This window comes from Nicotiana tabacum, chromosome 20 (assembly GCF_000715075.1).
Source record: "Nicotiana tabacum cultivar K326 chromosome 20, ASM71507v2, whole genome shotgun sequence".
Taxonomy (NCBI): Eukaryota; Viridiplantae; Streptophyta; class Magnoliopsida; order Solanales; family Solanaceae; genus Nicotiana; species Nicotiana tabacum.
Window position 1 is genome coordinate 20237910 of NC_134099.1, and position 72089 is coordinate 20309998.

The 72089-nt window shown below is 38.6% G+C and overlaps 1 protein-coding gene across 3 annotated transcripts; it reads left to right on the forward strand.

Moving 5' to 3' along the window:
- Positions 1 to 3918: 3918 nt before the first annotated feature.
- LOC107780387 (uncharacterized) lies at positions 3919 to 11722 on the forward strand. Of its 3 annotated transcripts, none has more exons than XM_016600916.2 (8): positions 3923 to 4046; positions 4171 to 4237; positions 4818 to 4916; positions 5715 to 5744; positions 5914 to 6015; positions 6116 to 6223; positions 11130 to 11184; positions 11353 to 11722. In XM_016600916.2, the coding sequence occupies exons 3-8, from the start codon at positions 4825 to 4827 to the stop codon at positions 11404 to 11406; spliced, it is 441 nt and encodes a 146-aa protein (XP_016456402.1). In that variant the 5' UTR covers positions 3923 to 4046; positions 4171 to 4237; positions 4818 to 4824; the 3' UTR covers positions 11407 to 11722. The 3 variants fall into 3 exon arrangements, with proteins under 3 accessions (XP_016456404.1, XP_016456402.1, XP_016456403.1); XM_016600917.2 differs by having other exon boundaries at positions 3937 to 4046; positions 4171 to 4212; XM_016600918.2 differs by lacking the exon at positions 4171 to 4237 and having other exon boundaries at positions 3919 to 4046.
- The last annotated feature ends 60367 nt before the right edge of the window (positions 11723 to 72089 follow it).

Sequence of the window (72089 nt, forward strand, 5' to 3'; positions counted from 1 at the left end):
TTTGTTGTTGCACCACCAATACTGAAACTGGTTTATTTATCTCTGCAGCAGCAAGCATATCACCAACTGGTCCAAGTTCTGGTAAATCATTCCATTTATTAAGTCCTAATAATTGTTGTAGATCGTCGCGATGGCTCCTTCCGACCATTATAAGATCAAAGGCTTCTTCCATAGCACATGAGAACATGAGAATCTATGTCTTCCACTTCCCATTAAACATCTCATCATGAACTTATAATAAGCAAAAGTGAGGAAGATTGCACATTACAGTAATTTTTATAATGTGGCAAAAGAGGTGTTTGATAATAATTAGGCACTTAAAAGTTAAAATTTAATGCCTTCAAACCTACTAAAAGCGTTATAATACTTTCGTGAGAACAATTTGTGTTCACACAAAAATTAACAATTGCTAATCAATGGTATAAATTAAATTGTACATTGCATTGTAAAAGCTTAAATCTATTCAAAAATTTGACAGACCATGGCAGTTAAACTTATTTTACTTGTCTGTCAATGCTACATTTGCTATTCGACAAAAATAAAAAATGGTGCAACAAAATTTGGCAAACAATATACCTTTAATATGAGAATGATACTGGTATTTCCTCCGTTTCAAAGAAAAGGCCGATTAGCCAGCATTCGAGGGCCATAAGGTAGTTTACTTCTCATTGTGATAGAAAGAGATTTCTGCATAAAATATATATAACTAAGAAATATCGCTTATTGATTAAACTATAAATTATCAATGTTCCTTTTAAGATATCTCATAAGTTGATGAGTACAAAAAATATATATGAAAAGCATGTTATTGAAATACTATGGCTCCACTATGTCCAGTCAAACATTGCATGTTACCAATAATATTCTTGGTAATCTTTCTGTTCCAGTTAGTTTAGTCTTCATACACTGCATCTTTTTGGAATACACTGCATGTACATAATAAATTGTTGAATATATATATATATAAATAAGAAAAGAGCATTCTTACATTCTCGTAAAAGGTCTCAATCCAAAAATAGAGGAATACATCAGCGTCAAAACAGAATGCCATGTTTCTCAACATAAGTTGTCAAGTCCACCTTCCATAATACGACTAAACATATGTTCCTCCGAAATATTTAAAGGTCAAATTAGATTTATCCCAAAAAAATCGATAAATGTCGAAGGAAGTCACTATGAGGTTATTGATACAATTATCTTCTTAATATTAACATAACTTTTCTCTGTAATTTTGAGCCTTCAAAATTAGACAGTAGTAGTTAAATCAATTAATAGGGATGAATTTTTAATATATACATATATATTTGTCAATATAGATTCTTCTTTTATTATAACAAAAGTGTGCAAAGATATAGTTATGCCGGATACTCTTCATCATCTTTGTATTCTATGTTATTTTGTAACTGCCATGTCATGTGTAAGATTTATGAGCGTATATTGATCTAAGACAATTACTACTGCTACCTCTATTCCCCGGGTCATCTATAGGCATTGCTAGAGAAGTTATCCCCTTATTGCACACTCCACTTGTAGTCTATACACACATACTAAGTTGTCCATTCAGTTAAGACTTCAATAGAACACTGCTGGTCTTTTCAATTTATTGAAGGGCAGCCCGGTGCACTGAGCTCCCACTATGTGCGAGGTACGAACCGTAAACATTAGAGGACGGGACGTGCAACTTGAATCCATAATTCAATTCTTGGGAAAGAGCACTAAACAGTCTTGATTATTACAACATGATGATACAGTTTGTTAAAAGAACATCCAATCACAGATAGTATTTTGACTTATAGCCCTAAACTTACTACGCAACTATAAATATATTAAATAGATAATATTGTCACTCACACCAGACATAGGAAGAACTCTTTCTTCACTTTCGAAAGAATAATTTGTATTTTTGGAGGGTCCAATATGCCATGTCCTCATGTCTATAAAATATATTTTATATGCGTCATTAGTTGTATAACTAATAATAAACTTAACCAAATATTTTAATAAGAATAAATTATGGTAAAATATAAAAACATAAAATGCAAATTTTTAAAGGGGAAGACTTCAAAAATGTTCTTATATATATAAAATTTTGTTTTAAAGTAGAGCCAATTATGCACAACTTTCCTAATGGTCAGTGAACTGAGAACTTACGAACTATTAGAATAATAAATAGTATACTTCTCATTATTTGCCATGAGCAATTTTCTATATTACTTGGCACCTTTCCTCAAATAGAATGAAGAATTTGGAAACGACTAATATAGGCATGTATAACGTTTTACTCATATATTAAAAAAACCAAACTCCAATTCCCACCTCCCCTGAGCCTCAATTTTGCGATATCCCAATAAATAAATGAACTAAATCGAAGAAATATATACAATTAAAAGGAGAATATCTTCTCTACTTCTCTCACCTCTTCACTATTTCAACATCTAAGTAGAAATATGCATGTTGGTTACTGAACCGTGTCACAAGCCCATAGATTAATTCATGGTTACATTTCACTTAGCGTTTCTAAAACATTGTACTTCCCAAAGGATTTGTTTAAACATATATGTAAATGATCAATACTTCCTTAAAGATCAGCAAAAATTGCTAGTGCATCCAGTACACGAGACCAAAGGAATTCATGATTTTGGCTGTAAATTCAAGAATAAATCAATCATCTTAGAAGTTAGTCTCAGCACTTGACTATCGACTGGAAATAATCTACTCTTATACACTTTTCAACTTTTGAATTGGAACGTAATGCTAAGAACTCGATTACTGTTGAACTTTTCCAAGCAACCTCATTTGATCAAGTCCTTTTAGAAGCTAATTTATACGATAATTTTTTTACTCTTTTACATTAGATATTTCACTATAAAGACTTCATAACTTATACCTGAATTTTATATATCATCAGTATCGCCAAAATTATCTTTTTACCCATTTATATACAAAGTAGATCCACGATTATTAAATTTTTTATTCTAATGGTCTTATTACTTATAGCTTGCAACTACAAATATATATAATAGGTATTTAAGAGATGTTAGTGTAATCAAAGAACATACCTTTGGTTACAAAATATTTTTTGTAGTGTTTTTGATTCTGTTTGTGATATACCTTTTGTGATATCAGTTTGATGTGGAAAGTGATTTTTTTTATATTTTCCATGGAAAAGGATCCAAAAAGTTAGATTTAATATGCCCTTTGAGAGACATTGTCACATGAAAAGTGAGATTGTGGGAGTTCCAAAAAAAGATGACTTATGTTGAGAATTGAAAACGGTTTCCAAAGTAGCCTCTATCGAGTTATGAATAAAGCAGTTTTAGTTTCCACGGTTTGTATATATATATTTTTTTGAAATTCAAATTCAAATACTAATTTTACCTAACTAATTTTACCTAACTTAACTAAAATTAGCCTAAAATTACCACATGACATTTTCTTAATGCAACACTTGGCAAATTCTCATGGCTGACTTCTTTCTTTTTAATTAATAATAGATAATAGATAGATAGATTAGAGTAATTCCAAATCATATCACAAAGGATAAAACAACAAAAAAATATGTATTTAATCTGAGATTACAACTTAAGAAAACAAAATTTACTGTCCAATCAAACCGAGGACCCGTTTGTCCATAAGAAATTTTTATTTCTTTTTGAAAAAAAATTCAAACAATTGGTTATACATTGAAATGATTTTCTGAAGATGAGTTGGAAATTTGAAAAAGTGGCTTTTATCATATTTTCATGTAAAAATTCATTTTTCTTCGTAAAACTATAACAAATTTTCAAGTGAATTGTATATTCAAACACAATTTTGAATTTCAACTTTTTTTTCAACTTAACTCAATTTTTTTTTAAAATTATATTTTTTTCGTGTCCAAGTCAATTAGAAAAACTCATTAGTTTTTCAATTTAATAAAAATAAAATAAAAATAAACTCAAGATGAATAAATTGTGAAGGCGACGAGTGAATGTCCAAACCTCTCTTCTCGTCGGCATCGGTCTCTGACGAAGCAACAGACTTCATTCATTCCACAGAAACCCTAGGTGAATACTAAACAGTTGCCTCAATTTCTCTGGCTGACTTAAATACAGCTGTCTCATTATTCAACTTAATTTCTGCTTCCTTTTTTTTTAAATGTATAGTTCCTTCTTTTTGTTGTTGCTGTAGCTATGTTTCGCTCTGGGAATGGAAGGGACGGCTTTTGAACGAGTGAGAAGCCCAGAAATATAATTTTGTATGTTTTACTAAATTTGTTGTATTCTGATTCCATGATTTGAAAACATTTTATAAACTAACAAATTTAGGAAAAAGGAGAGAAAAGAGAGAAGCACCCATGGATGTAGCTTAGCAATGGAGTAATCGAGGTGGCCTGAACACCACTATTATTGGGAAAAAATTAAAGAAGTGGAAGAAAGAAAATAAACATTGGAGAACCATAGTTCAAATCCTAGCAGATGCAAAAAGAACAATAGGTGGATTTCTTCCCATCTACCTAAGGTCATAAGCTTTAGTGGCAGAGTTTCCCGGTACCTCTTGGTGGGAAGTAATATATACCAATAATCAAGGAGCCGTATACTGGTCCGGACACCGCCTGCTCTTAAAAAAAAAAAGAAGAAAAAAAAAAAACAGAGGAATGGTTGAATGAAGGAGGGAAGAAAAATACCCTCCATTTTAGACTCTAATGAGTGAAATTAGGGTTCTAACTGTGACTATTTCACTGTCTCCGGATGTGTGAGTCTCATTTCTTAATTTGTTCTGCTCTATCTTTGATGCGTTGCTTAAGTTTTTTCTTGCACAATTTTATCTTGTATCAGGATTGCAATGGACACTATTAAACATGAGAAAGTAAGGAGATTTGAGGAGTTTGTTGATCGCCGTCTGAAACCAGATCTTGTTCATGCAATTGCTGAACGGTTGTAACAAATATCTCATTCTAGTTTCCTCGGTTTTCCTGAAATCATTTTCTGTGTCATATATCTCTAATTACTTTCTTTCACACCATTTACTGCATTTCTATTCGATCCCTATCCTTGAATGACAAAGAAGTTTTTCGGCTGAACATTTCACTTTTCATATTAACAGACAAGGATCTTTGATGACCTATATTTAAAGTATATTCTAGTAGATTCCTATTATGGTGATTTCCTTAAACTTATTTAGCTTGCTCCTCCATCAATCAGAGTATAAATTATGGCTGATTTTGTAAAAACTTATTTTCCAGATTAATGGTCAAATTGTGCAGTAGAACGAGGAAAAACTAGGTGTTATTCTAGTCATGGTTAAATTTTGTTCATCAATTTGAGGCTTAATCCTGCAATGTTGTGTTAAAAAGTTTTAGCATCTTAATGTATGAAGGCGATGTGTCGGAATAAACTCTGCAATTAGCGAACTGATCAGTAGACAAATTACGCCTTATGGGGAACAGTGATGTCCAAACTGTTGCATAGAAAGTAATTGAATGGTTTATATCCAAAATACTAAAGTTACCTGCATATGATAAAAGATCTATACGTATTTAAGTTTAATTATCGTAACCAGGAGCTTCAAGCCCTTGAGTCTTCATCATACGAATTTGGCTAGTTCTTGCTGGCAGATGTAGGAAATACATGTTACTTGAGGAAATACCCAGGGAATCTTATTTTCTTTCATGCAAATAATCTTACGATGGCATAACTTGGTTTATTTTGTTTCCTTTCACTTGTTGGCTGCAGGGACAAGGTCTTTGAACAGCAAAAGATTTTGTATCCTTCCCTTGTATATAACACAGTTATGGAAATTTAGTTGGATCATTATTTCAGTCGTTTGGACTTTTTGATGTATTTACTTGCATGAATTAAATTGTTTAATTGTTTATCTGAAGTTTGACGTTGGAATGAGGTCTGTGCAGTTTTCTTAACCACCTTCTTTTAGCTCAGATTTAAGAAGCAATATAGAGAATTTGGAGAAAAACAGTGTAACTAATATGAGGACGCTGGTTAATCTTGGCTCTGAAGTATATATACAAGCTGATGTGTAAGTCTTTGTTAGCTTTATTTTAATGTTGGAAGCAATTTTCTGAGAAAAATAAATCAAAAGCAAGTGATGTCTGCTATCATTTGAACATGCTCGACAGGCCAGATACAACGCGCATATTTGTCGATGTCGGACTTGGATTTCATGTAGAGTTCACTTGGTCGGAAGCTCTAAAGTATATATCAGCAAGGGAGGAGAAATTAGCCGGGTACTTCTAACTTGTGATTCCACCGTTAGTGTTTTATTTTAGTTTGAGGGCATAAATTTAGTTACAGTTTCTTTCAAAATCTAGATGATTGTGTAAAGTATAACTTGGTTACATGATAAATCCGTCTTCTGTTCTTAAGATTTGGAGAAGAATTGATGATGATAAAATACAAGAATTCAATGAATTGGTCATCTTAATAATAGATCAAATCCCTCATGGAGTTTCTCCTTATGATGTATAGTGAGGATCTCTTTTTTACTGATAAGAAATAGGTTGGATCTTTTTCCTAAAACCAATTACCGGTAAGTGAGTCACTTGAATAAATGGAGATGGGGAAGTTTGCAGAATTCTGAGATTTGTACAGTACAGTTAAAGCTACATTTCATGAATAACCAGCTTTAAAGTTTACTGACAGCATAATTCAACTAATAGCATATATCAAGGATAAAATAAAAGAAGTTCACTTGAGATGGTTCGGCCATGTCCTGCGTTGCTAGCCCCTAGTCCTATCAGTTGAATAGCCCAAGCTCCTTAAGAGCACCGGTTCATGGGTGCGAAATAATGTTGAGTGAAGGTGTTAAAATGGGACGAGATAAACCTAAAATCACAAGGAAGTTGTCTTGGAAGGCTTACTGTCTCTTGAAATACATGCAGACTTAGTGAAACACGGGTTCACTTTTTGCATCATTTCTTCCTTTGCGAGAGCGTCCCCGTGTAATTATTGCCTTCAGCCCAGCAATCCATACCTCAGCTTCATCCTTGTCTTTACAGATCTACACAGAATTATCATTAGAGTTGTAGAATTTTTTTTAAGACTATGTTGTAGAAATCAAAATGCTCATTTTTTCTACAGGAAAAAAAATATTTATTTTTGAGGAGACAAATCAGAAACCTACCAAGTCCAAAGATCTGTCATTACAGATGAGAGAAAATGATTGATACTCCTTTTCAGGTCGAGGATACGGCTGGAATATTGCCTAAGGAGGAGAAAAATTAAAGCTGTTTTGGTTAGCCACTTGAAACTAAAGCTCCAGAGCAAGAAGTAATATATAATCACACAGAATAAGGATCTAAATTTGGCAAGAAGTAAGAAAAGAAAAAGCCTCGTGAACTATAAATGAACAATCTTTACAAGTCAATCATAGAGCACATCATCTCCTTTAAGTTTTTGGTTGCTCCCTCTGTTCCTCCATCATCCTAGAGTTTGGTCCACTTTACTACACCAACCACCCTTTGAGAAAAACATGAAAAGCAAATAGAAAGAAAAGAGGAACAATAGACATTGCCATTTTCGGAAAGTTAACAAAACTACAGTCCTACTGTCTCTCCTTGGAAGCGCTCGTAGAAGGAAAATTGAGGGAGAAAATTTCCTTTATTAGGGAAGAAAGGTGGGAATAGTCAAACTCACAGTTCTCTGTCCAGGAATAATCCTTGAAACATGACACAGTTCAAGCTGTTTTTCTTCTTTGCCGTGATACCATACCAACGCAGATTCGTCCTGATACATATCCAAGAAAGCCCTTAGTGATGCGGTATAAATACAACTTGTAATCAAGTTTCCAAGCAAGTAAAGGAAAAAACTAGTACTTATTGAAATGCATATTCAACGGATAATCAAAAAATCCCCGAGGGCGAGCTTGTGCACTATTCAGAACTCTGTGGATAATACAAAAATCTATTTCTCTTCTCTCCCTCGCTTTCAACTCTTTGTGCACGGTGTACACAAAATGCTTGTATCTGTGCCTTTGCCCGATCTCACATCTGCTATGGTGCCAAAGCTATCCTAAATGTAAAAGGAGACTGCTTAATTGCATCATAAAGATCAATAAAATTAGATGGTCAATTTATTCTCTATGCAAATAAGGGAGTCCTGAACATCAAACAATTTCTATCCTTTGACAAAATGTTCATATAAGGATGAATGTCAGCAAAGACATAATGCCGAGCTTTTGAACTTCTGTAGTATCATACAAACGTTACTAATCACTTCCAATGAGATCACTAATTTCAATATGTCCTTTTGCAGACTGAAGACGTTAAGAACTTAAACGCCTAGATACTGTATTATGTCCTCCAGCATGCATTTTAACCCCATGAACCACAAAGGAAAATAATATATTGAAAATGAGATAACTAAAGAACTCACATTAGAAAGACGAAAAGGACAGAACTTGGGTTTTCCTCTGCGCCCATACTTCAGCAGATTTACTCCTTTCTTAAGCGCTGCAATGGCCTTCAAATGAAACAAAGCCAAGAAGAAAAGATAACAAGCAGAAAACAGTTAAGCTTAATATCTACATGCAGGGCAATAAATACATTCATTTTGCATTCCCTAAATCTAGAACCTCATAATTACTCTCAGAGGCAGAGGGAGCCTCTATGCTATAGTCTTAACTGAACTCCATATTTTTGATGCAGAACTCCATATATATATATATATATATATGTGTGTATGTGTGTGTGTGTGTGTGTGTGTGTGTTAACATTCAGAGCGGAGGCGGACCTTGGATGTGAAGGTGGCAGGGGCACATGAGCGAAATGCTCAACTAGTGCTCCCATTGGACTTTTGATCTTAAGTGTTCCAAGCAAAACATATGACCATTTTTTCAACATATATACAATTATATATTCAGAATTTTTGCCGAAGTTAATGGGGTCCAGTGACCCCTCTTCTACAAGCATAGGCCCGCCTCTGTACGTATGTATGTATATAGATGTGGGTGAAAGATAGGACACAATGAATAAAAAGATCTATATAGGCGATGCCAATCAGTTGGGAAATATTCATGTTCGTATGTTTTATTTTAGATCCTATGCTTCCTAGGTCTCCTTTAGCCTTGTCAGAGATCTATATGCTAGTAGAAATATATAGAGAACTTTTGGTACTTTTTATTTTGGCTGAATACATATGCTGCCCCTTAAACTTGTCAGTAAATTCCACATAGACACTTTAACTTAAGGTGTAACCTATTGAACACTTGAACTAAGCTAAAAATATGTCAATTGAACACCTTTTTCAACTCAGGAGAAACATCAGAATGCGTGAGATTCACAGCAGTTGTCATGGCAAAGTGACAAATAAAAAGAAGACACATCAGCAACAAGTAAAAATTAATGCCCGATGACTGGGGTTGGTCTCCTACTCCGGCAAGAGCACAATATGCACAAAAAACTGTCTTTGCGTTAACAAATTCAATTGAAATCACGATTGGCGGCAAAATCAAAACAGCTGGAAATTGACGCCTGTCCTAAAACAAGTATAGAGAAATCACTATCCTCGGCCGAGGGTCTACCGTAAATAGCCTTCTATTTTCATAAGGTAGGGGTAAGGTATGCGTAAACGCTACCCTTCCCAGACCACACTTGTGGGATTACACTGGGTTTGTTGTTGTTGTTACTATCCTCCGATGAGGACTTTTTTTCTTCAGCTTTGACAGACGCCCTTTTATGAATAATCAAAATAACACGTATTCCACCAAAAACACATACGAGGTTTGAGCTAAAAGAAAGAATGCCCACAGTGGGTTGACTTTGAGTTAAAGTTTGACATTGCGTTTCAGTTTTGTCCGCGACTGGCGTTACAACGAAGGAGACGGTTTCTTCCACCATTTCTCTGGCTGTGACGACCGTTACTTGCATCTTCTCTCCATGTTCCCTTCGTGCTATTTTTTGTTTTAGTATTCTCTGATTTTCTCTCTCTTTTGTGTCCGTATTTAAGGTTCTATAATTCATGAAGTGGGGTTTTTCATGACTTTCAACGTAGAGAGGTTTCTAGGTGAGAGTCATAGGGAAGACAAGTTTTGAGATACTGCAAGTTACAAGATACGTGGGCTGAAAATGAATTATACAATAATTTTAAAGGAAAATTCAACATTCAACATTCAACTTTTTCTCTTTTTCTTCTTTAGAATTTAAAATCATCCATAATTCACTTATGCACTTGTTATGGTTTGGTGGCTAGATTTTTATAGATTTTCCAAGTGATTTAGCGGTTGTAAAAGCGGGTTATATTACCGGAAAAAATGGCTTTCGTTGATGTTGGATTTTCCGGCCGAAGAATGAATTAGGGGGACAGGAAGAATGTAGTGAGAGAGGAAAACCTAGTACATCTCTGGATAAAAAAGTGAATTCAGGAAAATATGAAGCATACTCACTCTCTCAAAGGAGGTGAAAAACACTCACTGTGCCATAACAGCACATTATGTTCGATTGACACTTTTTTAGATTAGTTCAAGTGTTCAATAGGTCACACCTTTAGTTAAAGTGTCTTAGTGAAATTTTCTGCCAAGTTTAAGGGGCTGCATATGTATTCAGCCTTTTATTTTTATTTTGTATAACATTGGCTCGAGATGAGTTTAAATTGAGAATCATGATCCGTGAGAATTCATATAGCCGATTCCTACTTATTTGGGGCTGAGATGTAATTATTGTTTGTATCATTCAACTAACTGGCTGCAATTCATTTTGTTCAATCTATGTTTTTGTTTTCAAACTCGTCTAAGCTTTAACCAGACTGCTATGGATGAAAAAGATAAGAATACCGAATTTTCGGTTGTAAATTTCAGTGTCTAATTCTTACTGTTGCATTCAAAAATAACAAGTGTCTAATCAGGTCAGATGTTTGTTTTTCTTTTCCTATCCACATCCTCTCCATTTTACTTTTGAGCCTCTTGGTATTGGAGCCAGCTGGTTCAACTCTTGTTGGTTTGTTTTGGGGTCGAGGTGAGGTGAGGGGAGGAGTTATGTGTTTGAGCTTTTCACACTCAAGGAAGAGAATAACCTTCTCCGACATGTTTTATGACTTCATTTTTCCATGTTCAAGCGGAAATGCTCTGGCGAGCATTATTTTAAGTCATCTTTCTTGCCTTACACTGAATGTTGATTTTTTTTTCAATTAAATGTGCAGGCAAATAGAGGAATATACACGTCTAATTGCATCAATTAAGGCCCAGATCAAGATGGTATGTGGGTTAATTTTTCTCCTTTCCTTCTTCCTAATAAACATGTGCTTCGGAGCTCTCAAGGACGCACATAATATCAAGTTGTGAGAGATAAACCGGAGCTTTCTTTTATGTTCCTGATGAAATTACACTAACTGGTGCATATTTTGTGAAAAAACTTGAATGCAGGTTCATGAAGGGATACGTGAGCTGCTCCAGCTTCCGGCAGAGCCAGCTTACTAAGGTGTACATGTTATAAATTGGTTAAGGAGAGGGGATTTACAGAGAAGGACCACCAAAAAGTGAAAAATGAAGTCTAAGCTAATTCTCTATCCATCAAAATGGTGGATGTGCAAATGTTCTATAAAGGACTTCTCTATCTGTTCCTTTAAAAAAGATCATCTGTGGAAGAGGAGGGGTGATTGATTAAAATTTCCATCAGTTTTTTTAGAAGTTTTGGATACTGCATTAGGTATCAGAACGACTGGAATTGGAACCATACAACCTATTTGACTAATATATTTGAGGTCAATGCTAATGCCTAACTGTGTGTCTCTATGAAGGTTTTATATTGTTGAGATACAATAACATGGACATTTTCAATTTGCATTTTTTTTCCAAATAAATTAGAGCAAAAAGTTTGGTCTTCCATGGAAAATTGTCGACAAGGCAGGATCAGTAATTTTTCTTCCTACATGTGAAAAGTTCCTTCCATCGGTACTCTATTTAATTGTCTACATGTGAAAAGTTCCTTCCTTCGGTACTCTATTTAATTGTTTTCATAGTTACTTGTTTAAACACTTTGTAATAAAAAATTCCCCCCTAAAAAGGAACTCCGGTATCCTATATTTATCAAATTGCCTTTAATAAAACGGTTAATAGAAGTAATACCAAAACTATGTTACAATCGAACTGCTGTTATATCACGAGATTAAGAGTCCGTTTGGACATAATAATTTTTTCACTAACTTTTTTTCCAAAACAACATTTGGATATAAAATTTTCAATTTTCATTTGAAGATAAATTTTAGAATTTTTCGAAAATTTGCACAAAAATTCAAAAGCAATTCAAAATTATATTCATGTCTAAACATAACTTTAATTTTCAAATATCATTTTTACTTTTTTTTGTGAATTTTACAATTCTTATGTCCAAACGCCCACTAACTATCGCGCTTGTGAGCACGTGATTTTTGTTTTTCACGAAAATTACTCCAAAAGAAAAATCAAAATAAAACAAAATGTCATCTGTGTACAATTTTGAGAATTTGCGTGACATTTTGGTAATTATTTTGTCCGTAAATGTTTACCTTATTTTAGTTATTTAAAAATACAAAAAATATAGGTCGCATGCATACTTAAGATTTAATTGTGCATTTAGGAATCAATTAAACCATAATTTTGGTTTTCAAGGGGGAAATCACAAAAAATATGCATTTTTATTCTAATTGTCGTCATCATGTGATTTTTTTTATTAAACGTTTTAATTTGTGTGTTAATTATTGTTGAATGTTAATTAATATTTGTGTAGTTTAATTTTGGTTTTAATTTAATTAGGAATTTTTATTTAAATTAAAAGAATGAAAGGGGAGGAAAATACCGGATTTGGACCAAAAAATCCATTTGAAAATCAGGCCCAATTCGTTACACTGACCCAGTCCATGACCTGGGTTTCCAAACGACGTCATTTAGATGTATTTGATCTGAGCCGTTCATCTCACTTCATCTAACGGCTCCAGGCTTTCCCAGTTACCCGACCCACTGGTACCCGGATCGACCCATTCCCAACACTAAACCAAACGACGCCGTCCCCCTAAGTGCAAAGATCAAGGCCGTTGATCACCAATGATCCAATGGCCGAAATTCAACTCCCCCATCCCGTATATAAACCCCCCTCTTTTACCCCACGCCCCCTAAACCGAACCCCCCTTTTACCTTCGTCTCCAAACCTCGGAGACCAAACAAACCCTCCGCCTTCAACCACCATGCACCGCCCACCGGAAATCGCCTCACGGCGGTTCCGGTGGTCCAAACAACCCCATCTTCACACCATAGAACCCCCTCACCCTCCTCTTTCTGAATCTATCTTCTATTGTCCTCGAATCCCAGTAGTATGTCTCGAATATCAGATCGAAAAATCAGCCAAGGACCTTAGTTCACCCGATGACCCCCAAATTAACATCCTTAGATCATCTAACCACCCCCAATCCAACACCAGTACCCGTTTGCATCGAATCATCTTCGAGCTTCTCGAATCTTTGTTTGAAGATTCGAGCAAAGCCCGGACATACCCCAATCCACCCTAAACTCACACCCTGGCATCCCCTGACCTCCCTCGTACCTGAAACACACTGGTTTCCTTTCAAACCTGGTTGGAACCGTTCGAACCCTAAAATCGAACCAAGAACCCTAGAAAACCAAAAGTTGGAATCAGTCTGAAGGGGAGAAATTTGGGTGTCCAATGGACCTTAGTCAAAGTGTTCTCAGTTGAGAACACTCGATTAAGGTCCCTTCGACCTCAAAAGATTCGAGTCAAGTGTTCAACCTGGGTTCGTCTAGTCTTGTATTTGTTTAAGGTACTTCTTTCCTCCTCTCTTGTTCTTTGTGTTATGTCTAATTGTTGTTTAGGTGGTTATAATTTAGCCTCGTTTGATTGATCCCATTTTGCCCCATCAGACCTTTTATTGGATCCAATTTTATTATCATTTCTGCTTATTGTCATTTGTTGTATGCTGTAATGTGTTGTCGATTAGTCTGATATGTTTGAATGATAGAGTAGCATGATAATTAGTCTAATGTTTAGTTCATTCTTGGTTGTGACCCCTCCTGCCTTGTTTGTGTTCTGAATGGTAATATTTGAGTTCAGATTTGAGCCTGTGGTTGTTTTCAGTTCATTGAGCTGAATTTATGGTTCGTTTGTTCAACCTGAATTAGTCAACCCCCTTTTTGAAACTCTGCTGGTTGTTCCCTACTTTTGCACTCCAAATTTGTTTAGGGCATATGCTGGTCAGGTTGATCTCAGTCCATCTTGTTTTGCTGAGTTTAAATATGATTGTTTCCCCATTTATAGTTAGTTCAATATATGCTGCCCTGAACTTTTAGGTTTCATTCTAAATGCCATCTGATTTAGTATCTTGAATTACTAGCTGATTTGAATTGGTTGTAGCTGTTGTAACTAGTTGGATTCAGTTTAGTTAATAAGTAGGTTTGAATAGGTTGTTGATCAAAGTCTGTATCCAGCACTTAAGGGGTTTGGGGTAGGACAGTGAATCACAGGGGTTTCAGGGGTAATTTGGGGATTTCAAAACTTGGAAAAAGAGGGTTAACTTGAGTGGACTGTCAGGAAGTACAAATGTACCATTAATCTAATGCATTTGTTTAAATAAAGTTGGGAACAAAAGATAATAGTATGGGGGAGGTTTTGTTGGGGAGTGATTAAATAAATGTTGCCCATAATCTTTGAATTAAAAATAGGATAGGATAAGTGTAGTGGGGAACAAAACATACAATAGTGGGCAAAAGAAGGAGGAAGGGGCAGAATATTTTTCTGATTTTAGTTTTTGAGTGCTCTTAAGAGCTGGAGTGTGGGATCTTTTGGCATATATACAGAGCCACTGATAGGCAGCAAGGGGGGAGGAAGAGAAAAAAAAAGAAAAGAAAAAGAACATAGAGAGAGAACTTAGGAGAGAGTGGACAGATTTTTTTCTAGATTTTGAGAGCTGTGAGCTGCATCTATCAGGCCTTCCTTTTAATGTCTTGAAACATCAGTAAACTACTGTTGTCTCGTACCTATCTCCCTTTTGCTTTGACTGTGAAGCCTGTGATTGCATTTTGGTTTTGCTGGGTTTTCAATTGTTCGCTCTTGAGTTTGCTGGGTTTATTTGCTACTGCTTCCATTGGTTATAGCTGAATCTTTTTCACTTGGATTTATTCTGCTTATTGTTACTGCTACTGTTGCTGTTGTTATTTACGGAACACTACTGTTGCTTCACTGATCTTCATCTTCTTTCCTTGCTTTCCAAATACCAGGTACACAAAACTGAATACACTGGTACATCTTGTAAGCTACTCGAAGCATGAACGCAAAAAAATGGGAAAGATTTGAATCTGTAGTTTAATGTAGTTTTTTCTTTCTTTTATTGTCTGTATTTAGAACATTCTATGCACTGCCCATGTAAACTCTGGTTACATACTGAATCTCATTTGTATATATGTTAGCTAGTTGCCTTAACTAGAATCAGGTGGTTGTTGTTTATGTATAACATGGGCATTATCCTATAGCAGTTTAAGTTGTAAACTCCTTCCCCGTAGGCTTTTAGTTTAAATGGACTAACAGTTGTAGTTGTAACATTCTGCTAGTTCAATTTGTTCGATTAAACATCATGTTCCAAATACATATCAGGCCTTAGGTGATTACTCAATAGTTCAAACTATTTTAGTTAACAACTTGTTCATCTAAATTCGTAAAAAAAAACGGGTTTCATTGGGAATCACTTTCATTTCGGGTTCTTAAAGTTTGAACATGTGTAGAATCATTTGGCTAAGCCCAGCATCTGAATAAGGATGGCACAGGTCCAGTTTTACTCCTTATACATTGGACCTAGGCCCATAATTGTTAACCGACTGCCCTTATTGTATTGTCTTCAGATTTAACGACTCACTTTCGAAACTCAACTATAATAACTCGTGAGCATATAAATAAGCTAGAACTCTTTTCTTTCATTGTAGAGACGAACGAAATAGAAAACATAGTCACTATAAGTAGATCCTTTTAAAACAGAAATGAGGCGTGTCTCGCCAAACAAAAGTGCAAATTGCAGGGCCCTCAATAATTGGTCATAGTAAAATACTTAGAATTTGGGATGAATTGTTTAGTGAATTTCACTGCCTTCCCCAAAGATAATTACGCGTTAGACTCTTTAGGCGCGATTTAATTAAATTACATTCTTAAATTCGGGTGCGCATTTATGCGACCCAAATCCAAATCTCAACGGAGTCGGAATGTATTAACAACCACGGGCGCATTGATTGTGACGTGGTTCGAAATGCATTTTCACGACGTTGCAATTCCATAAAAAATAAATAATAATAAAAGCTGTTTAAACCTAATAAAAGCACACAAGTTATAACATGTATTAAAATCAGATATTTAGCCATTATAACAATTTAAGCGACCGTGCTAGAACCACGGGATCCGTGGGTGCCTAACACCTTCCCTCGGGTCAACAAAATTCTTTACTTAGAATTTCTGGTTCGGAGACTTCATTTGGAAAGTCGAAAATTTCCTCGATTTGGGATTCAAGATAAACCGGTGACTTGGGACACCAAAAACCAAACCTTTCCCAAGTGGCGACTCTGAAATAAATAAATAAATCCATTTCGAATATTGTCACTTAAATTGGAAAAAGTCCCTCACGCATTTATCCTTCGGGGTAGGCACGCAAAAAAAAGGTGTGACAGCTCTGGCGACTCTGGTGGGGATACAACCCAGAATCTCTTGTTCAGGGTTTAGAATTCGAGCTTAGAATAATTGTTATATTTGGCTTCATTATCTGATCTTTATTACATGTTTGGTCATAACGTGCTCAAATGTTGCCTTTTACCGCTTTGATATTATCTGAATTGTATATTAATTGTGCCGAAACCCTTCTCTTCTTACCTCCGGGGAGGAGCTTGCTGGTCAAGACTCCCTATTCTGTTAGTGTCAATACCTGAAATAAGAAAGAGGCCGGACAAGTTACAAAGCCGGACGATCCCGTGGGTCCACGGTACGTAGCCCCTCCTCGACTCAAGTTGTCCGCTCGGGTACACAGTCTAGAACAAATACCCAGGTTACGAACCTAGAATAACTCAGCTTCATGCCGGATCCCTAGTAGGAACGTTTGTTTGCATCATGTGCATTTGACCTTGGAGACTCAACACAAGGGTTGGGTCTGTCTAGGACAGGTACCTAAATTAAAAAAGACCATCTCGCTGCATCTTGTTTGTTTTGCACATTTATTTGCTGCAGACTTGCATGTTGACCGGTTTCTGAAAATACTTATTGAAAAAAACACAAAAAAACAAAAAAAAGTAGTTTTCAAACTCAAAAAAAAAATGGTTTCCTCCTTTCTAATATCTTTCATACAAAAAAAAATCAAAACAAAATCAGAAAAAAAGAGAATCAATATATATTCGTTCTTTTAAAGACTTTGCTTCTTTAAAAGTCTTTCTTTCGTAAATGTCATAGAATTAAAAAATTAAAGTCCAAAAATATTTTTATTTTTCTTTAGAAGTACTTTTGTAAATTTAAAAAAAAACTCGAAAAAAACTTTATTCTTTTTCCAAAAAAAAGGGAGTTAGTTTACTTACTTTATTCATGATCGTCCGAACTACGCCGGTTTGATTCTCACAGGGCGTGAGATACGTATGCAACCCTCATCAGGGCCAACCTCCCCTTTTTCAGAAATAGCCAAAATGTCAGAATTTTAATTTCATCATAAATGAGTCGGGTGATGCCGCTTTTGTCAAATGTAGCCGAATATTCCCGAAAGGGACGCGCCAGAAGGCTGACTTTGCATAAACAACCGCTTTTGGTCATTTTTTTTGAATTGTGACCAATTTGCCCAACAACCTTAGAATCCTCGTCCCCGAGGCTCTGTGAGGCCGTATTCCCAATGTCGGGCCACTATTTTGAAAAAAAAGAGTGATAAATAAATCAAGTGATGTTGTTTTGTCAAAACAGTCAAATGTTCCCGAAAGGGACGGCGGAAGGCTGACTTTGCATAAACGGCCACTTTCGATTATCCTTTAGAGTTTTTGATCGGTTGACCCTCACAGCCTTAAAATCTTCATCCCCGAAGTGCTGAAAGGCCGTGTTCGAAAAATCAAATCTTTTTTTTAAAATATAGTCAAATCATTTTTGAGTCAAATCATTTTTGCTTAAATCACCTTAATAAATGTGCAGGATGAGCACAATGCAAAATGAACACTTTTCGATAATGACTAAGGTCCCTATCAAGTTGCGGCTATGGTGGGATGATCTAGGTGTTAAAGGGCAAGATGAGGTCAAGAAATATCTGAAAGGTCTCACGGGTTTATTGGAAATCCAGCCTCGGGGAGCTATCATAAGAGCTTTGGTCACCTACTGGGACCCGACACACAACGTCTTCCACTTCTTCGATTTTGAACTCACCCCGACGCTGGAGGAAATAGCCGGGTACATCGGAAATGCTGAAGTTCCATTAAGGCAAAAATACCTGGTCGCCCCAAGAGTTGTCACTGTGCATCGGTTACTAGATTCATTAAAGATACCCAGGACGGTCCATAACCCAGATTTGGCCGCAGGCTTCTGTAATCCGCGCTTCATATACGACAGATATGGTCATGTAGGAGGATTCAACAATCTGGGTAACAAATTATGCAGCAAAGGTAACCGTCAAAAGTGGGATGAGCATAGACGAGTGGCTTTCATGATGACGTTTTTGGGCCTCTTGGTGTTCCCAAGGAAAGACGGAAACATTGATTTGAAAATATCCGGGGTCGTCAGTACTTTGCTCACTCAAAATGAAAGCACTCTCGCGCCTATGGTAGTATCTGATATCTTTCGAGCTCTCACAGCCTGCAAAGCCGGAGGGAATTTTTTCGAGGGAGTAATTAAATACTAGTTAAGTCAAAACAAAAAACAAAAAAGAAAAGAAATAAAGAAAGCAAGAGAAAAGTCACGTGCAACAAAGCCCATAAAGGGCTCTTGACAATTAGCACGCAAAAGGCGTAAGCCTTAGGAAAATTTAAAACAAAGCTCGACATTCTGTTGCCCAACAAAAAACAGAAGCGGCGTTAGCAAAATACTTACATAGGCAACGAAAATTCTAGGGTTCTTTACAAATCACTAATTCTTAAACTCAGGTATGTGAAATTCCCTACTATCAATTACCCCATAGTAGTAATAGGTAAGAATTGAATAGTTAATTCTTTTCTTTCTCTGTATCACCATCAAATTTCATGTTTGGATATGAAACTTTGGAATCAAATAAAACGCACTAGTTGTTGTAGAATCAATTGTTTGGCGGGTACAAATTGGACTGGGGTCTACGTATTGGCTCAAGGAGTATTGAGGTGTGTTGATACAATTCTTTACTAAAGTGGTTTAACTCACAAAAGCACGCATACAAAGTGTTTGATGAATTGCTTAAAAGAGTTTAAATTTACTTAATTGGAGCGAGTGAGTACCTATTAACTTAAAATTGTTCTAGCAAAAGTTTAGACGATTTATTATGATATACGTGCATAAATTTTCAGATTTTTGTGTTATTCTTATATGTTATTTTCAAGTTGAAAATTTATGAAGAAGCAAGAATCTTTAGGAATACTTTTACATGTTTATTTCATTCTTATATCATACTTTACATTTAAGGATACCAGCATGAGCATGTACATGATGTTCTATAAAGCAAAGATCTAGACTTGAAAAGTCACAAGAAGATGTTTTAGAAAGAATTTTTTTGGGAGTATCCTTTATTTTGAGAAGGGATCATCGTCCAGGCCGAGGGTTCTGACCAAGGCGTTGACTTCCTGAAACTACTTGTGCCAAAGTAGGGAGCATACGAGCCGAGGGTCTTGTTGCTGAGAATTTACTTACCTATGCTAAACTATGATATATGGGCGTTGAGAACCATGAAGCGAGTGGCACCTCGTGGATTGGGACTATTCGATCAGGTTGGGATCGAACCCGTGCCGATCACACGGTGACTGAGACAGAATTAAGTCAGGATAGTTGGAACTCCCAAGGTATAAAGAGAAGTAATTTTTTTTAGAAAGAGAAAAGAATTTCTTTTAGAATATTCATAAACTGCTATTATGCAATTATTTTAGAACTATTCTTATAAGCTTTATGTTTTACATGCATTTAGAACCTTTGCTCGTAATGTATATGTTATTAAAGTTTCGCCCCCGTTGTTGATACTCATGGAGTACAACGGATGGTACTGACATTCTCTTTTGGGAACCTACGTTGGTCTGCGGTACAACATAGGAACCGATTTTGCAGGCGAGCAGGCTACGGGTTAGGACTTCCTTCTCTTCCAGTGCTATTGGTGAGCTCCACTTTTGTTTGTGGAGTATTCCATAGAGTTATCTTTATTTAGTTATTTCTTTGTTTACTTAGAGAACTTGCTAACTTGACAAGAGGGGTTGCTCTGATGGTAAGCAACCCCTACTTCCAACCGAGAGGTTGTGAGTTCGAGTCTCCCCAAGAGCAAGGTGGGAAGTTCTTGGAGGGAAGGATGCCGGGGGTCTATTTGGAAACAGTCTCTCTACCCTAGGGTAGGGGTAAGGTCTGCGTACACACTACCCTCCCCAGACCCCACTAAGTGGGATTATACTGGGTTGTTGTTGTGTTGTACTTAGAGAACTAGCTAGGAAATCTCATGTCCTGAGCATTGCGTCAGTTTATCAGTAGAGGCTTCATACTCATAGACACATGAAAGACAAGATGAACAGAAGACAACTCAATGGGTAGCGCTAGCTTATAAGCCACATTTCCGTTAATTTCTAGAATTTCATAAGGCCCGATAAATCTAGGACTAAGTTTCCCTTTCTTACCAAACCTCATAACTCCTTTTATTGGTAAAACTTTCAAAAACACCTTATCACCAACCATGAACTCTAACTCATGATGCCTCTTGTCAGAATAAGACTTTTGACGACTCTGAGTCGCTTTAAGTCTTTCTCTAATTAGCTGAACTTTCTCCAAAGCCTCACAAACAAACTCTGGACCAATCAACGACACCTCTGCTGGTTCAAACCAACCCACTGGATACCTACATCTCCGCCCATACAACGCTTCATAAGGAGCCATACCAATGTTGGCTTGATAGTTGTTATTGTAAGAAAATTCTATAAGTGGCAAGTGATCATCCCAATTACCTCCAAAATCTATAACACACACACGCAACATATCTTCGAGAGTCTGAATGGTCCTTTCTGCCTGGTCATCGGTCTGTAGATGGAAAGCGGTGCTTAAATTGACCTTAGTACCTAATCTTTTCTGAAATGCCTACCAAAAATGCGCCGTGAACTGAGGGCCTCTGTCAGATATGATTGAAACTGGAGTATCATGCAATCGGACTATTTCTTTGATGTACAACTACGCATACTGCTCTACAGAATCCGTCGTCTTTACTGGTAGAAAATATGTGGACTTTGTCAATCGGTCTACAATAACTTGCTGCTACAAATATGGATGACTGAACATCTGTGCCACCGTTCCGAGCTTTTGAGTTATGTTTCCTCGAAGAAGACTTGCATAGAAGAGTTTTACACGAGAATCAAGGAGGTCAGTCTACCCGAGGGAGTTACAGCATGGACGTCATTCTTTCGAACCCTCACCGCCAGCCAAATACAATGGACACTGGGATGGTTGCCTGTTGATGAGGTCATATATATGCCAACCGCTAGGACCCACTTTCTATTGATGGGACTTAAGAGCATTCAGCCTTACGCGCCCTATCGAGTTTTGAGACAACTCGGAAGATTCCAGATAGTGCCACACGAGGAAGATCTTAGTGCTTAAGCAATTGAGATTAGCCCTGACGGACAATTTCCTGAAGCAAAAGTCCGCCAGATCTGGAATGAATGCCAATGTTTAAAAACAGATACTTGCGTGCAGGATCGGGCCAAAGGTGAAGTAGCACCAGGGTACCTTGTGTGGTACAGAAGAGAACTTGAGCACAAAAGGCCGGCTAAATGACCCCATATCCTGAATTTTGCCGAGTCATCACAGGAGCAATAGGATTGGTTAGCAAAAGAAAAAGGCTATCTGTCTGAAATCAGCCAGCTGAAATGACAAATTGAAGGTCTAAAATTTGAGCACAACGTGCAAGTTGCTACTGATCTGGGAGAAAAGAACAGGTTGGCCCAGGAAAACGAGACGCTTAGGGCCCAAATCCAGCAGATAAGGATAGCCGCTGATAACCAACAAAGGAGCCGGTCGGATGAGCAACTGATAAAAGGTTTAAAAATGGAAATTGGTGAGTGCCGGAGTGAGTCGGAGAATTTTGAGAATACCATAACAGGACTCGAGACACACTGGGCAAAAAGAACAGAAGAGCGTAACCGGTACCTGCAGCAGTTGAAAAGGGACAAGCAAATCATTGCCAATTTGAAGAGAAAGGTGGCCACTCTTGAGGACAGAGCGTTTGAGCAAGCCCGAACCTTTGAAGCTGAAAATAGATGTTGCTATGATTTACTGGCCCAAATGGAAGTAGAAATTCAGCAGTGGCAAAATCAACATCTCCAGGATTCTCGGGTTTTGAAGGCCCGTAATGATCAAATAGAGTGCCTACTCATAGAAAAGAGGCAAACCAAAGATAAGATTAAGACCATTGCCCATGCCATCATTAGGAGGTGTCTACGATGCGAAGATATGACCCGCACTACCTTCTTCTCGGCAGTGATGATTTATGTTAAGCAAACCATGTATGAGATGGAACAACTTGAAAGGGACCTCGCACCTAAGCCCGCGGCGAGGCCGAACGATGCCCCGCAGGTGCCAATTTTTAAGGCTTTAATGTATTTATAGGTCGAGTCTGTATTTTCCGTCTTGGTGTCTTTTGTCTGTCTTTTCGCATCAGGGTGTATCAGTAGTTGTTGAGTTTGTATTTATTTCAAGTCTGCTATTCTCCCTTTTTAAAAAAATGTTAGTTTGTAATAGATTGTTTTAGTAATAAAAAAAATGTTTCTTTATTTTTACACTTGTTTGTCTTGAACTACGTAATGATCTGATTCACGCGGCGTCGTGATACATAGGCAATCCTCATCGGATCCGGTTACGTTTTTTACTTCAAATAAAAAAAAATATAATAAAAAATAAATAAATAAAGGGGAGCATAAAGAGAAGTCGGAATGACGCATGCCATCGATGCAAACATGTAGAAACTCACTTAACTATATAGGTGCATCACACCCCAACGTGAGATTACCTGTCTGTTATTTGTTTCAAACTAACCATTTGCTTGCTGCTAAGTCCAGGTTTTTAGAAAGGTGGTTTGGTTTTGTGGAGGTCTGGCCTCACATTCATACTTTACGAGGTCGAAAGGAAGTGTTCAGCTGCCCGTCACTAAGTCGAGAGGAAGTATTCATACTTACTTCACGAGATCAAAGGGAAGTGTAGAGATGTCTTCAGAAATTCCTTTGCCAACAATTCCTGTCTCCGAAGAGAGTTCAATCTCGGCCATCCCAACTTCCGAATCAGCAACTGCTGAAGAAAACAGAGTCTTGCGGCTTCGCATGTTGGAAATGCTGGATGACTGGAACAATGGAAAAGAGCCGCCGAGTGTAATCCCTGGATTCCCCGAGCTGTTCTCTATGACAAGTGGGACTTCCAACGTCCCCATAAGTTATACAACTACCCCATTCGGGTACCCTACCATTTCAGCCCACTCCACTGGATCACCCTCTGATTCTTATCCCCGGATGTCAACGACAGATGTAGCTACAAATATATTCACTACACCGCCCTGTCCAATTGTGGCACAACCCGCTATACACAGGCCTAATTTTGACTCTTCCTCATTCACATTTCAAGCACGATCCTTCTCGCTGGAACCAACTCGGTTTACCACCAGTGCTTACCCTCAGCAGCCTCAATACGAGTTTACACCGGGGCAAGACCAAAATCCCAAAGCTCTTGAACAAGATGAAATGGCAAGAAGAATGAGGAGCCTCGAGCAGAGTTTAAAAAATATGCAAGGTTTAAGCGGGCAGAAGAGTGTCTCCTATATTGATCTGTGCATGTTCCCTCACGTGCACCTACCCGTAGGATTCAAAACACCGAAGTTCGAGAAATATGATGGGCATGGCGATCCCATTGCTCACCTCAAAAAGTATTTCAACCAATTGCGTGGGGCTGGCGGCAAAGAAGAATTGTTGATGGCATACTTCGGAGAAAGCTTGGTGGGCATAGCCTCAGAATGGTATATGGATCAGGACATATCTCGATGACACATTTGGGACGATCTTGCCAGAGATTTCGTAAGGCAGTTTCAGTATAATATTGACATCGCACCAGACAGGAATTCTTTGTCAAACTTGAAGAAGAAACCCTCAGAAAGCTTCAGAGAATACGCTATTAAATGGTGCAAGCAAGCATCAAGGGTAAAACCTCCCATGGATGAAATAGAAATGGTCACTACTTTCCTCCAAGCTCAAGAATCAGATTACTTCCAAAACATGATGTCGGCCATGGGGAAACCTTTCGCAGAAGCAATTAAGATCGGAGAAATGGTAGAAAATAGGCTAAAAACGGGTCGAATTCTAAGCCAATCTGCTATCAGAGCTACCTCCCAAGCCATTCAGAGTGGGTCTGGAGGAATAGCAAAGGGAAAGAAAAGGGAAGAAACATTCATGGCAGCGTCGAGTACAAGGAGAAATTATACTCCCGGACCTCTTTTCTCAGAGAGGACCCCGCAACACTATTACACTTACCAATATTTGACCTATACTCCTCAGCCATACTCGGTCATGAATACTCAGTCTTATGTCCGGCCACCGCAACAAGCCAATCGGAGCCAAGCTCCACCTCCCAGAAATCAGCCTCCTTATCGAAATCACTATAATCCACAACTACCCCAAAATAACTTCCGTCCTCAAGAACCACCCAGAAGACAAATTTTCACATCCATTGGTGAACCGTATTCTACCCTATTCCCAAAACTAGTCCAGATGGGTTTTCCTGCAACCAGTCCCTCAGACAAGGCACAATCCAACATCACTTGCTTACAAAGCTGGTGTCAGGTGTGCTTATCATTCGGGAGCAGAAGGGCATGATACCAATGATTGTTGGACTTTAAGAAGGGTGGTAGAGAACTTAATAGAACAGGGAAAGATAGTATTAAGGGACGAAGAGGTCCCAAATGTGACCAACAATCCGTTGCCCGCTCTTAATAATGGGCCGTTGATTGGGATGATCTGTGATGACAAGGAGTTTGATCCTGCCCTGAAAGCTATAATCGCCACTGTCGATGCAGAGAGAAAGCCTAAAGCAGCCCCGAAGCAAGAGAAAGGGGAAATGAAGACTAATACTGTCAAGACTGAGCTCGAAAAGAAGGCTGAGACAAAGACAGAGATGATGTTGCCTTCAAAGAATGAAGTTCACTACATTCCACGAGGTCAATCAGAGAAGCCACAGATTTTCTAAATGAAAAGGGAAATACCGATGTACGTGGCGAAAGGGGCCTATGTGGTTCGGGGGACGATTAAACCGCCTCGGCTGAATGAGCCAGTGGTTATCGGACGCGTACCACAGAAGCCAATGATAGACCCGTCTACGGTACCGTGGAATTATCAACAAACATTGGTTATATACAAAGGCAAAGAAATCACGGGGGAACTTCCAGAAAATACTTCTGTTGGAAAATATTCAGACATTCAAGAAGTGAACAATGCCACACGGAAGCGCTTCCCACCCAAGAAGCCTGTAAGCACTGAAGAGGCAGAGGCTTTCTTCCAAAAGATGAATATGCCTGACTATGAAGTGGTGGATCAGTTGCGCAAATACCCTGAAAAAGTGTCTATGCTATCTTTGCTAATGAAGTCTGCCGAACATCAGAAGATCCTGCTCAAAACCTTGAATGAAGCGTATGTGCCAGCTGAGACTTCAGTTGAATAACTTGAAAGACTGACGAAAAGGTTCTTTGCGGTTAATCAAGTTTCTTTTAGCAAGAACGATTTGCCTCCGGAGGGAGCAGCTCACAACAAGGCTTTACATCTGACAGTCAAGTGTGAAGACTACTACGTCAAGCGAGTAATGTTGGATGGGGGTTCGGGTATTGACATTTGCCCGCTCTCCACGCTGCAAAGAATGGAAATTGGGACCGGAAGGATTCGCCCCAATAATGTCTGTGTAAGAGCTTTTTATGGCATCAAGAGGGACACCCTCGGGGAAATAGACCCGGTATTGACTATCAGGCCGGTGGAGTTCGAAATAACTTTCCAGGTACTGGATATGGACACATCTAACAATTTTCTCCTTGGAAGGCCTTGGATTCATGCTGCAGGGGTTTTACCCTCCACTCTCCACCAAATGGTGAAGTTTGAATATGAAGATCGGGAAATTATGGTCCACGGAGAAGACGAACAATATATTTATCGGGACCCGTCCATCCCATGTCTTGAAGCAAGAGAAGGGACTGAGCACACAGTTTATCAAGTTTTTGAAGTTGTGCTGGCGGAGCAGTATAAAGAAGGGAGCCCTTGTCCCCAACCTTTCTTGTCCAATGCTTCAATCATGGTTGCTAAAGAAATGATCCGACAGGGATTCAAACCGGGAAAAAGGCTTGGAAAATCGCTACAAGGAATAACTGAACCTATCACCTTGCCTTTCACTAAGAAACTCTTTGGGATAGGCTTCCAACCTACTCCAAAAGATGAAGATTGGGCAAAGAATAGAAAAAATGAGGGATGGAAATTGCCTCGACCATTGCCACATTTGTACGAAACTTTCGTCAGACCAAAGTACATTGAAGAAGAAGATGACGGGGCCTTTACGACTGAAGAGATTGAAGAAATATGTGGGGCAATGAGATAAATGCTTTACGAAGCTCACATGGTTCAGCTGGGAGAAGGCACAAGCACCGCTGAGGTGCTATATATGGGGCCAAATGCTAAGCTTCAAAATTGGGAGGCCACACCATTCCCAGTTAGGCAGGAGTCCGGGTAGACTTGTCCTGCCACCTTTCCTGCATCATGAGTTATCCCAGGGTGTAACTCGGATGTTTTTCTTTAGTTTCCTATTTTAACTTCCTGAATTATAAACCCTGTTATCTTCTCAATTCTAAGGAATAAAATCAGTATTTCATCATTTTTCCTTTATTCTTTCTGATTTTTGCTATTTTTCTTTTTTCTTTTCAGTTATAATAATGCGGCTTTAAATAATATAGCATGCTTGCGGACTTCACGCCCAGATCCAAACGAGCTGTCTAATTGTGAAATAATGAACAAAGAACCAGAATATGACGAAGAAGAGGCTTTTAGGGAAATAAATAGAGAATTGGAACACTTTGAGAATAAACCTAAGCCGAATTTGAATGACATCGAACCGGTTAATTTGGGAACTCCTGAAGAAATCCGAGAAACCAAAATAAGCATTCAGACAGATGAAAAAATGCGAGATGCAATAATTCAGCTCCTCTTGAATTTAAAGATGTGTTTGTTTGGTCATACGATGACACGCCAGGATTAGGTGTTGATCTAGTGGTGCATAAATTGCCAATTTACCCTGATTGCCCTCCAGTTCAACAGAAGCAGAGGAAGTTCAAGACTGATATCAGTGATAAGATCAAAGAAGAAATCACAAAGCAATTGAAAACAGGAGTAATTCGGGTAGTCCAGTATACTACGTGGTTGGCTAATGTAGTTCCTGTACCGAAGAAAGATTGGAAAACTCGGGTGTGCGTGGATTATCGAGATTTGAATAGGGAAAGTCCCAAAGACAATTTCCCGTTGCCCAACATCCACATCCTTGTTGATAACTGTGCCAAACATGAGATACAGTCTTTCGTAGATTGTTACGCTGGATATTGTAGACACCGGATTTTTGACCCTCCCCGAGAATTTTCACATTTTGTAGCGTGAATATGTGAAATGGATCTAATATAGCCATTTTAACTATTTTACTTTATTTCGTTGCAAAAAGAAAATTTCAAAATATATATATATATATATATATAAATTTTAGTTTATGTATTTCTCATAAACTTGAACAAATACAAAAATTGTACTTTATTTTGGTACTTTATATAAATTCGAAAATTACAAAAAAATATAATTCTATTAATGTTTTGTAGTCATTTTAATTTCTTAAAAATGCAAAAAATATTACTTTATATTTTTTACCTTTATATAAAAAAACGAAAATTAAAAAATAGTTTTATTGATATTTTGTAGCTATTTTAAATCTTGAAAAAATATTTAAAAAAAAATATATAGTTTTGTTTTAAATATTAGTTTTATTTTTGTAGTTATTTTGCTTACATAGGATTAGTAAGCAACGTCGTGTTCTTATTCTCGGATCGGGGCAAAAGAATAATATTCGGGGTTCAAACTACCCGATTTTAGGCCTAATTTTCGGACCTAGCCCATAATAAACCGAGTCCATGACACATGGGGAACCCCACCACGCGTGGGGGACACAAACCTCGAACCCCACCACGCGTGGGGCTCATTTTTCTTGGCAAAAAGGTATCAAATACCCGGGCAAACACAAGGCATGGGAGGAGGATTTTTGAAATTTTGGACTGGGAAATTTCTTGGAAAAACTGGTGCACTGTTCACCATCTTCTTCAAAGAAGACACCAATGAAACCCTACCACCAAGACTCCAAACGACCACCTCCATCGACGCGTCAACCACTGCTCGTCGCCACCACCAAACGACCACCCCGTCTCCTCCCAAACTCCCTCGCGACCACTCCGTCACCTTCCCCGGCACCCCTACTGTCGCAGCCAAACCTACTCCAAAACCTTGACTCCCTCGTATCCAAATGACCCCTTCACGCTTCATCTTCCTCGCAGCTTCAACCAGTTCCCTCCGTCGTCGTCACTGCCCGTCGATCACTACCCAAAAACCAACCAGTCCGTCACCTTCTCCATCACCCTCCCATCGCGAAACCTCCACTCCCTCACGTCGGAAACCCCAGCTCTCGACCTCGACGACCATCCAAACTACCAGCCTCCGTCGACCCACTGTCGCAACCAAACAGGCCCGTCACCTTCCCCCAGCACCACGACCAACAGCAACAACCAGCTCCCTCCATCGTCTCACACAGCCCACGACCATCACTTCTCCTCCTAGCTCCATCGTTGCACCCCCCCGTCGTCAAACACCACCGCCCTCACGTCCAAGAACAAGAAAAAACCTACCCGTCTCCACTGCCCAAACGACCCCTCCCTCCTTGCCACGACTGACCAAAAAAAACACATGCACACGCCAGCTGAAACTTAACCAAAACATTCGAAAAGTAGCCCAGAAGTTCTGTCCGGGGTGAGGTCGTTGAGGTCGTCTTTAGTTCACCGAGGTCCGGTACGTCGAGGTCCGGTACATCGAGGTTGGTCGTTGAGGTCGCTGTAGAGGTTTGGTCCATGGCTCTATGCGTTTCTGTTTGTTCAGGTTAGTAAACCTCAATGTATTAGACAAAGAAACGCTATTTTAAATGTTCGAAGATGCAATATAGAGATTGGTATGATAATTTTCTGCTTATGTTTCACCGTATGCATTTTGGTTCATCTTTGTGTTATGTTATTCTTGTTTACTTGATGTCATTTGATTTAGTTGTATTAGGAGTTCTAGGACACAGTTTGACGTTGATTCGTTTTTCCCTTCGTTTTCTTAGTTTATTTGGACAAAATTAGTATTAGTACCTGTTGTTACTACGCCCGAAACACTCATTCGCTTAACTTCTTTTATTAAACTTTTGACAAGTTATGAGATTTTAGTTGTAAAGAAGCGGTAAGTTTTAGTATGGTTAAAGGCGTAAAAATGACATCCTTTTAAAATAAAAATAATAATAATAAAAAAAACGAGACTAGCTTCGCCAAAATAAAAATGTGCAGATTGCGGAGCCCTCACAAAATATATGTATTAAATGCTTAGATTCCGGGACGTGCCGTTTAGCAAAATTCACGGCCCTACCCAATATAATAATGCGCTAGTTGCTTTAGGCGCGCCTTTAATAATGTTATCTCCCTAAACTCGGGTGCACATTTATGTGACCCAAATCCAAATCTCAACGAAATCGAAATGTGTCTCTAATCACGGGTACATTGACTGTGACGTGGTCTGAGATGCATTTCCATGACGTTGCAAATTCATTTTAAAAAAATAAGAATGAGATGAGCCTCGCCAAATAAAAATACAAATTGCGGGGCCCTCAGTAAATATTGGCTTTAAAAATTGTTTAGACGTCGGGATGGACCGTTTAGTAAAATTCCACGGTCCTACCCAAAATAAATACGCTAGTCGCTTTAGGCGTGCCTTTAATAATTTAATTTCCTTAAACTCGGGTGCACATTGATGCGACCCAAATCCAAATCTCAACGAAATCGAAATGTGTCTCTAATCACGGGTACATTGACTGTGACGTGGTATGAGATGCATTTCCATGACGTTGTAAATCCTTTTAATAATGAAGGAGACGAGCCTCGACAAACAAAAAATGCACAAGTCGCGGGGCCCTCTAAATGTATATATATTAAAACACTTAGAATTCGGGACAGGCCGTTTAGCGAATTTTACGGCCTTCCCCAAAATAACAATACGCTAGTTGCGTTAGGCACGTCTTTAATAATTTATCTTCCGTAATTTGGGTGCACATTTATGTGACCCAAATCCAAATCTCAACCAAGTCGAGATATGTCAAACAACCACGGGTGCATTGATGTAACGTGGTTCGAGGTATGTTTCCATGACGTTTCAAGCCATATAAAAATAACAGTAAATGATAAAAGCGGTTGAAAGATAAAATTTGCACATAAGTTCATATTGTATTTAAAATCAGATGAATAAGCCAAATATAACAGTTGAGCGACCGTACTGGAACCACGGAACTCGGGAATGCCTAACACCTTCTCCCGGGTTAACAGAATTCCTTATCCGGATTTCTGGTACGCAGACTATAATATAGAGTCATTCTTTTCCTCGATTCGGGATTAAAATTGGTGACTTGGGACACCCTAAATCTCCCAAGTGGCGACTCTGAAATAAATAAACCAATCCTGTTTCGATTGTCCTTTAATTGGAAAAAACTCCCTTGTCCCCTCGCAGGGCAGAAAAAGGAGGTGTGACAGCTCTGGCGACTCTGCTGGGGAGATAAAACCCAGAACCACTGGTTCAGGGTTAAGAATTCGAGCTTAAAATAATTGTTATTATTTGGCTTCATTTATTATCTGATTTTTACGTGTTTGAGCCTAATGTGCTAAGTGCTGCTTTTACTGCTTTGATATTATTTGAATTGTACATATAAACTGTGTCGAAACCCCTATCTTCTCTCTCTTGAGGAGTGCACGCTGGTCGTGGCTTCTTTCTGTTAGTGTCGTATATCAAAATAGAACGAGGATTTGGTGGAGTTGCAAAATCGGATGGCCTTTTGGTTACCGGTACACAGCTCCCATCCTCGGCTCGAGTTGTCCGCTCGGGTAAGCCAGGTCTAGAACAAATACCCAGGTTATGAACTTAGTATAACAAAGCCACATGCCGGATCCCTAGTAGGAACGTTTATTTGCATCATGTGCATTTGACTTAGGGGACTCAACACAGGGGTGGGTCCGTCTAGTACATAAAACCTGAAAATAATAGACCATCTTTGGCATCCTATGTGCTACATGTTGTATTTATTCAAGGGTGAATGAGTCATTTGGCGGACCAATGATATTTGCGGACAAATGACACTACTTATCATGCTGATCACATTAAATAAGAAAGTTGCACGATTTGTTTAAGCATGCTATTATGATAATTAAGCACATGGGGAACATTGTGGAATTCAATAAGCCTTGGTATTCCATATGTCCCCCATGCTTCATTTTTGGGAAAAGCACATGGGGAACATTTGTGGAATCCAAGAAGTCTTGGAATTCACTATGTCCCCCATGCTTCATTTTTGGGAAAAAGCACATGGGGAACATTTGTGGAATCCAAGAAGTCTTGGAATTCACTATGTCCCCATGCTTCATTTTTGGGAAAAATCACATGGGGAACATTTGCGGAATCCAAGAAGTCTTGGAATTCCCTATGTCCCCCATGCCACATTTTTGAAAAATTAATAAATATAAAAAAAAATATACATATATTAAAAAAAAAGCATGGAAATTCAAAAGATTTTGTAATGAAAATTCAAAAAGATTTTTTGTATGTTGTCATCATTTTTCACAAATTAGAAAATAGTGAAAAGATGAGAAAATAACAGTGTAGAGATCTAACTATTTATTTTTAAAAAAAACAAATGTCCAAGTAAGTGGTGAAACTCTGCCGAAATTTTGAGAAAAAAAAAATATGTCTTATTAGTTTGTTTTATTAAAGCAAAGGAAAAGCAGAAAAAACCATCATTGTTTTGCCTTGTTTTTTCTTTAAAAAAAAATAAAAATTTAATAGAAAAGAAAATAGTTGGTCTTGCCATAAAAATGAAAAAAAGAGTCTTGTTTTTAAAATATGTTTTATTTATTTGTTTATGAAAATGACAAAATTAAAATAATCCCAAAATATTTTTTCCATTATTGACTTCTTTAGAAAGTCTTTCTAATTGTTTTTTTTTAAATAATATAATATAAAAAAAAAACAAATCCGAAAATATTTTGATTCTTTTTTCAAAATTGAAAAGAGAATTCAAAATTCAAAAAAATATATTTTGAGAAGCATTTCTTTTATTAAAAGTAAAATTCCGAAAATATATTTTCTTCTTCTTCTTTAGAATAAAAAAAAGAGCAAATTAAAATTCAAAAAATATATCTTAGAAGTGTTTCTTTTAAAAAGAAAATCAATTAAAAAAAATGCTTCCTTTCTTCTATTAAAGTAGTTCTTTTGCCCGAACTACGCGGGTTTGATTCTCACCGGATGTGAGATACGTAGGCAACCCTCATCGGGTCCAACCCCACCTTTTGCTAAAAAGGGCCAAAAACAAACAAATAAAAAATGTCGGGTGACGCTGTTTTATCAAGACATAGCCGAATGTTCCCGAAAGGGACGCCGGAAGGCTGACTTTGCATAAACAGCCACATTTGGGTCATTTTTAAGACTTGGTCCAGTTGACCCACACAGCCTTAAAAATCTTCGTCCCCGAGACGTTGAAAGGCCGTGTTTGCAATATTGAGTTTTCTAAATTTGAAAAACGATAAAAAGAGTCATGAATAAATCAGGTGATGTTGTTTGTCATAAATAGCCGAATGTTCCCGAAAGGGACGCCGGAAGGCTGACTTTGCATAAACAGCCACCTTTTGGGGTCATGTTTAGGAGTTTGGTCCAGTTGACCCGCACAACCTTAAAAATCTTCGTCCCTGAGGCGCTGAAGGGCCGTGTTTGCAGCACCAGGTTTTATTATAATTTGAAAAGAAAAAATACCGTTTGAATTTTGTCATAATAAGTCGAGCCAGCTTCGGCCGCGTCTTAAACCGTTCTTGCCGAAATAGCCTTAGAGTATCTTTCAGTTGTCGAAAGGTTATTTTCGTAAAAGAACGGACAAGTTTGTAAAGTGTCATAAAATAATCCTCTCCGACCTCAAAATTCATTTGAGATTTGGAAGGGGCCACATTTGCAAAAATAGTCGTTTGAGGTTATAAATCTTTTGACTAGAATATGTGGGTTGCTTGAGTTTCAAGTTTGTAGGTCATCTTCAAACCTTTGAAACTCAGTTTGTTCTAATATGAAAATTGAAAAATGTTTACTATTGTTTATCTTTTATTGGTCCGAACTACGCAAGGTCTGATTTATGCGGGGTCATGATACGTAGGCAATCTCCATAAGATTCGACCACAACAAAAAAAAAGCAAAAAAGAGAGAATGAAAAAGAGAAAAAAAAACGAAATGAAAAAATGAAAAAATAGAAAAAAAGAAAAAAAAACATCAAAAAAAAGAGAAAAGAAAAAAGATGCTGTCAATAATGAGGACCGACTAAGTCCATTCTAACCTGTTTTGTTTTTAAGCATAAACTTAAGGTGGTTGGTTTGTGGTAATCCGGACAATGACGCCCAGAATCCTTTGCTTGCACCTCATGATATACAGTCTGCGGGGATCAGGCCTGATAACAGAATCACTTGAATTATATTGGAAACTTGTTGACGGAGGTTGCTGATATTGAAGCTGGCAATGGTCTTGACAATACCGATGCAATGCTCAGTGGCTAAGATGCCAGTTTTGATAAAGTGGGAGGACGCTCCGTTCCTTGGTTAACAAGAAAGAAGCAGTTGGTGGCTTATTTTGTTGTCATTTCTGTTTGTTCGGATTATTAGGATTGTAATTCAGATTTTGTTTTGTGTCAATATCTTTCCGCTTATCTTTCCGTTTTGTCATAGCGGTTTGTTTAAATTTGTCCAGGTTATTTTAAGATTTCATTCTGGTTTGTTTGTTTGTTTTGTTATTCAAACCATTTTCACCGGTAGTCTAATGCAAATCCGGTCTTTTATTAATTCCAGTCCTCTTTTTGTTTAGTCCTTTTATCATTTTGTTCAATGCTGATTCTAGGGACATGACATGCGCACACAGTTTGGGCCTAATCTTTAAAGTTAATCATAAAACCCCGAAAAGGTGATCGGAACGTTTAAAGGAAATAAGAACGGTTTGAGATTATTCGGAGCTCGAGTCACGTGGAACTAGGGCAAGTTAAATACAAAGAAAAACCGTTAAAAGCAAGATTCGCCAAATTGGCATGAGGGTCGTTCATGATAATGAGAGTGTCGCCCAACGGTGCTTTAAAAAGTGACAAATGAACAAACAGAGGTTGAATATATTTGTCAAGTCCAACACCATCAGAAGTGGCTACAAATTTAAATTGTGTTGTTTGCACTTGGCATGTTTGAAGACTGGGATGACGAAGGCATTTTGTTCTGCTACCTAAACACTTTATCCTTCGTTACCCCATTTTGAGCCTTATTTATTTTCTTTCATACCCCTCGTTCGGAATCAGTAGAAACGACTAGAAGACACGAACATGGAAGATAAAAAAGAGAATAGACAAACAACAACAGAAAAAAAAACAAGAAGAAAAAAAAAGCAAAAGAAAAAGAAAAGAAAGATAAGGAATGAGTGAAAAGAAAGTCACAAGAAAAAAGAGGAATTGGGAACTACGTTTGACCTAATTCCTCAAAGAGGATACGTAGGCGCTTCACGGCTCGGTCATAGTTTTGGAAAATGAAAAAAAATCAATCAATTAAGATATCCCCAAGCAAGAAACTGGGGCAGATGTTGCGTTTGTTGTAAATAATCTAGTTCCGAAGGTTGTGATTTTTAACCCAGAATTTATTTTGAATTTTTGAGCCTTTTATACCCTTTCTTTCTAACCCTATCCAAAACCCACATTACGGTCCAAAGAAAGACCTCCTGATCAGTCTTCAAAAGATGCCAAGTCAGACAAATGAAGAGTCTTACCGGCGAACATAACATTCTGTTCCATAGCAGAAAGGACTCTAATCTCCAACAGAGAGAGTCATACCAGCAACACTCCAAATCCCCAGCTGGAAAGTGATACAAATGAGAGAGTCTTATCGGTGAAAACCTTCACGGGCACCATAAGGCGATGAAAGCTGAGAGAAGAACAAAAAATGAGAGAGACTTGATAGTGAAAACCCTGCGGGCACTACAAGTCGAATAGGATTGGGAATCAGATGGGGAATGGCCAATTTAAGGTCTCGAAAGATGACTAACGGCGGAGGATAGGCCACATATGCATGTCATGACCATTAGAGTCGGTATCTGCGTTTGATAGGTTTTTATTTATAGTTTCTTTTGTTAAAAGGTCATCTTTTTCCTTTTGTCCTTTTATTTTGTTCCCTTTTATCTTTTTTCCTTTCATAGAAAAATCCCCAATAGAGTCTGTTTGGTCAGAACAAGTGTGAATTGACTTCAAAATAGGCCATCAGCTTTCCAAAATGAGATCTGACTAGTACATCCAAGTGGTACAGTCATCAGGGAACAAACGCGAGGCCAGTGTCAAAAAGATATCCCCAGCAAAAGGGAATTGACAGAAGGATTGACAAGTGTCAAGAGGGATACCATTGCCTTTATCAAAAGTTATAAACCTAAAGGCCAAGGCCCATGAACAAATCAAGGAAAGCAGTGAGCATGATTTGGCGAAATCCACACTAGACTAAAAGGTCGGGGAAATGCCAGTTTCCAAGCTATGCCACAAAAGAAGAGGGGACCCAGCAGAAAGGGATTATCCCCAGCAAATAATGTCATCCCCAACAAGTTGTGGAACGCAGAGCAAGGAGGGAGAAAGGGAAAACCAACCACCGTGTTTTAAACTAACAGGTAAATGAAGTGGCATTGATGACAGAAATGCATGCCACAAGGGATTGTCAAACTGGGGCAGAAAATTTTCTTTTCATTTAGAAAATTTTCTGAAAGTCAGATACCCATTCGGGGAAGTATGAGATAACGTCTCAAGGGAAATGGTCTTAGAACCAGTGTTGCCCCCAACATAATAAGTTTCAAAGGGAGGAAGTTGTCCCCCAACAAATGGAGGAAGCTTGAGCTCAGTGAAGCACCAGTTCTGAAGAAATCAGGATCCCCCAGCAGTATTATCCACGACAGCGTTATCCCCAGCTGATAATATTTTACCCCCAACAGGTGAGTAAATAATTCCCCAACAGTGTTATCCCTAGTAGTTGGTCTTCAAAGGAAGAAGTTAATAATAATAATAATAATAAAAAAGAAAATAATAATAAGACATAAAATATATATATGTGGGGAAGGTAGAAAGGGAAATCCATCCCAATCCCCAGCAAGTATTCAAGGTAAGACATTTTCAAGTCTTAAGGATATTTCGGGTTCATCCGCCTGCAAAATAGGATATGTCGGGTTCATCCGCCCGCAGAATAGGATATGTCGGGTCCTTCCGCCCTTGAATAGGATATGTCGGGTTCATCCGCCCGCAAAATAGGATATTTCGGGTTCATCCGCCCTCGAATAGGATATGACGGGTTCATCCGCCCTCGAATAGGATATGACGGGTTCATCCGCCCTCGAATAGGATATTTCAGGTTCATCCGCCCGCAAAATAGGATATGTCGGGTTCATCCGCCCTCAAATAGGATATGACGGGTTCATCCGCCCTCGAATAGGATATTTCGGGTTCATCCGCCCGCAAAATAGGATATTTCGGGTTCATCCGCCCGCAAAATAGGATATGTCGGGTTCATCCGCCCTCGAATCGGATAGTCGGGTTCATCCGCCAGCAAAATAGAATATGTCGGGTTCATCCGCCCGCAAACAGGATATGTCGGGTTCATCCGCCCGCAAAATAGGATATGTCGGGTTCATCCGCCCTCGAATAGGATATGACGGGTTCATCCGCCCTCGAATAGGATATTTCGGGTTCATCCGCCCGCAAAATAGGATATGTCGGGTTCATCCGCCCTCAAATAGGATATGTCGGGTTCATCCGCCCGCAAAATAGGATATGTTGGGTTCATCCGCCCTCGAATAGGATAGTCGGGTTCATCCGCCAGTAAAATAGGATATGTCGGGTTCATCCGCCCGCAAACAGGATATGTCGGGTTCATCCGCCCGCAAAATAGGATATGTCGGGTTCATCCGCCCTCGAATAGGATATGACGGGTTCATCCGCCCTCGAATAGGATATGACGGGTTCATTCGCCCTCGAATAGGATATTTCGGGTTCATCCGCCCGCAAAATAGGATATGTCGGGTTCATCCGCCCTCAAATAGGATATGTCGGGTTCATCCGCCCTCGAATAGGATATGACGGGTTCATTCACCCTCGAATAGGATATTTCGGGTTCATCCGCCCGCAAAATAGGATATGTCGGGTTCATCCGCCCTCAAATAGGATATGTCGGGTCCATCCGCCCTCGAATAGGATATGTCGGGTCCATCCGCCCTCGAATAGGATATGTCAGGTCCATCCGCCCTGGAATAGGATATGTCGGGTTCATCCGTCCGCAAACAGGATATTTCGGGTTCATCCGCCCGCAAAATGGGATATGTCGGGTTCATCCGCCCGCAAACAGGATAGTCCGGGTTCATCCGCCCTCAAATAGGATATGTCGGGTTCATCCGCCCTCAAATAGGATTTTATTTTCAAAGTTGTTGAAGACAGGAGCCCACCTGTATAACAAGGGAATACATTTCATGTCTTTTACCACTAGGCGCCACAAGGGAATATTTTTCATGTCTTTACCAATAGGCGCCCACCTGTATAACAAGGGAATACATTTCATGCCAAGCGCCCACCTGAATAACGAAAGGAATACTTTTCTTGTCTGTCCATTGCATATATTAGGCGCCCACCTGTATAATAAGGAAATACATTCCACGCCTTTACCCATAGGAGACACATTTCCTCCTAAGTTCATTTTGCCCATAGGAGAGGCATTTCCTCCTAAGTTTACTTTTACCCATAGGCGACGCATTTCCTCCTAAAATTAGTTTTACCCATAGGAGAGGCATTTCCTCTAAGTTGTTGTTGGAATTGGGAGCCCACCCATATAATAGAGGCATACTTTTCAATCAATACACTTTAAGTTCTAGGTCGCCCACCAGTATAATGCGGGAATACATTTAAGTTCTAGGTCGCCCACCAGTATAATGCGGGAATACATTTAAGTTCTAGGTCGCCCACCAGTATAATGCGGGAATACATTTAAGTTCTAGGTCGCCCACCAGTATAATGCGGGAATACATTTAAGTTCTAGGTCGCCCACCAGTATAATGCGGGAATACATTTAAGTTCTAGGTCGCCCACCAGTATAATGCGGGAATACATTTAAGTTCTAGGTCGCCCACCAGTATAATGCGAGAATACATTTAAGTTCTAGGTCGCCCACCAGTAAAATGCGGGAATACATTTAAGTTCTAGGTCGCCCACCAGTAAAATGCGGGAATACATTTAAGTTCTAGGTCGCCCACCAGTATAATGCGGGAATACATTTAAGTTCTAGGTCGCCCACCAGTAAAATGCGGGAATACATTTAAGTTCTAGGTCGCCCACCAGTATAATGCGGGAATACATTTAAGTTCTAGGTCGCCCACCAGTAAAATGCGGGAATACTTTTAAGTTCTAGGTCGCCCACCAGTATAATGCGGGAATACATTTAAGTTCTAGGTCGCCCACCAGTATAATGCGGGAATACATTTAAGTTCTAGGTCGCCCACCAGTAAAATGCGGGAATACATTTAAGTTCTAGGTCGCCCACCAGTATAATGCGGGAATACATTTAAGTTCTAGGTCGCCCACCAGTATAATGCGGGAATACATTTAAGTTCTAGGTCGCCCACCAGTATAATGCGGGAATACATTTAAGTTCTAGGTCGCCCACCAGTATAATGCGGGAATACTTTTAAGTTCTAGGTCGCCCACCAGTATAATGCGGGAATACATTTAAGTTCTAGGTCGCCCACCAGTAAAATGCGGGAATACATTTAAGTTCTAGGTCGCCCACCAGTAAAATGCGGGAATACATTTAAGTTCTAGGTCGCCCACCAGTAAAATGCGGGAATACATTTAAGTTCTAGGTCGCCCACCAGTATAATGCGGGAATACATTTAAGTTCTAGGTCGCCCACCAGTATAATGCGGGAATACATTTAAGTTCTAGGTCGCCCACCAGTATAATGCGGGAATACATTTAAGTTCTAGGTCGCCCACCAGTATAATGCGGGAATACATTTAAGTTCTAGGTCGCCCACCAGTATAATGCAGGAATACATTTAAGTTCTAGGTCGCCCACCAGTATAATGCGGGAATACATTTAAGTTCTAGGTCGCCCACCAGTAAAATGCGGGAATACTTTTAAGTTCTAGGTCGCCCACCAGTATAATGCGGGAATACATTTAAGTTCTAGGTCGCCCACCAGTAAAATGCGGGAATACATTTAAGTTCTAGGTCGCCCACCAGTATAATGCGGGAATACATTTAAGTTCTAGGTCGCCCACCAGTATAATGCGGGAATACATTTAAGTTCTAGGTCGTCCACCAGTATAATGCGGGAATACTTTTAAGTTCTAGGTCGCCCACGAGTATAATGCGGGAATACATTTAAGTTCTAGGTCGCCCACCAGTAAAATGCGGGAATACATTTAAGTTCTAGGTCGCCCACCAGTATAATGCGGGAATACATTTAAGTTCTAGGTCGCCCACCAGTATAATACGGGAATACTTTTAAGTTCTAGGTCACCCGCCAGTATAATGCAGGAATACTTTTAAGTTCTAGGTCGCCCACCAGTATAATGCGGGAATACATTTAAGTTCTAGATCGCCCACCAGTATAATGCGGGAATACATTTAAGTTCTAGGTCGCCCACCAGTATAATGCGAGAATACATTTAAGTTCTAGGTCGCCCACCAGTAAAATGCGGGAATACTTTTAAGTTCTAGGTCGCCCACCAGTATAATGCGGGAATACATTTAAGTTCTAGGTCGCCTACCAGTATAATGCGGGAATACATTTAAGTTCTAGGTCACCCACCAGTAAAATGCGGGAATACATTTAAGTTCTAGGTCGCCCACCAGTATAATGCGGGAATACATTTAAGTTCTAGGTCGCCCACCAGTATAATGCGGGAATACTTTTAATTTCTAGGTCGCCCACCAGTATAATGCGGGAATACATTTAAGTTCTAGGTCGCCCACCAGTATAATGCGGGAATACATTTAAGTTCTAGGTCGCCCACCAGTATAATGCGGGAATACATTTAAGTTCTAGGTCTCCCACCAGTATAATGCGGGAATACATTTAAGTTCTAGGTCGCCCACCAGTATAATGCGGGAATACATTTAAGTTCTAGGTCGCCCACCAGTATAATGCGGGAATACATTTAAGTTCTAGGTCGCCCACCAGTATAATGCGGGAATACATTTAAGTTCTAGGTCGCCCACCAGTATAATGCGGGAATACATTTAAGTTCTAGGTCGCCCACCAGTATAATGCGGGAATACATTTAAGTTCTAGGTCGCCCACCAGTATAATGCGGGAATACATTTAAGTTCTAGGTCGCCCACCAGTAAAATGCGGGAATACATTTAAGTTCTAGGTCGCCCACCAGTATAATGCGGGAATACATTTAAGTTCTAGGTCGCCCACCAGTATAATGCGGGAATACATTTAAGTTCTAGGTCGCCCACCAGTAAAATGCGGGAATACTCTAAGTTCTAGGTCGCCACCAGTAAAATGCGAGAATACATTTCAGCTCTAGGTCGCCCACCAGTATAATGCGGTAATACTTTTAAGTTCTAGGTCGCCCACCAGTATAATGCGGGAATACATTTAAGTTCTAGGTCGCCCACCAGTAAAATGCGGGAATACTTTTAAGTTCTAGGTCGCCCACCAGTATAATGCGGGAATACATTTAAGTTCTAGGTCGCCCACCAGTATAATGCGGGAATACATTTAAGTTCTAGGTCACCCACCAGTATAATGCGGGAATACATTTAAGTTCTAGGTCGCCCACCAGTATAATGCGGGAATACATTTAAGTTCTAGGTCGCCCACCAGTATAATGCGGGAATACATTTAAGTTCTAGGTCGCCCACCAGTATAATGCGGGAATACATTTCAGTTCTAGGTCGCCCACCAGTATAATGCGGGAATACATTTAAGTTCTAGGTCACCCACCAGTATAATGCGGGAATACATTTCAGCTCTAGGTCGCCCACCAGTATAATGCGGGAATACTTTTAAGTTCTAGGTCGCCCACCAATAAAATGCGGGAATACTCTAAGTTCTAGGTCGCCACCAGTAAAATGCGGGAATACATTTCAGCTCTAGGTCGCCCACCAGTATAATGCGGGAATACATTTTGTCTGTTCATTCCATATTCTAGGTCGCCCATAAGTATTGTGAGCACGTGATTTTTGCCTTACGAAAACTACTCCAAAATAAAATCCAAAAATAAAATAAATTTTCTTTTATTGTGCAATTTTTGAATTTGTGTGATGCTAAATACTTGTGTTATATCCGTAGGTGTTTACGTTGTCATAATAAAATGAAAAATAAAAATAAAATACATGTTGCATGCATATAAAATTTAATTATGCATTTAATAATTGATTCAAAAAAATAAAATCACAAAAAATATATGTCTATTCTAATATTTCACTGGGTGATTAATGTTTTGACTATGTGTTAAATAATTGTTATAAAGTAATTAATATTTTTGTGTAAGGTTAAAAATTGTTTTATAATTTTTATTAGGATTTTTTTTATTATTAAAAATAAAATTAGAAAATATATATAAATTGTGAAAGGAAATTCGGACCTGGATTAAAATCCAGGCCCAAATCAAGTTACCCCCCCCCCCACAGCCCAATCCAAACAGCCCAGGTCCGGTCTAGTCCAAAGGAGTCAAAACGACAGCGTTTCGTCGTAGTTCATCATGGACCGTTGGATCAAATCCAATCAACGGATGAGATCTCATCACCCTAACCCACAATCCTTACCCGATCCAACACCCGGTTCAACCCGTCCCCCAAACTTAAGCCAAACGACGTCGTTTGGTTAAGTGAGTAAATCCTGGCCTTTCATTTTGATTGATCGGACGGACAATATCAATCCACCATTCCCCTATATAAACCCATAATCCTTACCCCCGACCCCCTAACTAAACACCCCCCCTCCTCTCTTGTTCATCGTCTTCCCAAATAGACCCCTAACCCTAGCCGCCCCTATTCCCCTTCGCCTGAAACCCGGCGGCATCAACGCCGCCGGTCACCAACTTAGCACCCCAGAACCCTCTGAACACCCTCTATTCGAATATGTTAACCTCTTGGCTCGAATCTTCCTGAAGGTTCTCGAATCTTCATTTGAAGATTCGAGCCAAACTCGGATCTAAACCTAACAGCCCCAAATCGACACCATAGCTTCCCCTAGCCACCCTAAGTATGGATCTGTTGTTTGTTTGGCTCAAATCACTTCAGAGTTTCTCGAATCTTCTTTTGAAGATTCGAGCCAAACAAGAACTTACCCAGATCTGTTTTAAAATGACACCGAATGACCCCTAGGCTACCCTCACCCTTGTGTCATGTTTGGTTCTCCTCGAATCTTACCAGAAATGGTTAAGTCCCAAATAGAACTTTCAAAACCCCTAAAAAATTTCCGATCTTGGAATTTATCCGATTCGAGTAAAGGATTGAGGTCTAAGAGACTTTAATCGAGGTATTCTCAACTGAGAATACTTCGAATAAAGTCTGTTCAGCCTCAAAAAAATGTCTGAATCCAAGTTGAGTCTGTGTCTGAATAAATTTGAAGATTCAGAGGTATTTTTCTATTTATTTTGTGTATTCTACGTGTATTGTTGTCTGTATTAATAGCTTGTTAATTTTTTATATTTTTGTTTTGATTAATTCTGTCATTTCTGTCTCCTACCTATCTACTTGATCCGAATGTGAATTGTTTCTGTTGGTTGTGATTAATTACAATGTGTGTAATCGACTCGATTAAGTTCGTCGATTAGTTGTATTGTGAATCTTGCTTCTGAAAATGTTGAATGAAACAGCCTGTCTTGAATAGATTATTTTACTATAACCAGTTAATTAGTTATTGTTAATCAGTTAGTTCTTGTTTAATAAACCAGTAAATTCAAATGTATGATGTGTATGTATTGTTTTCTGAACAAGGCATTATCAGTATATTGACCATGACCCTGTTTGTGTTTGATCTTGGTTCAATGTTAAGTCCAGTCTGAATTGTTATGATAATTTCAGTAATTTGTTGTCAAGATGTTAGTTCTGAATTCAGTGTAATATTGTTGTAATGTCAAGTTTGAATTCAAGTTTACAAAAAGTTGGTCAAATACAATTGTGTTAGGAGGTTAATAGGATTGGTTATAGCTGTAAATCAGAAAGATAATTAAGTTTATACAGATTTTAGAATCTGTTTTGCAGTAGGTTCTGATTTTTCAGTAATAACATCAGGATTTCAAGGGGGTACTATTGGGATTGAAATAATGTGATAGTGTGCTGATAATGGAGTATTAATGGCTATTAGTTAATGATACTAATGGGGAACAAGGGATAATGGGCTGCTGAAAAACAGGATAAATAGCACTTAGTTTTAAAATATTCAAAAGTAGTTTTAATGGAAAAACTTTCTGATTTTTAAAGGAGAAGAGGGTCCATCCAACACTAATTTGTATAGGACCCGCCCTGTATAAATACAGGGAGTTGGACAGACTTTGAGGAAGAAGAGTTTTTCAGACATAGAGAAATATACAGAGGGAAAAGAAAAATTTTGATAGAGGAAAATCAAGCAGAAACAGAAATATGAAAAAGGAAGATAGAAAGAAAGAAAAACAGATTTTAAGATCAGATTTTGAAGAAGGAATTTGGAGAGAAAGAGAAATCAATTTTCAGATAGAGATGTTAGGACTGAATATCAGTTTTCAGTGATAGTTTTTAAAAAGAGAGAAAAAGAAACAGAAAAGAAACAAAAGAGAACAGTCACACACACACACACGGATGCAGCAGCAGAAACAAAAAGTCAGAAAAATGGGAATTTGAAACTGAAAAGAAAACTGAAATCTGATATTATTTTTCAGTAAATCTGTTCGGACTTGTTCAATATCATTGTTCAGTTAAAAAATTCTAAAATTTCCTAAAGAGTGTTGTCACTGTGCATCTGGGTTCTTTGGGTCTTATTATTGTTTAAATCTGTGGGAATACTGGTATTTTGCTGAGTTTGTTACTGCTGCTACTGCTGAAATTTATTCCTTCCACCTTCATTTTCAGGTACATGTCTTTTAAATTTTAAGTTGGAAAGAGATTCAACATGACTCATCAATGAAGCTTGAATTGAAATTCTATTTTCCCATTGTCCAAGTTCATTAGTTTAAATTTCATTTTTTTTCATGTTAGTTAACTAGTAGTGAATTCAATTTGATAGCTATGAGTTAAATTGTCTTATTTTGAAATTCATATAAAGCTTTGTAATAATGTTAGCCATTCCGAAATCTCATTGGTATAGGTATATGTGAATTGTCAAAACAGGGATTAAGGCATAAAAATGGGCCATTGATTACATCCCATAATACCATTAGCTAAATGTAAAGATTAAGAAGTTACATTAGTAGAATATCTTGTAACAAATATGATTTTGTTTAGATTGGTATAAGTTATTATATGGTATGATGACAGGTATAATCATATGAGTAAAGTAAGTTGGTATAGCTCGTCATGATGTTAAGAATATTATGAATGTTTAGGCGTACAACTATGTTGTATGTAATACAATTCGAATTGAATCAATTTGAATAATAACTCTTTTCTCATCAATTTGATTATTTATCGTTATAAATAAACTGAGCAATTATAATTCTGGATAAAAAATAAGTAATATGAGAATAAGAGGAAATATACAAATTGCTATACTTTATATCAATGACAACTAGAAATAGGATTTGCACAAATTAAATAATGAAAATTGTTCAAAAAAAAAAAATATACTTCTTTCCCTCCATAAATCATGTTTGTTAATTTCATATACTATTCATCCTTTGACATATATATATGTTATATTTGTCAAAAGTAGTATTAATCATTTTTTTTATTTCTGTTCTTTGAATTTGAATAGTTGGAACGAATATAAATTATACGCGGGAATTCTAATCGACGGGCAACATTTAATAAATTGTGGATTCTTTTTCAAGAATTAAAAGGTATCTTAAAAGGAGATTTCTCGTGATATAATAAACATCTTGTGGAAATTCCATAATACCATTACAGTATTTTGCGCAATCAGGGATGCGTTCGCGCACCCTGATTATATTTTAAAAGTAACTTCGGATTATGCGTACGCTCAATTTCGAGCGAATACTTAATAAAAAACGAATTTCTTAAAAAAATATATATATATTAAATAATTTCATATAACCCGAGGTGTGTAGTTCATTGTCCAAATACAAGGGTAATGATGTTCCTGATTTTATTTTAAATTTCGAACATATGATAATAAAAACAATAATAATTTTATTGTGTACACGTATGCGTGACACGATCCCCGGTAATTATAAAAAGTATATAATACGAATATACGTACGCGTAATTCGTTCATATAATTGTAAACAATAAGTAAAGAGCGGTAGTAAAATCAGGCAATAAAAAACGTATTTAATAAAATCAAGATAATTAAGCCAATAATAATAACAGTTAAGCGACCGTGCTAGAACCACGGAATTCGGAAATGCCTAACACCTTCTTCCGGATTAACAGAATTCCTTACTCAGGATTTCTGGTTCGCAGAATAATAAACAGAGTCATATTCTCTTCGATTCAGGGATTAAAACTGGTGACTTGGGACGCCTTAAAATTCCCAGGTGGCGACTCTGAAATAATTAAATAAATCCCGTTTCGACTGTCCTTCAACTGGAGAAAACTCCCCACGCGCCCCGCGGGCTCGGTGAAAAGGAGGTGCGACAGCTCTGGCGACTCTGCTGGGGACAAATAGTAAACTGTAACCCAGAACCATTGGTTCAGGGTTTAAAGAATTCGAGCTTAAAATATCTGTGTTAATTGGCTTTATTTACTATGAGATTTTCAACTGTTTATATGCTAATATGCTAAATATTGTTGTTTACCGCTTTAATATTATTTGAATTGTGAATATATACAACTGCTACGAAACCCCCTTTCTTTCTGAGTCTTCTGAATTTATGGTGTACACGTGCGCGTGACCCACCTTTCTGTTAGAGTCGTACCAAATAAGACGGAGCTGGGACAAGTAACTAGGCCGGGCAGACTTTCGTGCTCCCGGTACGTTGCCCCCGCTTCGGCTCAAACTGTTCGTTTGGGTAAGCCAGGTTTAGAACAATCAACCTAAGGTTTTACACTTAGAATAACTCAGCCATGTACCGGATCCCTAGTAGGAACGAATATTTGCATCATATGCATTTGGCTTTGGAGACTCAACACAGGGGTTGGGTCTGTCTAGGACAGGTGAACTCAAAATAAAAAGACCATCATGATGCATCCTATTTGTTACTTGTGCATTCATTTGCCTCGAACATGCTTGTTGACCAGCTTAAATAAAATCATGGTAAGAAGAAAGGAATAAAATGGGTTGTTTTAAAAATTTCGAAAAAATAGTTTTAAATTTTGCAATAAAGGTATTTAATAAATAAATAAAAAAAATTCGAAAATGATTTTTTTTAGTATAAATTTTCAAAATGAATTTTGACTTTATCAAAATTAAATTTCAGATACAAGATGAGCACCACACAAAGCCCCTCATCCACAAGTACGGAAGAATTTCTATGTCAGCTTCAAATGTGGTGGTATGATTTAGGCGAAGACGGTCAAAAATGGGTCGTCAAGCATTTGGGAAATCTCACGGACATTATGAAAATTAAACCCCGTGATGATCTGATTGCGGCGTTAGTAACTTTCTGGGATCCTGTTCACAATGTTTTTCGTTTCTCTGACTTCGAGCTTACTCCTACATTAGAGGAGATAGCTGGCTATGTTGGTTTTGACGGAAGTTTAAGAAATCAAAGCCTGATATTCACAAAGGCTCCTTCGGTACATCGATTCTTCGGTCTTCTGAACATCAGCAGTCAAATCAGGAAAAGCAATGTTATCAATGGATGTTGTTCCTTCAACTTTTTGTATTCAAGGTTCGGAAAATCAGATGGGTTCGAAATTCATGAGAAAGGCCTTACTAATAAGCAAAACAAAGACACTTGGCAGATGCACCGTCGATTTGCTTTCATTGTGGCTTTTCTAGGAGTCATGGTCTTCCCAAATAAAGAGCGAACAATTAATATTCGCACCGCAAAAATCGTACAAATCCTCACCACCAAAGAAAATCACACCTTTGTCCCCATCATTCTATCAGACAATTATCGGGCTTTGACTTTATGTAAATCAGGAGCAAAGGTCTTCGAAGGATGCAAAATTTTGTTGCAAATGTGGGTGATGGAGCATCTCCAACAACATCCCAAGATCATACAGTATGGGTCAAACAATGATAATTGCATCGAGAGCTATGAGGAAAGGACAAAAAATTATCAGGCTCCAGAAGGGATAGAAGCATGGGTATCTCATCTAAAGGCTTTAACGGCAAATCAAATTGAATGGACTCTGGAATGGCTCCCGATGAGGGAAGTAATACACATGTCAGCCTCAAATAGTCATCTACTACTATTGGGATTGAGAAGCATTCAGCCGTATGCACCACTGAGAGTCCTAAGGCAATTAGGGAGATATCAAATAGTTCCGGATGATGAAGATTTGAGTGTGCAAGTAATCGAATTACACCCAGAAGCCACTATTCCCGAGGCTCTACTTAAGCAGATGTGGAATGGGTGCCGATACTTGAAAAGTGATACTCAAGTCTCAGACGCTACAAAGGGTGAGATAAATCCTGGATATGCAAGGTGGTTTGAAAAACGATCTCGCGTGAATGATGTATCAGAGCCTGAGCTAAGAAGGCCAACAAAAAGACCTTATGTTCAAAATTTCAATGATAAAATCCAAGAGCGGTTGATCTGGGGAGAAAAAGAAAAAGGGTACAAAGCAACTATCCATGCCCTAAAAGAAAATCTAAGAAGCCTCAGTTTGGAAAAAGATTTGCAAGCACAAGAAGCCGAAGGCGAGAAAAAGAGTCTAGCTTGTAAGAATAAAAATCTTCATGCTCGATTCCAAAAAATGAAAAATGTTTCTGAAACGCCAAAGAGGAGCTGGAAGGATCAAAAAACCATCGCCAATCTCTTTGAAAGAATGCAAGATTATGATTCCATTCTTGCGGAAATGAAAGGGCATTGAGCAAAGCAAAAGAAAAGATCCAACAATTAAACGAAGAAGCCAGATCTAACAAGGAACGCCAAGATAGGCAATCCGAAAAAGACAAGGCACAATTCAAGAAGGAAAAAGACTATTGGATGCGATCAGAAGACCAGCTTCGTGCACAACTAGAAGAGGCAAGAAGATGCAACAGAGAACACCAACAAGCAGACCTCGACAGGGAAAGAGCGCAAGCAAGATTAGAGCAAGCCAGACTCCGAGCTTTGTTAGAATCAGCTCTAGATCGTGAGAACCGTGTCAGAGATATTGCCACCACTCGTCAGCAGCAATTGCAAGACCAAGACCAACGTCTCCAAGGTTTCATGGCACAAATCCACGACCTGGCAGTCTTCACATCTCAAAGTTATGTAAACTGCCAAGGAATGGATTATGAAGGATTTACTGAGCATGCGCCCACTTTTGCTCGTCATCTAGCAATGGAGTTAGAAAGGATGTATCGTACGCTGGGAGGCCATCCAGGTCAAGCACCACATTGAGCAGATAATCCAATATTTGACAACAAAAATGGAAAGTGGGGCATGTTGTGAGATGTTATGAATTGTATCTTTTATTTTTGATTTAAGTGTGTGTGTTTTCAAACTATTTTCTTAAAGTTTTCAAATGTAATTTCATCTTTGTGTAATGAATAAAAATGATTGCCTTTGGTCCGAACTACGCAAGGTCTGATTCATGTAAGGCATGATACGTAGGCAATCTCTAAGATTCGACCACCACGATAAAAGATATATAATAAATAAAAATGAATAACAATAAAAATTTCAAGAAAGCTGGGACGACACAAGCAGCCGAGCAAATGCATAATAGAAAGGGATTATTTGTCTAGGATCATTGCATCTCAACGTGTGATTATATATGTGTTAAACTCTCAAAACTAACAAGTTTGTCCATTTCCAGAATTCAAGCAGTTAGTTTCTCTAAAGAGTATACTGGCATATTATCACTATCACACAAGATCAAAAGGACCAATACCCGAAAGTATGTCTATCCCAGATGTTGACACAGGTATGGAAATAGAGGAGATGGATGTTGGGAAAATGAAAGAAGAGATGTTTAAGCTCAAGCAGCAAATGGCTGAGATGTACCAAGCTTGGTCTACAGGACAGTTACCCCCATCTTACCCAAATAACCCTGCTCCATCAATGACTCAAACTCAGGATAATATCACCACTGAATTATCCCCAAACTTCCCCATTTACCAGCACTACCGAGGCACCACCTCTGAGACACCACAGTCTCCACCTCCGAAACCCGTTCCACATTTTCCTCCACCTATGACTCCTGTTTTCGTAGCACCTCCCCCTGCTACATTCCACAAATCTCCTAGTGAGCCTATATTTCAGGCCCAAGACAATCAATATTACCCCCCGGATCCCACCCTCAAAGCCTCCGAAATTCATTCAACCACTCCTTATTTTGATCTCTCAACCGAAATTGACAAGCCAGCCAAAAATGCTGAACAAGAAGAAATGTTTAGGAAGGTCAAAAGTCTAGAACAATCGTTCCGAGACATGCGGGGATTAGGTGGGCAAGTCAGTGTAGCCTACAAAGATTTGTGCTTGTTCCCAAACGTACAATTACCAGTTGGCTTCAAGATGCCCAAATTTGACTTATACAACGGGCACGGCGACCCAGTAGCCCACTTAAGGGGTTTCTGTAGCAAGATGCGAGGAGCTGGGGGAAAGGATGAATTATTGATGGCTTACTTCAGTCAAAGTCTAAGCGGATCAGCTTTGGAGTGGTATACACGCCAGGACCATGGAAGATGGTACACCTGGGATGACCTGGCACAGGCATTCGCATACCATTTCCAATACAACCTGGAAATCATCCCAGATCGATTATCTTTGACAAAATTCGAGAAGAAACACAATGAAAGTTTCAGAGAGTATGGTTTTCGGTGGAGAGAACAGGCAGCAAGAGTGGATCCTCCTATGAAGGAGAGCGAAATGGTAGACTACTTCCTCCAAGCCTTGGAACCAACTTACTATGCCCACTTGGTTTCAGCGGTTGGGAAATCATTCAACGAAGTAGTAAAGATGGGAGGTATGGTGGAAGAAGGCCTCAAGACAAATAAAATCATGAGCTATTCAGCAATTAAGGCAACTACTCAAGCTATTCAAGGCGGGGTAGGAGGAATCGGAAGAAAGAAAAGGGAGGAAGCAGTCGTAGTTGATTCAGGAATTTGGCTGGGACCTAGAGGTTCACCGCTTTACTATAATCAACAACAACCTCGCCAATCAGCTTACCACCATGATTCATCCCAACACTACTATCACCCCTCAGAGCCTTATTTTTCCATTAACCATGCTCAAGCATACAATCAGCCACCTGTTCACACCAATTGGCGTGCTCCTGTCACACCAAATACTTACCCACGAGCCTATTCCGGACCAGGTTTCAGGCCTAGGCCAGCATTCAGGGGAGAAAGGGAACAGAAAAAGAAAACTTACACTCCATTGGGAGAGTCTTACACTAGTCTGTTCCACAGGTTGAGACAGCTAGACATGCTGAGACCAATACAATCCAAGCTACCCAATCCTCCTTCAAAGAATTTGGATTACACCATTAGCTGTGAATATTGCTCCGGTGCACCAGGCCATGACACGGAGAAATGCTGGCATTTGAAAAATGCAATACAAGAGCTGATTGATACTAATAAAATCAAGGTTCAAACCCCCGAAGCCCCAAATATCAATAGAAATCCAATGCCAGCCCATCAAGAGGCTAATATGATAGAAATCATACAAGCTGATGGAGAGACAAAGAAGCCGTCACAAACTGTCATGATGATCAAATCTCATGAAACCAAGCAAGATAAGCAGTTAACAGAGGAGAAGCCGGTATCTAAGCAGTACAGAAATGGTGATGGACCATCTATGATAATCGATGAGGGATCATCGAGCAAAGTTGCCGCAAAACAAGAAAGGCCGAAAGTGATAGTACCAGGGGTTGCTAACAAACCCATTGTATTCGTGGAAGGAGCCCGTACGGATCGGGTTATTATTGCACCTATAATCCAGTTGCCGGTCATCAACAACAAAGCCATCCCATGGAACTACGAACGAATGACTGTAATGTACAAGGGAAAGGAAATCAAGGAAGAAGTGTGTGAGGTGCAAGGCTTGACTCGTTCGGGAAGATGTTTTACTCCCGAAGAGCTGAGAAAAACTAAAAACAATCCAATGCCAACAAAGAAAGCTGTGACGGAAGAAGAGGCGGAGGAGTTTTTAAGAAAAATGAAACTCCATGATTATTCTGTTGTAGATCAATTAAAGAAGACCCCCGCTCAAATTTCATTGTTGTCATTACTGATACATTCAGAGGAGCACCGTCTGGCTTTGATGAAAATCCTGAATGAGGCTCATGTTCCTAAAAAGATCTCTGTAAATCATTTGGGAAAAATAGCCAACAGAATCTTTGAGACAAACAGAATTACATTTGCTGATGATGAATTACCTGTGGAAGGTACCGAGCACAACAGAGCTCTTTACCTCACCGCGAAATGTGAAAACACCGTAGTAACCCGGGTACTGGTTGACAATGGGTCAAGTGCAAACATATGCCCTCTCTCCACTTTAAACAAATTAAAAATTAAAGAGGAGAGGATCCAGAAGAATAGTATCTGCGTACGGGGGTTTGACGGTGGAAGCAGAGATTCATTTGGCGACATAGTGTTGGAACTAACTATAGGGCCAGTTGAATTCACAATGGAATTCCAAGTGTTGGACATAACTGTTTCTTACAACTTGTTATTGGGTCGACCATGGATCCATGTTGCCAAAGCAGTCCCGTCAACACTACATCAAGCTGTCAAGTTTGAATGGGATCATCAAGAAATAATCGTGCATGGAGAAGAAAGTTTAAATGCTCGCAACAATACCATTGTACCGGTCGAGGGAACAGAAATTGACCAAGGACCATGGGTATACCAAGTGTCCGACACAGTGTCGATAGAGAAAATTCCAGAGGGGAAATATCTTCCAAATCCAAAGATATCCTCTGCATCAGTCATGGTAGCTTATGAAATGCTAAAGAATGGCTTTATACCCGGCAAAGGTCTGGGCTTATCTTTGTAAGGAATTGTACAACCAGTATCTCTCCCCGAGAACTGGGGAACATTCGGTTTAGGATTCATACCCACCGCCAATGACGTGATAAGGGCCAGGAAGTTGAAACACCAAGCATGGGTTCTTCCGAAACCAGTACAACATTTGTCAAAGTCTTTTGTCAAGACCGGCGCTAAAAATCGCCCGATAACAACAATTCCTAAATCCCGGGTCAATCCTGAGGAGGAATTAATTGAAAGATTCGAGAAATTGTTTAATGACGTGAATATGTTGGAAAGCGGAGAAGGGTGTAGCAATGCAGAAGTTCAATTCGTTGGGCCAGAAACAAAGCTCAATAATTGGAAAGCCACTCCTCTCCCAATTCGAAAGGAGTCTTGGTAGTTTATTTTGATTTTCTTTCAGTTTGTTTGGGTTACTTCAGGGTTGTAATCCCAAAGCTTATCTTACAGTTTGTTTGAAGTGTGCAAACCCTGTTATCTTTCATCATCCAATAAAAAGCAGTTTCCTTTTATTATCATTCCTAATAGTTTTCTTTTTTGTTTCTTCTTTCCTGTACAGTTCTTTTTACGCTGGCTCTAGTGATATGACATGCATGAGGAATCCTCAGCCCAGTCTTAAAAATCAATCTGGTTCCGAAATATTAATTCAAGAAATATATTGTGATTATGAATCAGAATATGATGAAGATGAGGTTTTTGAAGAGATTAGTAAAGAGTTAATTCACTTTGAGGAAAAAATCAAACCTAACTTGAGTGATACTGAGGACATCAATATAGGGGACACGAGTAATATCCGAGAAACTAAAATAAGTGTCCATCTGGAACCAAAGATCCAAGAGAAGTTAATTAAAGCACTCATAGAATTCAAAGATGTTTTTGCATGGTCGTATGACGACATGCCGGGCTTAAACACTGATTTAGTGGTCCACAAATTGCCCACCGATCCAACGGTGCCTCCTGTCAAGCAGAGGCTGAGAAAATTCAAGCCTGATATGAGTGTGAGAATTAAGGAAGAAATCACCAAACAATTGGAAGCAAAGGTCATTCGAGTCACTCGATATCCTGTTTGGTTAGCTAATGTCGTTCCTGTGCCAAAGAAAGATGGCAAAATTAGAGTATGCGTCGACTATCGCAATCTCAACAAAGCAAGTCCAAAGGATAATTTCCCATTACCCAATATCCATATTTTGATCGACAATTGTGCCAAGCATGATATAGGGTCTTTCGTGGATTGTTATGCCGGGTATCATCAAATTCTAATGGATGAAAAGGATGCAGAAAAGACGACATTCATCACACCATGGGGAACTTATTGCTACCGGGTAATGCCATTCGGTTTAAAGAACGCCGGAGCAACCTATATGAGAGCAATGACCACAGTGTTTCATGATATGATACACAAGGAAATTGAGGTATACGTGGATGATGTGATCATAAAATCAAAGCATCAGGCCAACCACGTTGGGGATTTGAGAAAGTTCTTCTTAAGACTTTGCAGGTACAACCTCAAGCTTAACCCGGCCAAATGCGCATTTGGAGTTCCATCCGGAAAGTTGCTGGGATTCATAGTCAGTCGACGAGGCATTGAGCTAGATCCGTCAAAGATTAAAGCCATCCAAGAACTGCCACCTCCAAGAAACAAAACTGAAGTAATGAGTTTGTTGGGGAGGTTAAATTACATCAGCAGGTTTATTGCTCAGCTCACAACAACCTGTGAGCCAATTTTTAAATTGTTGAAAAAGGATGTTGCGGTCAAATGGACCGATGAGTTTCAAGAAGCGTTCGATAAGATAAAAGGATACTTGTCAAATCCACCTGTGTTGGTCCCGCCAGAGCCATGAAGACCTTTGATTCTTTACTTGACGGTTTTGGAAAATTCATTTGGTTGCGTATTGGGGCAACATGACCTCACTAGCAGAAAAGAACAGGCCATCTACTACCTTAGCAAGAAGTTCACAGCTTATGAGGTTAAGTATACTCATCTGGAAAAGACATGTTGCGCCCTAACATGGGTAGTTCAAAAATTGAAACACTATTTGTCATCCTACACTACTTACCTCATTTCTTGGTTGGATCCATTGAAATACATTTTTCAAAAGCCTATGCCAACAGGAAGACTTGCAAAGTGGCAGATCTTGCTCACAGAATTTGACATCATCTATGTGACTCGAACTGCAATGAAGGCTCAAGCGCTGGCCGATCATTTGGCCGAAAACCCGGTCGATGAGGAATATGAGCCATTAAAAACTTATTTTCCTGATGAAGAAACAATGCATATCGACGAGGTGAAGCAAATTGAAAAGCCTGGATGGAAACTTTTCTTTGATGGAGCCGCTAACATGAAAGGAGTCGGGATAGGAGCTGTAATCATTTCTGAAACAGGGCATCACTATCCTGTTACGGATCAATTACGATTTTATTGCACCAATAATATGGCTGAATATGAAGCTTGCATTTTTAGGTTAAGGTTAGCCGCAGACATGGGTATCCGAGAAATCTTAGTCATGGGAGATTCGGATCTTTTGGTACATCAAATTCAAGGAGAATGGGAAACCCGAGATTTGAAGCTCATACCATATCGACAATGTCTACATGATCTTTGTCAGCAGTTTCAATCAGTGGAATTCCAACATATTCCAAGAATCCATAATGAGATTGCCGATGCATTGGCTACCTTGGCATCAATGTTGCACCATCCGGACAAAGCTTATGTAGATCCAATACATATTCAAGTCCACGATCAGCACGCTTATTGCAATATGGTTGAAGAAGAATTTGATGGTGAACCATGGTTCCACGACATCAAGGAGTATATCAGAATGGGGATATATCCCGCACAAGCCACAAGAGATCAAAAGAGGACCATTAGGCGATTAGCAAATGGATTCTTCTTAAGCGGAGGAGTTTTGTATAAAAGAACACCAGATCTTGGATTATTAAGATGCATAGATGCCAGACAAGCTACAGCTGTCATGTCTGAAGTACATTCAGGAGTTTGCGGACCCCACATGAGTGGATATGTGTTGGCAAAGAAAATCCTCCGAGCTGGTTACTATTGGCTTACCATGGAGCGAGATTGTATCAGTTTTGTGCGCAAGTGTCATCAATGCCAAATACACGGAGATTTGATTCATTCTCCACCATCCGAGTTGCACACAATGTCGGCACCATGGCCATTCGTTGCCTGGGGCATGGATGTGATTGGACCAATTGAGCCGGCAGCATCCAATGGGCACAGGTTCATTCTGGTGGCTATTGATTATTTTACCAAATGGGTTGAGGCCAAGACATTCAAATCAGTGACCAAGAAAGCTGTGGTCGATTTTGTCCACTCAAATATCATATGTCGATTCGGAATCCCGAAGGTGATTATCACAGATAACGGTGCTAATCTTAACAGCAATTTAATGAAGGAAGTATGTCAACAGTTTAAGATTACACATCGTAATTCTACCCCATATCGGCCCAAGGCGAATGGAGCAGTAGAAGCAGCCAACAAAAACATAAAGAAGATACTTCGGAAAATGGTAGAAGGTTCAAAACAATGGCATGAAAAATTACCATTTGCATTATTGGGATACCGCACTACTGTTCGCACTTCAGTAGGAGCCACTCCTTATTTGTTGGTATATGGCACCGAAGCAGTAATTCCTGCAGAAGTTGAGATTCCTTCCCTTCGGATCATCGCCGAAGCAAAGATTGATGATGATGAATGGGTCAAAACCCATCAAGAACAGTTAAACTTGATTGATGAAAAATGATTGACCGCAGTATGCCATGGTCAATTATATCAAAGAAGAATAGAAAGAGCATACAACAAAAAAGTACGTCCCCGGAAATTTGAAGTAGGTCAGCATGTGCTGAAACGTATTCTTCCACATTAGGTTGAAGCAAAAGGCAAATTTGCCCCGAATTGGCAAGGACCATTCATTGTGACCAGAGTATTATCGAATGGTGCACTATGCTTAACGGACATTGAAGGCAAGTGAATAGACATGGTGATCAATTCTGATGCGGTAAAGAGATATTATGCATAATTTCTCTTTGGTATAAGTTATCGAATGTTTGTATTCGACATTACTTCGAAGATTGGGATGACAAAGGCAATTTATTCTGCTATCCAAACACTGTACCCTTTGTTTCCCCTTTGAGCCATATTTGTTTCTTTCCTACCCTCTCTTGGAATCAATAAAAAGTCAAGTATGCAATAATTAAAAAAAAATTTGAAAAAAAAAATAAAAAAAAATCATCACTATTATTTAGTGAACTACGTTTGACCTGATTCCTCAAAGAAGGATACGTAGGCGCCTCACGGCTCGGTCATAGGGTGCACAATATACATAAAATGTGCACAAAAAGAAACATCAAGCGACCCCAATCAAAGAACTGGGGCAAGAATTATATTGGGAATAAGAAAAAGATTCCAAGAGTTGTAATTTTAAACACATACCAAAACTATTTAGCTTTTCCATTTCTAACCCCATACCAAAAAGACCTTTCGATCAATCTTAGAGAAATGCTGAGGCAAGCAAATGAAGTGGTTCATAACATTCTGGTACAAACAAGAAAAGAAGGTAAAAATGAGAGAGTCTTATAGGTGAAAACCCACACGGGCACCATAAGGCGACGGAAGTTGAGAGAAAGGTAAAATAAGAGAGTCTTATTGGTGAAAACCTTCGTAGGCATCATAAGGCGAAAAAGAAGTGAAGAAGTGAAAAATGAGGAAAATTTATCGATGAAAACTCCTTGAGACAATTGAGAAGAGATTGATTAAAAGACTGGGTTGAGTAATCCGAAATGCATACCCTGATCATTGGTGCCAGTAATTCCAATCAGATAAGTCCTTTATTCCTTTTCCAACAATCATCCAAAAATTGAATTTTTCTTTTCATTCTATAATTGTCGAAATCAGCGTATTTCGCTACTAATAATCTTACTTTCTCCAAGCTTTGAGATAAGTTTTATTCCAAACAAATGAGAAGGAATGTCAAGGTATACTACCAAGATTCAAGGTTACAAAATACAGCCACGAAAGGTGGGAGATAAAATATGGGTGTAAGAAAGGTGAAATCAAAAGTGGATCAGCAAAGTCAGAAAGGGCATATGATTACAGTTAAAAGGTTTTGAAGGAAAACATACAGAGGGGATCCTATAGTCAAGGATCAATTACAAAGACAAAACAGTCTTTTCAACCATTCTAAGGCAATAAAGAGAGACGAAGAGAAGCATCACCATCTGCAAGAATACCACAGCCAACCACCCTGCTTTAAACTAACGAAGTTTTCTTTGATTTAAAACAGGGGCAAGTATAATATTTATGTCAGGAAATACCCGATAAAGAATTAAAGAAGTCAGGCGTCCACCTGGAGAATGAGGATGAGAATTGAAGAAGTCAGGCGTTCACCTGGAGAATGAGGATGAGAATTGAAGAAGTCAGGCGTCCACCTGGAGAATGAGGATGAGAATTGAAGAAGTCAGGCGTCCACCTGGAGAATGAGGATAAGAAGTTAAAAAGAAATCAGGCATCCACCTGGAGAATGAGGATACGAATTGAAGAAGTCAGGTGTCCACCTGGAGAATGAGGATAAATAATTGAAGAAGTCAGGCGTCCACCTGAAGAATGAGGATGAGAATTGAAGAAGTCAGGCGTCCACCTGGAGAATGAGGATGAGAATTGAAGAAGTCAGGCGTCCACCTGGAGAATGAGGATAAGAAGTTAAAAAGAAATCAGGCATCCACCTGGAGAATGAGGATGAAGAATTGAAGAAGTCAGGCGTCCACCTGGAGAATGAGGATGAAGAATTGAAGAAGTCAGGCGTCCACCTGGAGAATGAGGATGAGAATTAAAGAAGTCAGGCGTCCACCTGGAGAATGAGGATGAGAAAAGAAGAAGTCAGGCGTCCACCTGGAGAATGAGGATGAGAATTGAAGAAGTCAGGCGTCTACCTGGAGAATGAGGATGAGAATTAAAGAAGTCAGGCGTCCACCTGGAGAATGAGGATTAGAAGTTAAAAAGAAATCAGGCATCCACCTGGAGAATGAGGATACGAATTGAAGAAGTCAGGCGTCCACCTGGAGAATGAGGATGAGAAAAGAAGAAGTCAGGCGTCCACCTGGAGAATGAGGATGAGAATTAAAGAAGTCAGGCGTCCACCTGGAGAATGAGGATGAGAAAAGAAGAAGTCAGGCGTCCACCTGGAGAATGAGGATGAAGAATTAAAGAAGTCAGGCGTCCACCTGGAGAATGAGGATGAGAAAAGAAGAAGTCAGGCGTCCACCTGGAGAATGAGGATGAAGAATTGAAGAAGTCAGGCGTCCACCTGGAGAATGAGGATGAAGAATTAAAAAAGTCAGGCGTCCACCTGGAGAATGAGGATGAAGAATTGAAGAAGTCAGGCGTCCACCTGGAGAATGAGGATGAAGAAAGAAAAGAAACAGTCAAGGCACCCACCTGAAGAACGAGGGAATGAAATTGAAATGTTGAAATCAAAAGCCCGCTCATATGGAAAAGGAGCACACTTAGAATCAATAAAGCAGAGGAGTCCAACAGAATCCCCAGCAAGAAACAACAAGAGTTCCAAAAGGAATACGGAATAAGCCAAATGCCCAAGAGTCACCAAGATATCAAGACAACAAGAAACGCAAGGGCATGATCTAGATAAGATTTTTATAATTCATGTACCATAGTCTAGTTTAGCTTTTTGTATTTCCTTTAAAGTAAGGTGTAATAAGGAGGTCAGCAAGCAGTAAAAACAGCACGAAGCAGCAGTAACATCACAGTCCCACGGTAGTCCCAGCTACCCAAAATTCCCGAACTACACTGACCTGATTCCTTTATAGCCAAGGATATGTAGGAAACCTTTGAAGCAGAGGTTCGGTCAAATCTTTCTAAAAATGCTTCCCACGGAGTATTCGAACGGGCAAAAATCGCTCATATCCGCTCACTTTATCTTTGCACGAAAACTCTTCGAGTTTCCGCACAAAGAGGGGCAGCTGTGAGCACGTGATTTTTGCCTTACGAAAACTACTCCAAAATAAATCAAAAAATAAAATAAATTTCTTTTACTGTGCAATTTTTGAATTTGCGTGATGCTAAATACTTGTGTTATATCCGTAGGTGTTTACGTTGTCATAATAAAATGAAAAATAAAAATAAAATACATGTTGCATGCATATAAAATTTAATTATGCATTTAATAATTGATTCAAAAAAATAAAATCACAAAAAATATATGTCTATTCTAATATTTCACTGGGTGATTAATGTTTTGACTATGTGTTAAATAATTGTTATAAAGTAATTAATATTTTTGTGTAAGGTTAAAAATTGTTTTATAATTTTTATTAGGATTTTTTTTATAATTAAAAATAAAATTAGAAAACATATATAAATTGTGAAAGGAAATTCGGACCTGGATTAAAATCCAGGCCCAAATCAAGTTACCCCCCCCCTCACAGCCCAATCCAAACAGCCCAGGTCCGGTCCAGTCCAAAGGAGTCAAAACGATAGCGTTTGGTCGTAGTTCATCATGGACCGTTGGATCAAATCCAATCAACGGATGAGATCTCATCACCCTAACCCACAATCCTTACCCGATCCAACACCCGGTTCAACCCGTCCCCCAAACTTAAGCCAAACGACGTCTTTTGGTTAAGTGAGTAAATCCTGGCCTTTCATTTTGATTGATCGGACGGACAATATCAATCCACCATTCCCCGATATAAACCCATAATCCTTACCCTGACCCCCTAACTAAACACCCCCCTCCTCTCCTATTCATCGTCTTCCCAAACAGACCCCTAACCCTAGCCGCCCCTATTCCCCTTCGCCTGAAACCCGGCGGCATCAACGCCGCCGGTCACCAACTTAACACCTCAGAACCCTCTGAACACCCTCTATTCGAGTATGTTAACCTCTTGGATCGAATCTTCCTGAAGGTTCTCGAATCTTCATTTGAAGATTCGAGCCAAACTCGGATCTAAACCTAACAGCCCCAAATCGACACCATAGCTTCCCCTAGCCACCCTAAGTATGGATCTGTTGTTTGTTTGGCTCGAATCACTTCAGAGTTTCTCGAATCTTCTTTTGAAGATTCGAGCCAAACAAGAACTTACCCAGATCTGTTTTAAAATGACACCGAATGACCCCTAGGCTACCCTCACCCTTGTGTCATGTTTGGTTCTCCTCGAATCTGACCAGAAATGGTTAAGTCCTAAATAGAACTTTCAAAACCCCTAAAAAATTTCCGATCTTGGAATTTTTCCGATTCGAGTAAAGGATTGAGGTCTAAGAGACTTTAATCGAGGTATTCTCAACTGAGAATACTTCGAATAAAGTCTGTTCAGCCTCAAAAAAATGTCCGAATCCAAGTTGAGTCTGTGTCTGAATAAATTTGAAGATTCAGAGGTATTTTTCTATTTCTTTTGTGTATTCTACGTGTATTATTGTCTGTATTAATAGCTTGTTAATTTTTTATATTTTTGTTTTGATTAATTCTGTCATTTCTGTCTCCTACCTATCTACTTGATCCGAATGTGAATTGTTTCTGTTGGTTGTGATTAATTACAATGTGTGTAATCGACTCGATTAAGTTCGTCGATTAGTTGTATTGTGAATCTTGCTTCTGAAAATGTTGAATGAAACAGCCTGTCTTGAATAGATTATTTTACTATAACCAGTTAATTAGTTATTGTTAATCAGTTAGTTCTTGTTTAATAAACCAGTAAATTCAAATGTGTGATGTATATGTATTGTTTTCTGAACAGGGCATTGTCAGTATATTGACCATGACCCTGTGTGTGTTTGATCTTGGTTCAATGTTATGTCCAGTCTGAATTGTTATGATAATTTCAGTAATATGTTGTCATGATGTTAGTTTTGAATTCAGTGTAATATTGCTGTAATGTCAAGTTTGAATTCAAGTTTACAAAAAGTTGGTCAAATACAATTGTGTTAGGAGGTTAATAGGATTGGTTATAGCTGTAAATCAGAAAGATAATTAAGTTTATACAGATTTTAGAATCTGTTTTGCAGTAGGTTCTGATTTTTCAGTAATAACATCAGGATTTCAAGGGGGTACTATTGGGATTGAAATAATGTGATAGTGTGTTGATAATGGAGTATTAATGGCTATTAGTTAATGATACTAATGGGGAACAAGGGATAATGGGCTGCTGAAAAACAGGATAAATAGCACTTAGTTTTAAAATATTCAAAAGTAGTTTTAATGGAAAAACTTTCTGATTTTTAAAGGAGAAGAGGGTCCATCCAACACTAATTTGTATAGGACCAGCCCTGTATAAATACAGGGAGCTGGACAGACTTTGAGGAAGAAGAGTTTTTCAGACATAGAGAAATATACAGAGGGAAAAGAAAAATTTTGATAGAGGAAAATCAAGCAGAAACAGAAATCTGAAAAAGGAAGATAGAAAGAAAGAAAAACAAATTTTAAGATCAGATTTTGAAGAAGGAATTTGGAGAGAAAGAGAAATCAATTTTCAGATAGAGATGTTAGGACTGAATATCAGTTTTCAGTGATAGTTTTTAAAAAGAGAGAAAAAGAAACAGAAAAGAAACAAAAGAGAACAGTCACACACACAAAAAGTGAAATCTGATATTATTTTTCAGTAAATCTGTTCGGACTTGTTCAATATCATTGTTCAGTTAAAAAATTCTGAAATTTCCTAAAGAGTGTTGTCACTGTGCATCTGGGTTCTTTGGGTCTTATTATTGTTTAAATCTGCGGGAATACTGGTATTTTGCTGAGTTTGTTACTGCTGCTACTGCTGAAATTTATTCTTTCCACCTTCATTTTCAGGTACATGTCTTTTAAATTTTAAGTTGGAAAGAGATTCAACATGACTCATCAATGAAGCTTGAATTGAAATTCTATTTTCCAATTGTCCAAGTTCATTAGTTTAAATTTCATTTTTTTTTCATGTTAGTTAACTAGTAGTGAATTCAATTTGATAGCTATGAGTTAAATTGTCTTATTTTGAAATTCATATAAAGCTTTGTAATAATGTTAGCCATTCCGAAATCTCATTGGTATAGGTATATGTGAATTGTCAAAACAGGGATTAAGGCATAAAAATGGGCCATTGATTACATCCCATAATACCATTAGCTAAATTTAAAGATTAAGAAGTTACATTAGTAGAATATCTTGTAACAAATATGATTTTGTTTAGATTGGTATAAGTTATTATATGGTATGATGACAGGTATAATCATATGAGTAAAGTAAGTTGGTATAGCTCGTCATGATGTTAAGAATATTATGAATGTTTAGGCGTACAACTATGTTGTATGTAATACAATTCGAATTGAATCAATTTGAATAATAACTCTTTTCTCATCAATTTGATTATTTATCGTTATAAATAAACTGAGCAATTATAATTCTGGATAAAAAATAAGTAATATGAGAATAAGAGGAAATATACAAATTGCTATACTTTATATCAATGACAACTAGAAATAGGATTTTCACAAATTAAATAATGAAAATTGTTCAAAAAAAAATATATACTTCTTTCCCTCCATAAATCATGTTTGTTAATTTCATATACTATTCATCCTTTGACATATATATATGTTATATTTGTCAAAAGTAGTATTAATCATTTTTTTTATTTCTGTTCTTTGAATTTGAATAGTTGGAATGAATATAAATTATACGCGGGAATTCTAATCGACGGGCAACATTTAATAAATTGTGGATTCTTTTTCAAGAATTAAAAGGTATCTTAAAAGGAGATTTCTCGTGATATAACAAACATCTTGTGGAAATTCCATAATACCATTACAGTATTTTGCGTAATCAGGGATGCGTTCGCGCACCCTGATTATATTTTAAAAGTAACTTCGGATTATGCGTACGCGCAATTTCGAGCAAATACTTAATAAAAAATGAATTTCTTAAAAAAAAAATATTAAATAATTTCATATAACCCGAGGTGTGCAGTTCATTGTCCAAATACAAGGGTAATGATGTTCCTGATTTTATTTTAAATTTCGAACATATGATAATAAAAACAATAATAATTTTATTGTGTACACGTACGCGTGGCACGATCCCCGGTAATTATAAAAAGTATATAATACGAATATACGTACGCGTAATTCGTCCATATAATTGTAAACAATAAGTAAAGAGCGGTAGTAAAATCAGGCAATAAAAAACGTATTTAATAAAATCAAGATAATTAAGCCAATAATAAAAACAGTTAAGCGACCGTGCTAGAACCACGGAATTCGGAAATGCCTAACACCTTCTTCCGGATTAACAGAATTCCTTACTCAGGATTTCTGGTTCGCAGAATAATAAACAGAGTCATATTCTCCTCGATTCAGGGATTAAAACTGGTGACTTGGGACGCCTTAAAATTCCCAGGTGGCGACTCTGAAATAATTAAATAAATCCCGTTTCGACTGTCCTTCAACTGGAGAAAACTCCCCACGCGCCCCGCGGGCGCGGTGAAAAGGAGGTGCGACAAGTATAAAGGCAGGCATGTCATTACCAATAGGAGACGCACTTCCTAGTTTAGTTCATTCCGATTCGACCATAGGAGACACACTTCCTAGTTTGAGTCATTGAGGTTTTATTTTAGCAGACGCATTTGCTAGCAAAAGTTTTTGGTTTTACTCGTAGGAGATGCACATCCTAGCCTAGTCTTTAGTTTACTCATCATTGCATCAGTAGTATAAATGAGTTACAATTTTGCTAACGACTCACAAATCTTCCCAGCACAAATTGGGTTAGGAAATTTTGTTTATTTTGTTTGTTTTGGTTGTCAGGGACCCGCCTGTAGAACGGAGGTTGTTGTCTGTCAAAGAAAAGAAGTAATCAGGCATCCACCTGGAGAACAAGGACAAAGAAAAGAAGAAATCAGGCGTCCACCTGGAGAACAAGGACAAAGGAAAAAGAAATCAGGCGTCCACCTGGAGAACAAGGACAAAGAAAGGAAGAAACCAGGCGTCCACCTGGAGAACAAGGACAAAGAAAAGAAGAAATCAGGCGTCCACCTGGAGAACAAGGACAAAGGAAGGAAGAAATCAGGCGTCCACCTGGAGAATAAGGGAATACAATTGAAGTATTGAAGTCAAAGGCCCGCCCATATAACAAAGGAGCACCCTTAGGGTCAATAAAGCAGAAGGCTACAACAGAAGTCCCTAGCATTCAACCAAGCTAGAAATAGTAGAAGCTCGCCTCAAGAATGCGAGTCAACAGTCTGGGATAATCAACAAAAGCTGGTCACAAAAACAAAAGCAAGAGGAGAAAAGAGGGGAAAAGAACCCAAAGTACGGAAGTGGAGAACAGATGTGGTCTGCTCAAGAACTAGCACCTACAACTAGCAATATCAAGGTTCAAATCTGAAGTCTGTATGAAGCACCATTCAAGACTCAAGACCAAGTTTCAGAAGACTTACATATAGGAATCTTTGTAACTAGTAGCTGATAGGCTTAGTTAGTCTTTTTCAGTTTTCATTTTTGTTGTAGTGACATGACCGCGGACCGGAACCTCAACGGAACTGCACCTTGATCGGCTCTTCTCCTCGGTACACTCTACCATCTCACTCATTTTCGAACTACACGTGACCTGATTCCTGTATAACCAAGGATATGTAGGCAGCTCAGATACCAGGGCTCGGTCACATTCCTTTCCTTTCCGTAGTGTAGTCCCTCCAAATAATGGTCGGGTCAAAAACATGTCTAGTCGTTCTTTGTCGGAAAACTCTTCGTGTTTCCAGTCAAAGAGGGGCAGCTGTAGACACCGGATTTTTGACCCTCCCCGAGAATTTTCACATTTTGTAGCGTGAATATGTGAAATGGATCTAATATAGCCATTTTAACTATTTTACTTTATTTTGTTAGAAAAAGAAAAATACAAAAATATATATATATAAATTTTAGTTTATGTATTTCTCATAACCTTGAACAAATACAAAAATTGTACTTTATTTTGGTACTTTATATAAATTCGAAAATTACAAAAAAATATAATTCTATTAATGTTTTGTAGTCATTTTAATTTCTTAAAAATGCAAAAAATATTACTTTATATTTTTTACCTTTATATAAAAAAACGAAAATTAAAAAATAGTTTTATTGATATTTTGTAGCTATTTTAAATCTTGAAAAAATATTTAAAAAAAATATATAGTTTTATTTTAAATATTAGTTTTATTTTTGTAGTTATTTTGCTTACATAGGATTAGTAAGCAACGTCGTGTTCTTATTCTCGGATCCGGGCAAAAGAATAATATTCGGGGTTCAAACTACCCGATTTTAGGCCTAATATTCGGACCTAGCCCATAATAAACCGAGTCCATGACACATGGGGAACCCCACCACGTGTGGGGGACACAAACCTCGAACCCCACCACATGTGGGGCTCATTTTTCTTGGCAAAAAGGTATCAAATACCCGGGCAAACACAAGGCACGGGAGGAGGATTTTTGAAATTTTGGACTGGGAAATTTCTTGGAAAAACTGGTGCACTGTTCACCATCTTCTTCAAAGAAGACACCAACGAAACCCTACCACCAAGACTCCAAACGACCACCTCCATCGACGCGTCAACCACTGCTCGTCGCCACCACCAAACGACCACCCCGTCTCCTCCCAAACTCCCTCGCGACCACTCTGTCACCTTCCCCGGCACCCCTACTGTCGCAGCCAAACCTACTCCAAAACCTTGACTCCCTCGTATCCAAACGACCCCTTCACGCTTCATCTTCCTTGCAGCTTCAACCAGTTCCCTCCGTCGTCATCACTGCCCGTCGATCACTACCCAAAAACCAACAAGTCCGTCACCTTCTCCATCACCCTCCCATCGCGAAACCTCCACTCCCTCACGTCGGAAACCCCAGCTCTCGACCTCGACGACCATCCAAACTACCAGCCTCCGTCGACCCACTGTTGCAACCAAACAGGCCCGTCACCTTCCCCCAGCACCACGACCAACAGCAACAACCAGCTCCCTCCATCGTCTCACACAGCCCACGACCATCACTTCTCCTCCTAGCTCCATCGTTGCACCCCCTCGTCGTCAAACACCACCGCCTTCACGTCCAAGAACCAGAAAAAACCTACCCGTCGCCACTTCCCAAACGACCCCTCCCTCTTTGCCACGACTGACCAAAAAAAACACACGCACACGCCAGCTGAAACTTAACCGAAAACATTCGAAAAGTAGCCCAGAAGTTCTGTCTGGGGTGAGGTCGTTGAGGTCGTCTTTGGTTCGCCGAGGTCCGGTACGTCGAGGTCCGGTACGTCGAGGTTGGTCGTTGAGGTCGCTGTAGAGGTTTGGTCCATGGCTCTATGCGTTTCTGTTTGTTCAGGTTAGTAAACCTCAATGTATTAGACAAAGAAACGCTATTTTAAATGTTCGAAGATGCAATATAGAAATTGGTATGATAATTTTCTTCTTATGTTTCACCGTATGCATTTTGGTTCATCTTTGTGTTATGTTATTCTTGTTTACTTGATGTCATTTGATTTAGTTGTATTAGGAGTTCTAGGACACAGTTTGACGTTGATTCGTTTTTCCCTTCGTTTTCTTAGTTTATTTGGACAAAATTAGTATTAGTACCTGTTGTTACTACGCCCAAAACACTCATTCGCTTAACTTCTTTTATTAAACTTTTGACAAGTTATGAGATTTTAGTTTTAAAGAAGCGGTAAGTTTTAGTATGGTTAAAGGCGTAAAAATGACATCCTTTTAAAATAAAAATAATAATAACAAAAAAAAAACGAGACTAGCTTCGCCAAAAATAAAAATGTACAGATTGCGGAGCCCTCACAAAATATATGTATTAAACACTTAGATTCCGGGACGGGCCGTTTAGCAAAATTCACGGCCCTACCCAATATAATAATGCGCTAGTTGCTTTAGGCGCGCCTTTAATAATGTTATCTCCCTAAACTCGGGTGCACATTTATGTGACCCAAATCCAAATCTCAACGAAATCGAAATGTGTCTCTAATCACGGGTACATTGACTGTGACGTGGTCTGAGATGCATTTCCATGACGTTGCAAATTCATTTTAAAAAAATAAGAATGAGATGAGCCTCGCCAAATAAAAATACAAATTGCGGGGCCCTCAGTAAATATTGGCTTTAAAAATTGTTTAGACGTCGGGATGGACCGTTTAGTAAAATTCCACGGTCCTACCCAAAATAAATACGCTAGTCGCTTTAGGCGTGCCTTTAATAATTTAATTTCCTTAAACTCGGGTGCACATTGATGCGACCCAAATCCAAATCTCAACGAAATCGAAATGTGTCTCTAATCACGGGTACATTGACTGTGACGTGGTATGAGATGCATTTCCATGACGTTGTAAATCCTTTTAATAATGAAGGAGACGAGCCTCGACAAACAAAAAATGCACAAGTCGCGGGGCCCTCTAAATGTATATATATTAAAACACTTAGAATTCGGGACAGGCCGTTTAGCGAATTTTACGGCCTTCCCCAAAATAACAATACGCTAGTTGCGTTAGGCACGTCTTTAATAATTTATCTTCCGTAATTTGGGTGCACATTTATGTGACCCAAATCCAAATCTCAACCAAGTCGAGATATGTCAAACAACCACGGGTGCATTGATGTAACGTGGTTCGAGGTATGTTTCCACGATGTTTCAAGCCATATAAAAATAACAGTAAATGATAAAAGCGGTTGAAAGATAAAATTTGCACATAAGTTCATATTGTATTTAAAATCAGATGAATAAGCCAAATATAACAGTTGAACGACCGTGCTAGAACCACGGAACTCGGGAATGCCTAACACCTTCTCCCGGGTTAACAGAATTCCTTATCCGGATTTCTGGTACGCAGACTATAATATAGAGTCATTCTTTTCCTCGATTCGGGATTAAAATTGGTGACTTGGGACACCCTAAATCTCCCAAGTGGCGACTCTGAAATAAATAAACCAATCCCGTTTCGATTGTCCTTTAATTGGAAAAAACTCCCTTGTCCCCTCGCGGGGCGGAAAAAGGAGGTATGACAGATATCACCAGGTGTTGATGGATGAAGAAGATGCCGAGAAAACCGCATTCACTACACCTTGGGGTACTTAATGTTATCGGGTTATGTCGTTCGGTTTAAAGAATGCCGGGGCGACTTACATGAGAGCAACGACTGCCATTTTTTCATGATATGATGCATCAAGAGATAGAGGTGTATGTAGACGACGTGATAGTCAAGTCCAGGACTCAGGACGATCATGTTCGAGACTTGAGGAAATTTTTTGAGAGGCTGAGAAAGTACGACCTGAAGCTGAATCCGGCTAAGTGCTCCTTCGGAGTCCCATCGGGCAAGCTTCTTGGTTTCATAGTAAGCAGGAGAGGTATCGAGTTAGATCCAACAAAGATAAAATCTATCCGAGATCTACCTCCTCCAAGAACGAATAAAGATGTGATGAGTCTATTGGGCAGGTTAAACTATATCAGTCGATTCATTGCCCAACTGACTAGTACATGTGAGCCAATATTCAATCTATTGAGGAAGGATGCAGCAATCAAATGGACGGCTGAGTGTCAAGAGGCTTTGTAAGCACGTGATTTTTGCCCTATATGAGAATTACTCCCTAAAAATTCCAAAAATAAAACAATTTAATTGTTTGCAATTGTTGTGAATTTTGTGTTATTTTTCTTGTATTGTTTGCATTTTGTCTGTGCATGTTTATTTGCTAAATTAATAATAAAAAAAAATATGTCGCATTTGCATTTGATATTTAATATAATTTGTTTTATAAAATGAAAAAATCATAAAAATAATGTACATTGCATTTTTAGCATTTAATGTCCAAATTGTGTGATTTTATCGTTAATCGCTATTTAATTGTGTGTTAATTGTTATTAAGAGTTAATTAGTATTTCCAGATAATTTTTGGTTTTATAATTTAATCTTAGCATTTTAGCTTTATTATTTAGGAAGTTGAATAAAAAAAAGAACAAAACTAGAAGAAGACCGGATTGGGCCTTTTCTTCAATTTTAAACCACAAGCCCAAAGAGTTTTCCCCATGACCCGGTCTATTTCAACCCGGGTCGACCCGGTATTCCCCATAGCCCAACGACCCCACCCCTATCTTCCCATTTTTTCATTTTCCACTCCAAAAAACCCTAACACCTAAAGCCCCCGCCCCCCCTCTTCTTCTCCTTCTCCTTCACCTCTGCAGCCTCAAGCTCCCATGGCTGCCCGGAGACCACCCTACAAACAGACCCCTCATGTCTTCATCTCTTTCCTCACCTGCAAACGACCCCTCCAATCACCGAAATAAACCAGCCTCCTCCTCACGTCCGCCATTGACGAGAAACCATCGCTGTTGTGTCAACCATCGTTGTTGCCCTCGTCGAGCTTTCATGGTTGTTGCTCCTTCTTCTTTCTTCGTCCCCATAAGTCCCAAATGACCATCTGCTAAATAGCCTCACATCCAAATGAACTTCATCGCTTCTGTTACGCCCAAACAACCATAAATGTTGCTTCACCTTCTTCGTCGTCGTCACGTCGCCGGAAAACCTTCGTCGAGACCCAGATCCACCAAGCCAACCCGTCACCTTGCTGCTTCTTCATCGTCTTCGACCAAACGACCCTACTGTGTCATCGCTGCTGTTGTTACTGTTGCTTCATCTTCGTCTTCTTCACCATGGCCTAATCCTCGTCGACCTCCAACAAAGAACACCCAAGAACTCACTCTGCTGCCTCCATGACCACACGCACATACACGGAGGAAAAGCGAGGCAGTCCGGTTAAAGTCCGGCGAAGTTCTATCAAGGTTTCGTTTGGTTTTCGTTTGAGTCCGTTGTTGTTCGTCGTTTGTCGTTCTAAGTTCGTCAAGGTTAAAAGAGAAGGTGGGTTGTCGTTGAAGTCGAGATTCGTTAGGTCATTGACAGTCTTGGTTCGAGTTCATCATCGTTCCGATCCGGTTAGTTGGTTTAACCAATTCGTGTTTATCGTTTTTTTATTTTCTTCAGTTTGTTTCATTTTTCTTGTTTATTTTTTAGGTAGAAATTGTTAGTTTAATTATAATATTGTTAGATTTAATTCGGGTTCATTTTATTGTTTGAAGTTTGTTAGTTTTTCATCAAGTGATTTAATGTGAGTGTTTATGTGTTGGTCTTTAGTTTTTGATTTAGTTGAATCATTCATCTTTGTTATGATATTGTTCGATTTAGTTTGAGTTCAACTGATGTTGAGTTTAGTGATTTAAATCTACTTGTTTGTCCTGTTAAGTTTGTTGATATGAATCTGACTCTGTTAGTAATTCATGAATGTTGTTAATTTGGCAAGTTTATTATGCAGAAGTTGATTATTTGTTGATTGAAATTTGATTAGGAATTGGTTATAGCTGCTATATTTTGGTTAGAATTGATTAGGTGAATTGGTTATAGCTGACGGGGTTAGAATGGTCAATTGCAGTATTTTCAGGGGGTAAAATGGTAATTTCAGTAAGGTTGGAGGGGTATTTTTGGAATTGAAAATCTGAACAATTATTTATTTTGAGTGCTCTGTCCATTAAGATTAAATAATATTTTAATAATATTAAAATAGTACATGGTGGGGGACAAGACATGAGGTAGTGGAGGTTGATATAATTATTTAATATAGTGGGGGACAAGACATAATGTAGTGGGGAATAATGTAGTTGTTTAATATAGTGGGGAACAAAGCATGCAAGTGTGGGGGTGGAAGAATATTTTCGGGTTAGTGATTCAAGACAAGGGTCTTGCTATAAATAAGAGTCATTTTTGACACAAAAACAGAAGAGAATTAGTTGATTATTGAAGAGAGAGGAAATTCCGAAAATATTAAGACTTCCAAAAAATAAAATAAAAACATTCTGGAAATTTAAAGAGAGAGTAGTATACACCTGATATACAATCTAAATATTCTGATATACGGATTCAGAAATTAAGGGTTAAACATTAACTAGTCTTTCAATCTGAAAAGATTCCCTTTACTTCTGCCCGTTGATTGTTGTTGGTGTCTCTGGATTTTCGTTTGATTTGTTCCTTGAGTTTGGTTGGTTGTTTGCCACCACTTCACTGGTTTGCTGGATTTTTATCTTGATTGTAAAATCTGTCACTGGTTTCTCATTGCTGGTTGTTACTGGTTGCTGGGTGTTGCTGTTGTTGTATGATACTGCATTTCTGCTGATCTTCCTTTTCTTCTGCTTCCAATATCAGGTACACAACTGACATGTTGGTTACTGTAAACTGAAACATGAAGCATGAATATGAAATGAAGAGTTGAAGTTCTGAATTTATCTTAATTATATTCTGAATTTTATTTGTATATATACATTATTTAGCTTACTCTAATCAGAATCATGTAGCTGTTTAATATATATA

What these genes read in the sequence shown, in the direction of transcription:
- LOC107780387 (XM_016600918.2), top strand. Translation starts at nt 4,825, where the DNA reads ATGGACACTATTAAACATGAGAAAGTAAGGAGATTTGAGGAGTTTGTT. An exon ending in GTATATATACAAGCTGATGT is followed by an intron (nt 6,016 to 6,115) that starts GTAAGTCTTTGT and finishes CATGCTCGACAG; the next exon opens with GCCAGATACAACGCGCATAT. An exon ending in TTAAGGCCCAGATCAAGATG is followed by an intron (nt 11,185 to 11,352) that starts GTATGTGGGTTA and finishes ACTTGAATGCAG; the next exon opens with GTTCATGAAGGGATACGTGA.